The 61,673-nt window shown below is 43.5% G+C and overlaps 1 protein-coding gene, 1 long non-coding RNA gene and 1 other non-coding gene across 24 annotated transcripts; all 3 read right to left on the bottom strand.

Annotated features, from left to right (window-relative positions):
• Positions 1–6,764: 6,764 nt before the first annotated feature.
• GIT2 (GIT ArfGAP 2) lies at positions 6,765–58,982 on the bottom strand. 22 transcript variants are annotated; one of them, XM_040443577.1, is made up of 21 exons: positions 58,794–58,982; positions 54,496–54,629; positions 52,867–52,979; positions 51,895–52,000; positions 49,813–49,899; positions 49,569–49,699; positions 47,311–47,405; positions 39,188–39,233; positions 39,044–39,049; positions 38,015–38,066; positions 34,633–34,705; positions 34,283–34,380; positions 33,135–33,246; positions 28,428–28,570; positions 26,200–26,349; positions 22,270–22,518; positions 20,586–20,675; positions 16,295–16,377; positions 15,521–15,709; positions 10,840–10,903; positions 6,765–10,124 (listed from the first exon to the last, which is right to left on the bottom strand). In XM_040443577.1, the coding sequence occupies exons 1-21, from the start codon at positions 58,843–58,845 to the stop codon at positions 9,912–9,914; spliced, it is 2,286 nt and encodes a 761-aa protein (XP_040299511.1). In that variant the 5' UTR covers positions 58,846–58,982; the 3' UTR covers positions 6,765–9,911. The 22 variants fall into 22 exon arrangements, with proteins under 22 accessions (XP_040299511.1, XP_040299515.1, XP_040299512.1 ...); XM_040443581.1 differs by having other exon boundaries at positions 26,245–26,349; XM_040443578.1 differs by having other exon boundaries at positions 38,015–38,063.
• LOC121010499 (U7 small nuclear RNA) lies at positions 32,851–32,912 on the bottom strand. Its single transcript, XR_005781208.1, has one exon. It is a non-coding gene; the product is annotated as a U7 small nuclear RNA (small nuclear RNA).
• LOC121010174 (uncharacterized) lies at positions 36,793–38,006 on the bottom strand. Its single transcript, XR_005781031.1, has 2 exons — positions 37,620–38,006; positions 36,793–37,075 (listed from the first exon to the last, which is right to left on the bottom strand). It is a non-coding gene; the product is annotated as an uncharacterized LOC121010174 (long non-coding RNA).
• Positions 58,983–61,673: the final 2,691 nt, after the last annotated feature.

The following is a 61,673-nucleotide window of genomic DNA, read 5'->3' as shown; positions in this document are numbered from 1 at the left end:
AAAAGGAGTGATGAGAGGGGACATCTTTGCCTTGTATCTGACCTTAGTGGGAAAGCTTTGAGTTTCTTACCATTGATATGATATTAGCTGTAGGTTTTTGTAGTTTTGTTTTGTTTTATTTTGTTTTTGTCAAGTAGAAGTTCCCCCAGGGGCACCTAGGTGTTTCAGTCAGTTAAGCATCTGACTTCGGCTCAGGTCATGATCTTGCGGTTCACGGGTTCAAGCCCCGTGTCAGGCTCTGTGCTGACAGCTCGGAGCCTGGAGCCTACTTCATGGATTCCGTGTGTGTCTCTCTCTGCCCCTCTCGCGCTCATACTTTCAAAAATAAATAAAACATTTTTAAAAAGTTCCTCTCTATTCCTATTTGCTAAGAGTTTTTATTATGAATGGGTGTTGAATTTTTTCAAATGTTGTTTCTGCATCTATTGATATGATGTGATTTTTCTTTTTTAGATTAGTGATGTGATGGATTACATTAATTGAATTTTGAATGTTGAACCAGCCTTTACACCTGGGACAAATCCCACTTGGTTTTGGCATATAATTCTTTTTATGCACTGTTGGATTCGATTTGCTAATATTTTGTTGAGGATTTTTGCATCTGTGTTCATGAGGTACTGATCTGTAGTTTTCTTCTCTTGTAATGTCCTTGCCTATGTTTGGCATTAGGATAATACTGGCCTCACAGAATGGGTTGGGAAGTATTCTTTCTGCATCTATCTTCTAAAAAAGATTATGGGGAATTGGTATACTTTGTTCCTTAAATGTTTGGTAGAACTCACCAGTGAATCCATCTGGGCCAGCCTGGTGCTTTATGTTTTGGAAGGTTATTATTGATTGAATTTCTTAAGTAGAGATAGGCCTGTGTAGATTGTTTCTTCTTAATGTGAATTTTGACATCATGTCTTCCAAGGAATTGGTCCATTTCATCTGGGTTATCAATTTGTGGGCATAGAATTGATATAGTAGTCCTTTATTGTTTTGATTTTTATATCCATGGGAACTGTAGTGATGTCCCCTCTTCATTTCTGATACTAGTAATTTGTATCCTCTTTTTGTCTTAGCCTGGCTAGAGGCTTCTTGATTTTATTGATCTTTCTAAGGGACCATTTTTTTGGTTTTGTTGATTTTTGTCTTTTGATTTTCTGTTTTCTAATTCTGTTGTAGTTAACATACAGATTTGTTGCTCCATCTGGGTTGACAATACAAATGGGGTTCTTTGGGCACTTATGCAAAGTCACCCTGGCCTTTGCCAGTTGTAACCCGTGGAGTGCCAGCCTTTAGTTCCAGGCCTCTCTTCACCACACAGGCCCTTCCTACGTGATATGAGCCAGGCTTCTGGACTCCAGCGCCATCTCCACATTAGTATTCCCTGGATCTGTATCTCTAATCCATACTTCTATATCCACCACCACTTTTACATCCCTACTTTGATATGCATCTCAAAGGTGCCTCAAACTCAGCACAACAAGACTATCAAATGACCTTTCCTACTAAACTCCTATCATTAAGTAAAGCAACAGCAACAACCATCTGGCTCTTCTCCAGTGTTCTCAGATAAGTCAATGGCACCACCATCCATCCTGCCAGCTGCAGGAGCCATAAGCCTAGGGGCAGTGAGTCCTGTTACTCTGACCTCCTGCAGCTTCCATCTACTTTGCTCCCTCTGCCCCTACCACTGACTTCTGTCTGAAGTCACCCCTTCACCTCACTTTCTTCTCTAGAATGTATGTGCCATGCTACCTCCTGGCCCAGGAAATATACATAACAATCAGATTGGTACAAAGGTTTTCCTCACAGCATTAGTTACAATAGCAAACACGGATAACCTGGATGTCCAACACTGGGAGGCTGTTTGAGTTTTGGTTATTATGCGATACATTAAAATGAAATGGAATGCTTAAATTATTTTTTTTTTTTAAGTTCTGCAGAAATGTTCATGCTGTGTTAAAATGTCCAAAAGTGGGCTGCCTAGCTGGCTCAGTCAGTAGAGCACGCAACTCTTGGTCTTGGGTCATGAGTTCAAACCCCACATTGGGTATAGAGGTTAGTTTTAAAAAGAACTAAAAAGCCCAAAGGCAATATTTACATAATTCAAGGGCCCTTTTAAGGAAACAAAACACTCTGTGGGTATTTCTAGAAGTTGGGATAATGGCTATTTTTCATTTTGGGTGCTTTTCTATATTTTACACAGAGAACATAATCTTTGAAATAAGGGGAAACTTTTTTAAAAAATGAAAAAGGCAGGGGTGCCTGCGTGGCTCAGTTGGTTGAGCGTCTGACTCTTGATTTTGGCTCGAGGTCATGATTCCAGGGTGGTGGGATTGAGCCCCACGTTGGGCTCTGTGCTGACAGAGGGGGAGCCTCCTTGGGATTCTCTCTCTCTGACCCTCCCCTGCCTATGCTTGCTCTCTCTCAAAATAAGTAAATAAACTTAAAAAGAGAAGGAAAATTCCTATGAATAATAATAAAAACAATAAATAGAATCTAATGGAAAAATGGGTAAACACTCAAATAGGCACTGCACAAAAGAGGAAATCTAAATGGCAAATAACACGGAAAAGCACACAACCATATTATAATCACAGAAATGCACATTGAAACCAGGAGATACTACCACAAACCCACTGAATTGATAAAAAACATTTTAAGATTTTATTTTTTAGTAATCTCTACCCACAACGTGGGGCTTGAATTTACAACACTGAGATCAAGAGTCACACACTCCACCGACTGAGCCAGCCGTGTGCCCCTGGATTGACAAAATTAGCAGAGCTTTTTATACCACTGCTCATGAAGATGCAGAACAATGGGGAATCTCATATTCTGCTGGTACAACACTTTGGGAAAAGGAATAAAAACAGCATTACTTTTGGAGATGCACATTCTCAATGACCCGGGAGGCTCCACACCCAGGCATATATGTATCCCCTAGAGAAGTAGAGTCCTATATGTACCAAAAGACATACCTTTCAAAGCATTTTCTTCATAAGAGCCAACAACTAAAAATAACTCAAATGTCTGTCAATAAAATAATAAATAAATCGTGTGTATACGTTCCACGAATGCTACACAGCATGGAAAATCTAAGCAGAGGCACGCACTTTGACCTAGTTAACTCACAATGTTGAGGGAAAGAAGAGAATACATCCGTAGGGTTCCATTCACACATTGAAAACAGGTGAAACAAAGCTCTTACTTAGGGCTGGGCACACACACGGCATGGAACCAAAAAACGAGGAAGCAGTGTGCACGAAAGTCTAGGGGAAGGAGGGGCCCACGGGGACTCCTAGGTGGTCACTTTATAATTTGATGCGGATGTGGCAGGCATATTTCTGTATTTAGATTCATATGGGGGTGGTGGCAAAGTGTATGGGTGAAGAGCAGAGAGCATGGCCCTGACTGGTCTGGGCTCTTGTCCTGACGGTCCACCACACAGAGGCCAGGCGACCCCTCTTTGGACCCAGTTCTTCATCTGCGAAATGTGGAGAACAGCAACGTGTGTGTGTGGTAAGAGAAACAATGCGCAAAGGACAAGTGGACCTGTTTTCCTGCCAAGCGGGTACCTCCCTGCCCCTAGGAAATAACCTGCCTATGGCGGAATCACCCTTGTCTCTGTCGTTGGACTTGGGCAGGATTTTCATCTTGTTTTAATTGGAAGAAGCAGGTCAGATTCAGGCTTCCACCCTCAATGGGGAGTTGTCCCCCTGTTCTAGGGCTGGGTGGACACCCCTCTACCCTGTGCCGCGCTGTGAATAGAGTCCTCCTGCTTCTAGCAGCAGGTACAGGGCTTCTCCTTCCAGAAGGGCTGACTTGGGGCAGTCAACATGCCATGTGGAATCTGTGAGGTCCCCCAATCACTGAAACTGGTGAAACGGGCAATGTCCTCCACTCACAGAGCAGTCTCACTTGAGCAGCGGTTCCCGAGTGTCTCAATTTGAAGCAGACCAAAACGATTGGAAATATTTGTGGCCAATAGTAAGGAATGGAAAGACTCAACACAAACGCGGCCACCCAGACTCCATTCCTCCAGGCCTGCCAGGCAGGCAGAGGACCACACAGAGACCAGCATCGGTCTTTCTGTTCTGACACTCCCAGGCAAGCGGAATGTTTGGAGATGGGGGCCACCGAGCCTGCTCCACGCCTCCTTCCCACCTTACCTCTGCCAAGGTCTAGGCTGGTCTTCACCTTCTTCTGCTTCCAGAGGCTCTGCCACCTGCCTGTTCCTCCAGCCGCCTTCCTCAGATGGTCCACTGCACCAGCAGAGCCCCGTAATTAAGAGCACAGGCCCCATGCTCTAACTTCCTGCACCGCCACCAACTGGGCTTTGAGGTCTGAGCCTCGGTTTCCTCATCTGCAAAATGGGGGTAGTTTCAGTTCCTACTTTACGAAATGGTACCCACAGTATGTGCTAGTATTCACTCAGCCCCTGTGTGCAGGAAGGGGGTAGGTGTTGGGGGGAAGTGTTGAAAGGGTCAGGGCCTGGGAAGGGGAGGGCTGGAAGAGGGAAGCAGATAACAAGTGTGGTGCAAGGGGAGGCCCAGGCCAATCTTAGATCTGAGGTCTGAAGGGGGTCCAAGTTAGACTTCAAAAGTTCCCTGTCCTTAAGGTGTTCCGGGCCCATGGGCCAGACAGGGCCTGCGGGACAGAGCAATGGGGAAAGGCCATGGCCAGGGAGGAGCTCTGAGAGGGATGGGTACAGAGCTGGCCAAGGGGAGGGCAGGACACGGATCCCTGCTATAAGAACGGGGGAGGGGTGCTGAGAGGGAAGAGAAGGGGAAGAGGAGTCCCTAGGGAGGGAAGGTGCTGGAAGGGGTGAGAAGAGGGATTTTGGAGGAGGAAAGGTGGGTCCTAGGAGAGAAGCTGCATTTGGGGGAAACGGGGCAGACGTTCTCAGTGTGTTGAGGCAGTTTTGGGGGCCTGGGAAGGGAGTACAGTCGGGAAGCTGTGCAGCAAGAGCCTGGGTGGGAGCGAAGATGGCAGGGCGGAGGGAAGCAGCAAGGTTCACACACACCTCTCCTTGTCCCCGGCAGCCCCTCCCCTGGGGACCTGCTCTGTGGTGGGCTGACCGAATCCCTATAAAGCAGTGAGGAGGGAGTCTGTCCCACCTCATGTGGCCCTGGCTTTTGGCGGGGTGGCTGGCTGGCAGAGGCATGGACCACAGTGTCCCCTGCCTGGCGTCTGTGGGCCACGGGGCCCGGCTCCCAGACATTCCTGCACACCAGTGTGTTGGGCAGCGGGTCACCGTCGGGTGGTTGCCGAGTTGTCCCTGTGGTGAGGCTGCCACCGTGCAGCCGCACAGGTGAGAAAACGCTGCTCACAGTACTTGGGAGCCAGTGGACAGTCTTCATGGGTCATCTGGCAAACGCCGGAGGGGTCCCACCTTAGGGGTCACAAGCCGACTGTGCCCCACTTGTCCACAATCTCACGTCACGCACCGGTCCCCCTCTGATCTCCGATCTTGATCCTGGGGGAATAGGGCCACCCCCTGGCTTCTCCACATTTTCTGAGACTGCGGTAATGGGCCAGGGTCAGGAAAACCCAACTGGGCCGATTAAGAGGAAGAGCAACCGGACTAAGGATAAGTCACACGCTCCCCAATGTGGGGGCTTCAACTCCCCAGGGGGTGATCTTCCCCACCGCACAATGGAACAGCTCCTGCTGCATGGGGTGCAGGGGGATTAAATGTGTGAACACGTGGGAAGACCCCAGCACAGCGCCTCGCAGGGCCAACAGCTGATACAAGCTAGCGGTCATTAGAATTCTTATGAAGACATGTCTGATATCAGAAGGTGAGGAGGTGCGTGGTGGGGGGCTGTAGACGGTCTACAGCAGTGCTTCTCTAGTGTGGGTCCAGACCGGCGGGCGCAGCACCTCCTGGGAACCTGTCAGAAATGCCAACTCCCCAGCTATGGTCCGAGTTGGAGGCTGTGTTCCAGCAAGCCCTCCCGGGGGCCATGACGCTGGTGCCTGTGAGAGCCTCCCAGGTGTGAGCTGCTGGGTCTGGGGCCTCAAACCAGCTCACAGAGAGAGAATGCTCCATTTTCCCCAGCCTTGTTGCTTGGAAAGGCACTGTGATGGCCAGCCCCCGCCCCTTCTTCTGTTTGAGAGGAGACCCGAGTCACCTCCCCAGAGGACAACTGTTGGGGACTAAGGGTGGCCCTGATTGAACCCAGGTACATCCCATCGTCCCTGTGGGAACCTGCCTTAAGAGACCGAAATAACCCCACAACTCCTTCACCTGGTAAAGGAGGTGAGGGCTACTGTGCCCGGCTGGCTTTTGCTGAATTTGAAAAATTAAACTTTAGGAGTGAACACATCATGGTAAGATCAATGGAGCAGATAATCCTGATGCACAATTTCTTTTAAGAAAGCTACCTGCTAAGGGGCGCCTGAGTGGCTCGGTCGGTTGAGCGTCCAACTTCAGCTCAGGTCATGATCTCACGGTTCGTGAGTTCCAGCCTCGCGTTGGGCTCCGGGCTGACAGCTCAGAGCCTGAAGCCCGCTTCAGATTCTGTGTCTCCCTCTGTGTGCCCCTCCGTTGCTTGCACTCTGTGTCTCGCATTGTCTCAAAAATAAATAAACGTTAAAAAAAAAAAAATTAAAAAAAAAAAAGCTACCTGCTAAGCACAAGGAGGAAAAAGGTTGTAATTCCTGTAAACTCACAAGAGTCCCCTGGGCAGAAAAATATTCACTACTGTCTCATTAAGGATTAGGTTATGGGAGAACTTTCTGTAAACATCACCTCATTGACGTGAACAGAATTACCACAAAGACACTATAGAGCCTGTTTATTGCATAACTAGCAGGCACAAATTCCAAAACGATTTTACAACGCTTACAGGGTTGTACAATAATTACAGGAATAGAATGTACAATAAACACAAAAAGTACAGAATAACGAGTGACATGGATAAAACACATCTGAACAAAAGGCATTTCGTTTTTCCTATGCAGCATTTTCTTTTTTTAAAAAAAAAAAAAAAAAAAGGGTGCCTTTCACCGGGACAAGGAAAGAAGGAACATTCTATGATTGGGGAGCTCACAGCCGCTGTGGACAGACACATGCTAGCCTCACTCTTGGTTCCGCAGCATCAATCCCTGGAGGCATGGGGTAACAGCTCCTGAGGTGCGCGTCTACACTTCCAATTTTATGAAATGCCGCATTTGATCTTTGGGCCCGATTCCCTGTTCTTTGGCAAATAAGAACTATTTGCGTTCTGAGGCAGAGGAGGGCTTCAGCTAAAGGAGCTTCGGGGCAGAGCGGTCTCCTCTTCAGCAAGCGCCAGTTTCATAAAGTGCACCTCCGTCCTCTCGGTTTGGGCGGGAGGAAGATTTGAGAACTAAGAGTGACGAGTGACCTTAGAGAACGCAGACGTTAGTGCAAGGCTACGGGACACACGTGCAAAAGATGGTGAACAGCCGTTCAGGCAACAGAACTGGGTCTCAGAAGAGGTGAGGAAGTGTTCAGGGCACCGAAGGGAGGCTGGCAGCCCCTGTCATGCACGTCACTCCACCTAGAACTTCCTTCGGGGCGTTGGCACTGTGGGTTGACAGAGCAAACGTCTGTGCCGCTCTTACAATCGGAGATGCTCTCTGGGTCCCACACTCTTGGACTTTGTCTAGGGGCACAGAGACAAGGTCCTCCGTCACCAGTCCTTGAGTGTTCCAGTGAAGACGCCACCGCACCCACCGCAGACAACTCATTATTTAGAAGCCCGCCCTCCCTGGGAGGCCGAGGCACCAGCCCAGGACTGCCACTGGGCTTCCCCGAGGCCCCTGCATGGGCCCAACATGAGGGCAGGTGTGTGCAAGAAAGAGAAGGGACAGCTAAGTATGTGCAGCATGCAGCAAAGGTTATCAGATGGGGCTCGAACTTAATTTAAGGTAGAAGGCATCCCCTCAGCATCCAACAGGAACATGGCACTTAGGATTGTGCAGAAAAGTGGATGAGTCTTTTGGAGATGTGGACCCTTTCCCCGCGCTACTCAGTGTAGCAAAATCTGGCAAAAGCATCCACACGCTGGGCCTTAGTAAACCAAACACCATCACGGTGCTTCCTTCATGACAGCATACGGTCAAGCTATAAAGATGTTTGTGAATCAAACAGTTCTGTGAAAACACAGGCTTATTTAGCACGTATTTAGGCAACTGTGATTACTTTGACTTCTTCACGTGTATGAGCACTACGGGACAGAATACATGGGTAAGATGAGGACTCAAAGCAACTTAACACAGGGTAGGGGTGGCCAGGTTACAGGTAAGGCTCGGAGGTAAACCAGGTGCGACCTCATACTGCAGCTGACAGGACCCCTGGGCAGAGGCTGTGAGCTGGCAGCCCAGAGGTCACAGTTCCCCCGCACATGTGCTCTGAGAAAGTTTAGTCACCAACATTTATAAACAGAGGAATGGCACAAATAATATCCATGTTTTTGGAGTCTCTTAAAAAATCAAAGCTCCGGCCAGCTCGGGCCCACTTTTCCACAAGGCAGCCTGGGTGAGGCCGGGGAGCTGCTGTCCCCATCAGGTACACCGTTGCTCCCTGACTGTCCTCCGCCCCTGCTCTACACCTGGCTCACTTCATTCATCTCCATCAATGCTGCCTGGCCCCTCTGGTCTAGGTCAGGGTCTGAGCCACACCCACACAACTCCTGCAATAAGCGGGGGCAGGAACATGCTTTAGCATTCAGAACAAGAAAGGTCTTTTCTTCAGTAGCTTAAAAACCAACGTCAGTATGTTCCAGAACTTAAACCTGTGCTTTTGTAGCTTTGGGATAGCCGGTGGTCAGCTAGAGCACACTCTCTAAGGAATTCATGAAAGAGGATGTCTCATTTTTAAGTACCAGCGAGACAATGGAGGAGAAACAAACTCAGATGACCGCAGACACCTTACCTTACGAGAAGTCCTTAAAGGTGATGAGATTTACCAAACAGGCCATGTGACAAAGCTTTCGTGGTTAAAGGAGTAATCGAGTTCTGGGGAAGAGATATGTTACCACGTCGGGGAGCAGGTAATTTCTCTTCCCATGGTTTATGGCAGTGGTATCTGAATGGGGTGGCACAGAGTAAGTTATGGCTTGTGGGACGTGGCTCCTCCTTGCCGCACGTCTGGAATGACACGTCTGGTTTCCTGTGAGAAGGCAGAGCCCTGAACCACGCGTGATGATGTGGCAGCACTCCCACCTGGACAGGGCCACAGGACACGTGACGTGGGGGATGAGTACTTATCTGGCACCACGGAGACTTCAGGATGATAGCAAAATAGAGACAGAAGATCAAGACAGAAACATCAAATAAAAGAACATCTACCAAGACAGAACAGGTAAAACAAATGGAGCAGTCCATTGTTTCCAAGTGAGACTGTCACGCTACTTTTAGAGAGTGGCAAAGTCCTTTCTCTACATCCATGTTTGGAAACACCCTAAACTTAAAGATTCCTGCACTAGGGTGGAAAAACTCGCTTATTGCACAATGCTTCGTAGGGAACAGATGAGGTGGAATTTTTTTTTTTTTTTAACCCAATTCTCTCCAGAAAATGTTTCACTAAAAATCTCACTTATAGTTTTAACCCTAGACGGGCAGTTTTAAAGGGATGGAAAAGTTCTAACAAACTTGAAACAATGAAGCTATGCTTTTGAATGACTATGACCATCAACTCAACAACAGTCACGGACAGCACAACGGAACACCGGAGAGGAAACTGGCAGACAGGCACAAAATAAGGCAAGTGGGTTAAATTAATAGTCAAAACTTTTGTTAGAAAACATGCAAAAATAATACTGAGTTTCTTAAAAACAGTTTTAAACTTTCACTGAATGTCTGTTTCTGTAAAAACTGCCAGAGTTCCGCGTCTGCATTTGAAACTGGACTTTTAAAAAGCCTGGAAAATAGGAGGGCTGGCGCCGAGCTGCTCAGTTGTTGTTCTCTTTGGTGGTGATGGTGACCAGCTGCTTGGCGGCCTTGGCAATGTCGTACGCGCACTGGATGACCTGCTGTGTGACCAGCTGGATGTCCGTGGGCGGGCCGGCGTCCCCCGGGAGGGTCTTCTTGCACTCTGACTGAAGTCGGTAGGCGCTGGACGTCAGCAAGCGCAGCGAAGTCCTCACCGTGTCAGACTTGGGTTTCTAAACGGAAGAACACAGTCATCTGCCGTGAACTGCAGGCTGGACGCCCAAGAGCGGGGACGAGCCTTCTTGCGAAGACAGCTCAAGCTGTTCCACAGCAAACGGCGGTTCTGTCACGCCCTTCCCCAGAGGCAGCGCACGGGACACGGCAAGCTGCCCGGCCCACAGCGTGCGAGATGCCCACGTGCTTGCACTCAAAGGTCAAAGTGCATGCAGTGTCAATTTAGTAGGATATCCTATTCGGAGGTGGTTTTTGACAATGTTAATCCACTTGGATGAAATATTCCAGACACCATTTTAACCTATTAGTGCTTTGCCTTTAGCACGGTGCTCACACATTCTTATTAAAACCAAGATCCGTGTAGGACAAAATTATTCCCATGTTTGCATATTTAAAACATATACTACAAAGAGGTTAATATAAAAGGTCCTGAGAAAATTTCTTTCAGTTCATTGAAGAGGGTCTGAACCGACTGGGGTGCCTGGGTGGTTCAGTCGGTTAAGCATCCAGCTCTTGATTTCGGTTCGGTTCATGATCTCGTGGTTCAGGAGATTGAGCCTCACGTCAGGCTCCGCAATGACAGTGCAGAGCCTGCCTGGGATTCTCTCTCTCCCTCTCTCTGTCCCTCCCCTGCTCGCCCACTCTCTCTCTCTCTCTCAAAATAAATAAACATGAAAAGAAAAAGGGATCTGAACCAAGTAGGAAGTGACTTACTTTGGGGAACAATGCTGCCATTTCAGTAACAGCTACGTGTATCCTCTCTGAGCAGGGAATATAACTGCAAGAATATTGAAGAGGTTATTCAAAGACAGCAGAAATAACGCAGAGACAGAGAGTACCAGGGGGCTAGAATGGGTTCCATTTATATGTCCCCCACGAAGGGGCTGAGGCCGCAGACAGCCCACTGTGGATGTCACCCCAAAAGAAGCAGGGTCCACACCCTTTCTCCAAAGTTCATTCATTCTGATAAAAAGTCTCCACACATAGGACGTAGGTGACATACACGACTAGTTAGGGGAAGCCACAGAACAGTCTATAAAGATATTCACACTTCCTCCAGTAGGTCATTTGTTTTTCAGGTGCTTCATCTCCCTAATTTCTTGAAAGACAAACAAGGATTCCCATGCACAGGCCACAGAACTTAAAAATAAAGGACTGGAAAACATTTCTTAAAATTACAACTGGAGCTTGGGGCACCTGGATGGCTCAATTGGTGTCCAACTTCGGCTCAGGTCATGATCTCACAGTTTATGGGTTCGAGCCCTGTGTTGGGCTCTGTGCTGACAGCTGGGAGCCTGGAGCCTGCTTCGGATTCTGTGTCTCCCTCTCTCTCTGCTCCTCCCCCACACATGCTCTGTCTCTCTCTGCCTCTCAAAAATAAAGAGAACTAATTTTAAAAAAAATTTTTTTTTTAAATTACAGCCAGAGCCTATACCTCAACACCCACATGTTGGTTAAAACTGAAGGACACTTCTAAATTCCTTCTATTCAAATGCATCTCAACCATTAGGGAATTGAAAGCTTTACTTTGGGTAAAGAGAAAACACTGAGTCAGCTCTTATACTGGATCAGACACATACCTACTTTCTCATGAAGCTGCCATGACTGTTTGTAACAGGCAGCCATGAACACAGCCGGCACTCTCTCTGCTCGCTTCACGAGCTCTAAGAAGACAAAGCTCATTGGCTCTGCCTGTCCTCATCCTTTCCACCAGGCCGCCTGGCCTCCTAGGGACCCCCTAGATGACAGTCTGAGAGCTGAGGCTTCAGGAACACTGATGGAGTGCCAACTCTGTTCTCAGCACTTCGTGGAGACTCATGTGCTCCTCCCAATGGCCCTATGAGGCTGGTATTAACACACCCATTTTTCAAATGAGCAAACTGAGGCCTGGAGAAGGAGAGAACTTGCCCAAGGTCCCACCACTGGTGAGAGAGAGCTGAGCTCAAACCCAGCTGTCCAGCACCTGGGCCTGGGCCTCTCACTGACACATCACAGTCCTCTCTTGGGATCAGAGACACAACAGATTTACGTCTTTCTTTATAGCAAGCCTCTTTCCACTCGTGACTAGTGATTCTGACTTCTCAGGTGATGGGAACTGGAAGAATGGAGACTTCGGTTTCATTCAGGATTCTTATTCTTGATATTGTAATATGCAACATATGAGGCTAGTTTCCTGCGCCTTAAAAACGTTAGGCTTCTGCCCTGAGTAGTATGTTTTACAAACTACTACTGCAGAGAAAAGACAGACTGAAGATGAGACTGAGCAACAGTTCTGAGACAGCACACTGCCACCCAGGCTTGGGTTTTGTTTCTGGGAGAGCTGACCCACAGAGCCCAAAAGGGAAATGCGATATGGGAAAAGCTCTTTGGTAGCCTGTTGATGGCATGTTAGGAAATACAGTGCAAATATTCAGGTTTGGCCTTCCACAAGCACCCATGTGGCTGTTTAAAAATTTCCCTTCCAAGATGGAACCAAATCCTGTTAAAGACTGTCATAAGCACCTCTGTACTTCATCTTTGTAAGAAATCTAGTCTCAAAACTATTTTAATTAAGACTGGGGCATCTGGGTGGCTCAGTCGGTTGAGAATCCAACTTCGGCTCAGGTCATGATCTCGAGGTCAGTTGAGTTTGAGCCCCGTGTCAGGCTCTGTGCTGACAGCTCGGAGCCTGGAGCCTGCTATGGATTCTGTCTCCCTCTTTCTCTGCCCCTCCCCAGCTCACACTCTGTTCTCTCTGTCTCTCAAAAACAAATAAACGTTTAAAAAAAATTGAAAAAAATAAACTGTTTTAACTAAGACTGGCTATGTTTTAGTTAAATCATTACATTTCCAGAAAGTGGTTTATATTATCCCAAAATACTTTCAAATGGGAAATCCTGACTTTTACCTTTGCAAGCAATTAGAACCACACACCACATAGTAACAAAATGGCCCACACAGAAGGGGTTTTTTCACTTGTAAATATGAAGGGGCAACGACCCATCTGGTCACACAAATGCTCAGAAAAAGACCCTCTGAAAGCAGCCACTGATTCAGGCCTAAATGTTACTTAAACCAACATGCCCATTACATTAACACTGGTTAACATCTTCATTTTGACTCCAAAATAGAATTCAACCTTCCCCTTGCTGCACAGAAGCAGGGACGCCTTGCTTTTCCTAAGGATACCTCCCCAAAACTCACTCAGTATGAAATACTTTAGGATGTCCTCAATGAACCACAAAAGCAAGCACGCACAGAGTAAGGAGAAAGTTCATGTTCACAACTTCCAGCTCTTATCTTTCCTCAAAGAAGGCTTGTGTGCATACTGTGAGGTCTAATAGTGTGTGCATGTGTGTGTATGCGAAAGAGACAGAGACGGACCAGGAGTGGGGCTGTAAGCTCAGGGTGGACACCAGACTCAGAGAAAGCTGTGGGCAGCTTGCTAGGCTCAAGGGACAGGGGCAAAGCCTGAGTGTGCCCGCATGGGCTGCTGGTCTACCCAGAGTGAGCACAGGTGACAGATAAACAAGAGGAGAAAATAGGAGGAAAAGGCGTGGGTTTAATCAGTACAACTCAGAGTTATAAGTGAAAGTGTCTTGCACATGTTAAGTAACCACAGACTTCAGTAAAGCAGTGGGCAATTCGTAAAACATAAATTCTCTAGGTCAATTCTGATTTAAACTAAAAAGAGTTTAAACTCTGCATCATCCTCTCAGGGTCTTAAAAAAATCAGATCTTCATGTTTTTGCATGATTTGTATGTCTTAAAAAAAAAAAGGTGTGGGGGGTGGAACTTCCCCAATTGTGCCAAGCACCGTATTTCTTTCGGTTAAGGACAGAAATGGCCTCCAGGCAGATGTTTCTATTTTTGACAATGCAATGTAAACATATTTTTTTGTTTGTCTGAAATACAAGCATGGTACTTGTGAACTAAAGTAAATCTGTTGTCAACTGGTAAGCACCGGCAGCTTGTGGAGTGTGGGGGATGGGGAGGAGCAGTGTGTGATAAAGAGGCTGCCTGGGAAGGAGGGAGATAAACAGCCGCCTAATTCCCATGGACCTCTGAGGACCCTCCAGCAGTCCATCCAGGAGGACAAACGCTCATCCTTCACTGAACACAGACTGCTCCTTTCTCACCAAGTAGGAAACAGTGACATTAGGGAAAGTCAGAACTGCAGAGAAAAAAGGGAAAGGGGAGAGCAGGGCAGTCTAGCCTGGCGACACCGGGAACACAGAGAAGGCAAAAGATTCTGGCCCATCTTTATGTGGAAGGAGAGAACAGAGAGGACCAAGGAGGAGCAGTACCCGTGTCCCCCGAACAACTTCTGTTACTGCACTGCACGCAAAGGAGCTCTTCACCCGAGCACTAAACTTTACTGACCTACGGAAAACAGTGAGATCGTTCTGGGGTTTCGACGGACCGCTGCTGCTTTCTTAAACCCAATGGGAGGATGTTAAATGCTTCATGAGTGTGTCCAGATGCGGCTGGCCATGTGAAACTAGGACACTGCTCAGGACAGTTAACGACCCACCACTAGTTCTCAGAGAACCCGTGCTCAGGGAATAAAAAGATGAGCTGGAACAAGAGCCAGTCCCTTCTCCACCGAAAGAAATAACTTTGCAGGATATGGTTCTGCTCAGAGTAAGATGAATCTCATTTCAGGAGCACAGGTGACGATTAGGTCAATTGTTATTTGTAAACCACTTGTTTCTTAGATGTTTATGCACGCGTACACGCATGAACACACATACATGCACACGAGGGAGGCCTAAGAAATCAAGTTCATGCCAAGATACCTTTTATGCCAGGGACGCCTGGGTGGCTCAGTCGGTTAAGTGTCTGGCTTCGGCTTAGGTCACGATCTCACAGTTTGTGAGTTCAAGCCCCACGTCGGGCTCTGTGCTGGCAGCTCAGAGCCTGGAACCTGCTTCAGCTTCTGTGTCTCCCTCTCTCTCTGCCCCTCCCCCACTCATGCTCTTTCTCTCTCTCAAAAATAAACACTAAGAAAAAAAAAAAAAAGATACCTTTTATGCCAGCCAACTCAACTCTAGCAAGGGCACACACAGGGAGCACAGTGGCTGGAAGAATCAACTGCAAGCCCTAAGGAGCAGCTTCTTGCCCCTCACCATCCAGCACCAGCAATATCACTACCCCAACCATGCTGCAATTTTACTTCTAGAGGCATCTGCTTCCAGAGCCCTTCGTAAGAATGCAGAAAATTGAAAACATCATGTTAAAAAAAACTCACCATCCAAATCTACAAATCTGTTCTTAAGCCTGTTGTGTAAACCTGAATTTTCAAAAAATCTTAAAAAAAAAAAAAAAAAAAAAAAAAAAATCCCTGTTCCTAATGGAGCAGCCTCTCTTGCAGAGCATGTCCATTTTTCCAGGCAGGATTTTCAAACCTCCTTACCTGTCGTGTTTATTTTCTTGAGCCGCTCGTAGAAGCTCCTGTATGTTTTTGGTGATCTGTTCAGTTTTCCGGATGACGTCTTCCGTGCTGGGCAGGATAGGGCTTGGGGCTGCGTGGGGTTCTGCCGTATCTGGTACTGAGCCATCGCCTTGCCACACCACACTCCTCTGCCTTCCTTTTCTGCCTGACCTGCCAACATTAAAGAAGTGGCCTGCTGTGACAGGTGCTCATGAGCTGCTGCTCTGCTTCTAGGAGCCACTGCATGTGCATCTGCTGCTGCATGAGCTGGCTGCTCTTGTGTCTTGTGGTTTCCTTTATCCTGTCTTGCAGGGGACTCACGGTGAGGCTGTGTCAACAACAGGCAGCCACAGCTCACGGGGAGGCTGTTTCATTCTACCACGGGGCTGGAAATTATGACTCCTGGAGAAAGGGTAAAGATGGCAGCAGGGAGGAGGTGTTGTCATTAAGCCATCCCTAATCCAGCTCATCCCTTGGGGTATAAGCATAGAATGCGACCTGATGTTGACTTAAGATACCGATTTTAAGCACACTATAGACACTCAGAGACGGTCTGTAACCGGCCGGTAAAAGAACAGGCCCCTGGGGTAATATGGGATAAGAGGTTGGACTATGAACTTATGCGTCCATATTTCATGACCTTATGGGTCTGAACATAGAGTGGAGACACGTGGGGGATGAATCGCATCCCCTAAGCATGGCCACTAGGTCTCAGGTTTGAGAGCCCGCCCCAGGGCAGTCCTCCCACAGCTGTACCCTGTGTCGTCCGGGTCTGTGTCATTGGGGGTGTTGTCATAGTCACTTTCAGGCGTGCTGTTCTGCTTCTCCAGCCTGGATGCCTGAGAGAGAAAAAGGCAACACCCGTTAGTTTTGAGCACAAGACATCTGGGAGCCTTGCCTAGGAATCATTACCTGTTAGGCCATGGGGCCTTTGTGGCCCAGATCTCACTTGGGCCAGGAGCCAACCCTTTATTGAAAATTTAGTAAAAGATGAATAGTAGACCCAGAAATGGTTTCTCTTTTTCTTGGCACCATTTTCTTCTTAGCTCAGTGGCAACTCCATAAACAGATCCTTGGTATAAACTAACACAGACATGCAAGGCAACACCCGTGTTTGGTTCTCTAAGGAATATGGAGTTTAACTATAATATAATGCACAGGCCAGCGCTTACGTATCCAGAGACCGCCAGCACTGGAAGCCAGCTGTAGATTATCTACTCTAATACCAGATGAGAAATGAAGGGCCAAAGAGCTGGGGGACAAAGCTAGTGCCACAGAGTCAGCAGAAACCCAGCAGCGAGAACCTAGGTCCTGTCTCCTACCACCTCCACTATTCCATGCCTTGCGCCCTGACGACTGTCACCATTCCAAACATTTAGGGCTCTCTAAGAACTGCCCTCAGAGACAGTTTATACGAGCCACACAAGAAAACCAGCACTATTAACTTACTGCTGCATGTCGTTTGTGAACCAAAATGGGTTAACCCGGCACAACACTTGGTCTCCAACCACTTTTATGTTTCCCAAAAAAATCTATCTCTTAGAATATAAATATCTGATGCAACTGTGGAGATCAAAAAAATGGTGCACAGATTCAAAAGAGGGATCCTAAAAATGTTTTGGGCAAATGGCAGCATGGCAAAGTACAGGGCCTTCCAGGGTGACAGAATTTGAAGGGGAACACATTTCTCTGAAGGAGACTATGTTAGTTCTGGAGTGTTTAATAAACAGAATTTCCCCTCAGTATTTATTTTATCCATAGTGCTTGAGAATTTCTTCATCTAGAACAGGTGTCAGTGGAAGCTGATTCAAAACCTAACCTGATTACCTTGCAAAATACAAATATGAGCGATTTCCACCTTTATACCTGAATTTAATCCAAGTTAATCATGTGACTATGGAATTTTATCAATGATGCAATAAAATGTGGCTAAAGATACAGCTGTAAACTAAGACCCTTGTTTAAACCTATGGAGACCTTGTAGCTTCATCCAAAAAAAATGGCTACCACAGAATTGGCCAGTTTTAAGAGTCTATATAAGGTCCAATTATTTGCTCCTTGCTGGTAATGCTGCTTGGCCCTCTGAAGGCCGGATGCAGACAGGCAAGACCGTCAGCCCCAGAGTGGAGAAAGACTCCTTATTCACACCACATTTTGCTTTACTCTCCCCATAGTCTCTCTTCCTCCTCCCAGGGCAAGGGCTCCCTTCTTCTGTGGGCTGAGGTTTTCCCACTTTTCTGAGGGCTCTATTTGGTCCTAGCCACTCTAAGATAAGATACTTGCTAGGCTCCTAAAATTCAACGTGAACTCATACTTCTCCCACTCAAACGCATCTGGCAAATGATTTAAAATACTGGCTTGGTGCCATAGGAGAGTCTGTAAAGCTGAGTTCTATAAAATCTACAACCTTCCAGATTCCTGTGTTTACTACCAGTAAGCAGTTCTACTTCAACCACTGCCTTATTCTGACCTGGCCTTATGAATCTATCAGTGAGTTACTGACCACTACAAGTGTAGCTGGAAGACCAAAGCTAGGCACTGTACCTAGTGCAGGGAATGGGGACAGCTGGCTCTTCCAGAGGTGATCTAAAAAAAGCTCCCCCAAAACAAGCAAACAAAAATACCCCATCTTACCTTTCACAGGGAATGCTTAATCTTTAAATTTCTTTTCCTTTAGTTTTTATATATGCACATACAAGGATGAGTGTATGTGTGTGCGTGAGTGTGTCCGTACACACACACATGCACACACATACATAAATGAAATGTAAAAAACTTGCACTTAAATAATTATTCTAGAAAATTCATCCAGAGCTGCTCCAGTGGAAATATCTAGAAAACAGAATTAAACCCAGAGAATCTCACATTTTTATAATCAATCTTTTTGCTTTCCTTGAGGTAAATGTGATAATTACAAATCAAATGCATTACCCCACAATTAACAAAAGCACCAGGTCTCATTTAAACATTTTAGAAGAGTAACAACTCATGTATCTAATAAAACTACTCAGGAAACGTTCCTCAAGCACAGAAAACAACATATGGCAGTAACCATCCAGGAAATCAGTTACTTACGGATTCAGTCTTTCATCGTTGTCAAACAAAAGCACAGGACAGGATTTCAAATTAGCCAGCATTTAATTTTATGAAAATTACTGTACACATGCAGAGCTAAGATCAAGACCTATTAGTTCAAAGTGCTGCTCTCTCAAAGCTGTTAGTAGAAAAGTTACCTTCTAGCTGGTGCTGGTTCAGTTTACTGAACAGATGTGCAGCTGTCTCTGAATACAGACATGCCATAAATACCTAAACTCATAAAGAAGCAGTCAGGAATAATCAAGATTATCAGTTTCAATGATGTAACTGTTAATCTTGTATAAAACACTGTCTCAGCAAGCAGTCCTTGCAAGGATTCTCAAAACTACCAAAGACGACAGACTTTTTAAAAGACAAATCTCCCAGTGGGCAAAAGAGGTCTACTTGACTCTTATTAACAAAATTTCAAAGGAGAGGTTTCATTTCTATTTAACTGTCCCTTAGTTTAACCGAAAAAAACCATAATAGAAACATCGCAGTTCAGAACTGCCAAGACTCAGTATTGTACATCAAGAATGCTTTTCAACAGACTACCTCCAAGTGTGGAAGAGAGCCCCAAAGGGCCCCGATGAGCCATATGGCACCTGCAGTGGGAAAGAACCACTCTGTCATTCCTACTGATGTGGAGGGAATGGAAAAAGGCCCAGTGCAAACCCCACCCTATCTGTGAGGGTAGCTCCTCACGCACAGCCACCTTCCCTCCTCTAGGATTGGTTATACTATCCTTCTATTAAAGAAAGAGTGAGCCATGACCTGAACTCAGGCCATCAAAGCATATGCTCTCTCCACCACGATCCCAGCTTACCATCATGCACTCTGGGCAGGAAAGGGATTTTTTTTTAAGTTTTTTTTTTTTTTTTCTTTTAAATTTAAGTAGTCTCTACACCCAACGTGGGGCTCAAATTCAGAACTCTTGAGATCAAGAGTCCCATGCTTTTCCAACTGAGCCAGTCAGGTGGCCCAGGAAAGGATTTTTTAAACTGATGGTGCCTTTGGGAGCAGGGAGTCCCCAGGACCCTTTGACTTACCAAGAGGCTGGGTGTGGAGGAGGTGCTTAATAGACACTGCCGTCTGCCTACTCTAAAAGCAGCTTACCTGAATCATGTGTGGTTACTGAGAATGTAAATTACACATCAGCAAGCTGGCCTTGACCAACTCATCAAGTGAACAGCTTCATACTAACAGCTGCCTACACCTCCCATGCTGCCACATGTTGCAATCCTGATGTAGGACACAGGGACTGCAACACCTGGGTACCTCAGGAATGGCATTCACATAAAAAATGCAACAGGTTGGGGCGCCTAGGTGGCTCAGTCGGTTAAGCGTCTGACTTCAGCTCAGGTCACGATCTCACAGTCTGTGAGTTCGAGCCCCGCGTCGGGCTCTGGGCTGATGGCTCAGAGCCTGGAGCCTGCTTCCGATTCTGTGTCTCCCTCTCTCTCTGCCCCTCCCCCGTTCATGCTCTGTCTCTCTCTGTCTCAAAAATAAATAAACGTTAAAAAAAAAATTAAAAAAAAAATGCAACAGGTTAAAAAATAAAAAAAGCATGATGATGTCTTAGTGTTTCAGTTGGTCCAAATATCTGATAACTGTTGCTCTGGACAAATTTGACATGTTTGCCTTGCTACAATATTTAACCAGCAGCCAGCTAATTTTCCGAAGGCTTAAAAAGACCATATGTTTCAAATAAATGTTATAGGGTGAACTGCAAACACTGTTAAATATTAAGGGAAACTGGGCAACGTTGGGTTAGACCAAAGGGAGACCGCTTCGGACAGACATGCGCGTGTGCGTGTGCCCGCGCGCCACTGTGCTGAGACACCGGGGTGAGCACTGCCTCATGCAGGACAGAAGGGCAGTTAGTGGAGGGACAGGAGGGCCAGGGGAAGCACAAAGCGCCCAGGAGCACTGCCCCTCCTCCAGAGAGCAGACAGGTCAGAGTGTACTTAACCCTTCGGGCGCTTTCATCCCTCGACCAGGAAAGTGTGGAGGGGAAGGAAGGCAGAGACGAAGAGGAGGTCACAAGCGCACTCCTCCCGATCTGGAAGGGGAAAAAGAAACACGCTCGGGGAAAATACAAAACAAACAAAAACCCTACCACCTACCCTGGCTTCAGCCTGGGGTTTCCTGGTCAAAGAATCCTAAACAGCAACTCACTACGTGAGATCAGTGCTGAAATTTCTGTGACAGGCAGGCTGACTGCCATGTTAGCTGATGACAGGTCCCCAGAAATGTTTACTCCTTTAGTGAGATACCTCCCAGAAATTACTCAGAATTTATAAAGCTACTTTTCTATAAGAGAAAAGAGAACACCTAGCATAATTTATGAATTTTGTCAATAGTTTTTTTTAATGGATAGCCTAAACAAGTATTTGGTTTTTAATCAGGACATACAGGAAATGAGAAACTATATAAACGGTTAAGTTGGTTTATGTTATAAATCTACCCTTCAATACAGATACAGAACTTTTGCAATAAAGTGACATCACATTCTAAGTGTTTCTAAAGTAAAAAAGTATACTATGAAAACTGACAAAGTGGTTTTTCCTAACTTTTGTTTTTAGCTAAACAAATATAAGATTCTTCCGTTAGTTCAATGGCATTTCCATGACACCAAATGTATCAAATCAATTGCCTTAGAATGTTTTGGTCTAAACAACTTAAAAACTTGAAATAAAGGAGTCCTAATTACAATATAACATCATTGAAATTTTACCACACTAAAGCTTGACAAAATTAAACTAGGGTTTAATTTACTAGACCATATCCTTTACTCTGCATTTACTCTGAGAATTTTTTGAAAACTCCTATAAAATTTGAAGAAATAGTAACTTTCACATTCGAAACGATAAAGACTACTCTCTGAAAAAACAGAAGTTCCCAATGTCTATAGCGTCCTGTCAAAACACGGGTTTTTAAAAAATAATCCAAGACACATGTAATATTTGAAAACCTCACAACACAATACTCATCCCACTGTAAAATAAGATTGTTAGCAGCCTGTTACGGAACACAATCTTTGGAATACAATCCTTGTAAAACCAGTGTAGAGTTTTTACATTTCATTTGTGTGAAACGACAAAGCCACATTTTCTCCACCAAGGGGACAAGGGGGTGCAGAAGTTAAGCAGGCAGGCTGACCACACGCGGAGAGGCTGCGGAGGCTCGGAGGCTTCCAGACCTGCCCACCGGGAGGAGCAGAGAAGCACCTTGAATTCTAAGGGCTCCATTTCATAAAGGGGCAAGTGCCTGTCTACCTCAAAGAAGACAGCACTTTTGCTGGTGACCTTCATAATTTGTTTTTGTTTTTAGAAGTGGGGAAGGAAGCTTGTTACAAAGAACGTTCCAGTACTGGCTGGCTGGGAAAGATATTATGGATATGAGGGAGAGCAGAGGGAGAGGAGCTGAACAAGAGCCAGAGTCCCAAACTTTGTTGGGAAACTTTCAGCCAACGGCCCTATCTGCTTGTGGGAATACAAGCATCTGTTGACATGTTAATACAGCAAACACAAGGATAACTCTCTTAGCCTAGTTTGGCAAAGCAGAGACACGGGGATGTGCTGGTTCAGAAGAGAGAAAGCAACGGTCAGGATGGACAGAGAGTGAACAGCAGAAGCGCCAGTGGTGTTACTTACGTGCGCGGGGAAAGGCTGGAGTCTCGTCCTGCTCTCTTCGGGGTGGTTCACTTCTCCCATTGGGAGATATGGTTTCTGACCTGATCCCGTCTCGTACATGGACATGGGCCTACTGCCCCGGGCAGACAGACGTCGCTTTAAGGAAGAGTGGTTGGAAGTGTCTGTGTACTCAGAACCAGTTTGCACCTGATATATATTGGTTGTGGCCTGTTTCCTGAGGTTCGAATTTTCACTCTGGAGTGTTTGAAGCTGAAAGAAATGTTTGGCAGTGGGACGGTGTTTTTCTACAGCAAGCAGAAAAAGCAAACACCAAGTAAACGCATACAACTACCAGCTTTAAACAGTAAGAACAGTAACGGCTAGCTGGGTCGAAAGTTACAGCAACTACAAACGAGAACTCTTTCTCCTAGAATGAGCGACACACAATCAACTCACTTCATCACTTCAGCAAATTAAACAGCTTAGTTTCTCATTGTGGCAAAGTTGCAGTTTGGACTTGTTAAAAACGAAACGTCTAACTACTTAAAAACTGGTCATGGTGGGCCTGGGGAATGTTTGTGGGCAAGCTGTATTCTGGAGCGTTCTTAGGCTGTTTCAAGCAAGAGGTTGAGATCATTAAGACGTCACTTAGGTAACTCGCTTTTCAAATGATTCCTGAGCGATTTGCAAATGCCAAAAATGCCAGCAGACACCATGGAAGCAGCACAGAGATAACCAGGGTTGCTTTGCAAAGCAAGAAAGACAGTGAAGTTCAGCTTATGAAAAATCAGATGAGCTACTGCTTCCCAAAAAGCCAACAAGGAAAATTAGGATCAATAAATTTTTATTGCAGAATACTCTTGATATTCCAAACAATTTAGCACTTTTAAAAAAGAGAGGGAACTGAATCACGGTACGTTTGCTATATTAACATATCACGAAGAAAACTGGAGGCCTATCGAACTACGTTAACATCTTCGTCTGAATGCTCCACGTAGCACGCATGCTTCCCTCTGGTGATCGGTCATCTTTCCGCCAGGGCCGGGATACCTGGCCTCGCTCTCCTTTGGCTTTTGTCACTCAAAAACGCGACCATGGCAGTGTCAGCTTTAAACACTCTAATGTGCCTGGCACCACCCTACTTTAGTTAGAGGCTGTCACTTGGAGACCCTGATTGATCTTTCCATTCCTCACATGCAGGCTGCTTCATGGTGTTTGATGAATTAGAGTTAGGGGGTCAGCAAGGAATCGTGTCACTCCTTAGCGTCTGGCATTTCAAACACAATTAACTGAGTCCAGTCCTGCACAGTGTCCTTCCTCTCTGGTGCTCCTTCATCTTCCATGACAATTTATAAGCTGGGGGTGGTGTAAGTTCAGCTGTCTACTCTTTGACAGAGACTGTAAACTCTGACCAAATTCCCCACCAGGGCCAAGGCTTAAGTCCGCAAGCAAATGTATTTGAACCAGAAGATCATTACTTTCTCAATAGCAAACCCATTCAGGGTTAGGAGTTACTTTCAATTTTTATTTAGAAAGCACCGATCTGTGAAAAATACACCAATAGTGGCTGCTCCTCTTCATTAATTAGCATCTTTTCCAAGCAACTGTTAAATATGAAAGATCAGATACAAATCATGCTACTTTGTCAACTATAAATATACAAGAACGTTTACCTAACTTTGAAACAAAACCAACACATCTTTGCAAAATAAGCAAATTCTACATACTTTATAGTCATAGTGCCAAATTTTTGTGACAGTCTGACTTACTGCTTCTGCCACAGAAATCCCCTCATTTCTTGTTTTTTTCTATATGTGATCCACTAAAGAATGGCAGACAGATTGCTTCTATACCACAAAGGCTTTCAGGGTATAACTTCTAACTGCGACTTGTTTTCCAAAGAAAGAACAGCTGCAAAGTGATAAGCAGCCACCGAAAATTCCTACATTCCAGGACAGAGGCAGGCATCAGGTGCCTGTCAAACTATTTATTAGAGAGCCCCTATCCTAAAGTGAAATGGACGCAGTGCAGGGAGTGAGGAGAACAGACACATGCCTCTGGATGAGCAACTGGGGTGTCTGGTCATGTGTCTGTAAAAACCTTCCCTTAGGGTTTTTTAGACAAGGTCTTGAAACGTGAAACTTCATCTTAACGCTTTTCATGCCTCTAAAACATCCAGCGTGGATTTTACTTGAATGTGTTTTGATGAGCACAAGTTCCTTGTCTTGATTTCAAAAAATTTTAGTCCTCTGTATTTAGAGAGATGTTCTAGAATAAATTTGATTGATGCCAATCTTAATAAGAATCAGATCATACTTTTTGTTTGGAAGGAGTGTAACAGGTAATGAAAACTTACAGATAATTCAATAGTTCCAGAAATCAAGAGCATTTCTAAGAATTGAGGAGATAATCCATGAGCAATGGCAAATAATTTCACTCTGCATTTCTCAAGGTTCAAGACATTTGTTTTCAAAGATACGAGGTTATCTCTGGTGACTTCTATAAATACTAAAAGAGCATTTTAGAAAAAAAAGTGAAAATGAAAAAAAGGTGATGCTTAGCAGACTGATTTATACTGGCAAAGTCGGCATGTTTCAGAAAGAGTCACCTCAACAAATTTATTAGTTCAGTTAATGGGACAAACTATAATTCATTAAATAGAAGATAATTCAGAAAAGACAGAGGAAGTGCAAGCCCTCTATGATTGCACAGCAAAAGGGCTCTTGGTCTGCCTTGTTCATGGCTGCACACCAGCCCTAGACAGCGCCAGGCTGGCACAGAACAGGTGTTGGATAGAAATCTGGTTGATCTTGAGGCAGTATTGTAGGTTTGGAGCATTTTTCTAAAAAAAAAAAAGGTCTAGATCTCAACATAAAAAGAATTCTAGACCAAGCCCCAGGTGAGAGTGCACTGCGGTGCCTGTCCTTGACAGGCAGAGGGGACAGACTTTTTAGTTCTTTGGCCTTCCTTTAGGGAGCGTCACTGGAAAGGGCCCAGTCACAAAGGGAGCGAACCTTGTCCTCTGTTCTTGATAATGATTCTGAAACACTACTCTTCAAATGACAGAATTAAGGCACAGACACATACTTTGTTTTGTTTCTGCTTAAGGGAAGCGTACAAAATCTCATCTTGTAGAGAACTGAATGATGGTAATAGCACCCACAAAGTCTTGGACAGAATTGAGAATTTTTAAAACTTCCTTTTCTTAGCCTTCTCGTAAAGAGTTATGTCCATAACCCCCCTCTTAAGCATATTCCTTGCTACTATTAGCCACACTCCTTTTAGAGATTAATATGTTCACATATTTCTCACTCTCCCAAAAAGGAGTGAATGAGAAAATGCCAAATGGGATTTGTACAGCTCTCACTCATGCACATGAAAAATGTTTTCTTGTATTTACTGAGCGCTTACTCTGTGGCAGGCCCTGCTGTAGGCTCTGAGGATATCATAAATTAGAAGTACCGGTGGAAAACAGAGCGGGGGTGTGGGATGGGGCTGCTGGAGCTGGTGGGTAACAACTGAGACTAAGAGTGAGCAGGGATGACAGCCCCTGCATGGAGTGCTGGTCAGCACAGACACCTGTCCAGGCCTTTTGTCCGCTCTGTCTTCACGGTGTGATTAGTCTTTAGAAGGAGCAATAAACAGCAAGGACTGCATCCCTGGAGAGGCATGCAGATTCCCAGGGAGCACGGAGTAGTGCAAAGGTGGCCGCAACTAGGTTATTACATGTCAACTACTTGGGAAATTCACTCTGGATTTATTTCCCATCAAAACCACTTCGTCTGAACTCCAAATACACACTGCTTCCAAAAAGACAGCTTGGCCAAAGGTTCTTAGGTCTGTTACAATAACTGCTTTTCTCCCCCTCTGCCCACAAGCATCGTGCCTGGGATTCTTCCTTATGCTACAGGGTTAAAGAGTCAATCATCCTGGCATTTATTGACATGTTACCTTTTTCTGCATAATTCTCAGCTCGTCACTCAAGTTGTTATTCACCTTCATTAGCTGTTGTATCTTGGCCTCAGAAGCCACTAGAGCGTTTTTGACCTCCATAAATTCCTGCACAGTGACTGGTCCATCTGATAAATCTGAATCTAGGCTCTAAAAATAAATTGGGGAAAATGTTCACAATCGGAGATGATGATAACATTCAAGACTCACAGCTAAAGAATTTCTAAAGTCTGACCATGCCAGCTGGACTGCCAAGTTAATCAAACCAAATCAAGCCTTCAGGGAGTAATGCAAAAATAAAACATAAAGGTAGAATTACTGTAATACTTGAAAAATACTAGAGTCGATATTTTCTAACAGAACAGGAGGTGCAGCCCTAAATCTAGTCTGACGATGACTCTCTCAGTGCATTTTTCTGGTATTGCCTGACTTTCTCTTGCCCATTCCTTTTTCTTTAAAGGTTTTAAGTAATCTCTGCACCCTATGTGGGGCTCGAACTCACAACCCCAAGATCAAGAGTCACATGCAACTGAACCAGCCAGGTATCCTCCTTTTCTTTTTAAAAATTCGTTCTTTCAGTAATTCATTCATTCCAAACTGTATTGAGCATCAGGCAGTGTTCTAGGGACTTGGGATATGTAAAAAGGGAAAACAAAGATCCCTGCTTCCACAGTGTTTGCACCCCAGCAGAGTGGGAGAGAGACAGAAGATGACAAGTGCTGTGGAAAAGAGAATATGGAGCAGGGTAAGGGGCCGGGGAGAGAAGTAGGGGTGAAGTGGGTGCGTTTTAATAAGGCAGGTGAGATAAGCCTTTGGGTAGGTGAGACATGAGTAACAGCCAGAAGGACATTAGTCAAGTGGAAGGACAGTAGTTGAGTGACTGTCCGGAGGAGGAACGTTCGAGCCAGCAGCAGAGCTCAGCTAGAGGGCGTGGGTGTGCAAGGCAGAGAGGAAGAAGCCAGTTGGTAGGATCTGGTCATGACTTTGGCTTTTGCTCTGACTGAATCTGGTGCTTCAGGGACACTGGACAGAGGCGGATAAGATGGGGCAAGTGACCTCTGCTGTCCCCTCCGCATCCCCTGCATCTGCCAGGGGCTCCACCCTTCTTACAGTCGTGTGAGCTGGACAGCTCTGGACACATCCTTTTTAAGTCCATACCCCCACTGCACACATCCAACTTATCACTGTTTATTTGTCTTCCTGTCCACCTGTTCTCAAACGTTTGTTGAGCCCCTCTGTGGGCCAGATCTGGGGCAAGGTCCTGGTGACTCAGCAGTGGGTGAACTGGCCAGGCCTCTACTGCTTCTCCCTGGGCCCACGTTTACTCTGCTACCAAGACTTCCCTTCCACCTAGACTCTCTCAGCACGGGGCCCGTGGTGGCCCGCGTCAGCTCTTGTCTGGACCTCCAGCACTACCCCACCTGGGTTTCTTATCTTCCTCCACTCTCTGACCCGCCGAGAACAGTACTCCCAAAAGAGAGGAACCCAAACTGCTGACCTTAGCTCTCCTCACCTGCCTAAGAGCTTCTCGGGCTCTGTGCTGTCCGCCAAGGTATGGACTCTTCAGCCTGGTGTCACATTCCTCTGTGGTATGAGCCCTGCCCTCTGTTGCAGCTCTGAGTTCCACTCGTTTTTGGCTGTCTCTACACATGAGTGGGTTCCTCCAGATGCCCTCTTTCACCTTCCCTCTGCCTAGACCACCCTTCTCTGCCTCTCCACATGCCTAACCCTGTGCATCCTTTGAGGCATATATTAACTGCCACCCCACTTACACAGCATCCCCTGACACCTGTCCTCAGCAACAAGCTGCATCTCCTCACACACCCCTACCCCCCAGCTTCCGTTTGTGCTTCTTATGACACTTTGAACCATCGAGAGCAGTTCTCTCTCCTACTAGGCAACTAGGCAGAGAGAGCCTCACAGGAAAGGGACCAGGCCTCATTCGGGAGAGTATTATCCAGAGAAGTCACTCAGTAAACATTTGTCGGAAGAATAAAATGCACTGGTCCCTGCTCACAAGTTTTATAAAGTCACAACTAAAGCTGTGATTTGGCAACGGACTTAGAGACACGGACCCCCTGTTGACCTCACTGGTCTAAGCTGGTAGTAAGCCGAACAGTACCTCCAGAGCACTTTTCACAGTGGTTGATAAATAAGGCGATTTTGCAGGAGGAAAGATTTCAGAGAGAAACATGTTCTTCCTTTCTGTGTGCAACATGTCACCTCACCTTCTGCCTATTTGCCTTGCTTGCAGTAGGTTCCAGATCCGTGTCTTCATCTGAGGCCACACTGTCATAGTCCGGCTGGTCATTGTCTTGACTCTCGACACTGTGCTGGTTACTGATTGTTTTCAGTATGAGCTCCACGTTGTCTATCAACAGAAACAAACAACTTTTCTTCAGGCCTAAAAAAAAACTTTTATCCCCAAAATCCACTGGGAAGATTTTTGGGTTTAGCCGTTTAAAGACTAAAAGAGGGGCGCCTGGGTGGCGCAGTCGGTTAAGCGTCCGACTTCAGCCAGGTCACGATCTCGCGGTCTGTGAGTTCGAGCCCCACGTCAGGCTCTGGGCTGATGGCTCAGAGCCTGGAGCCTGTTTCTGATTCTGTGTCTCCCTCTCTCTCTGCCCCTCCCCCGTTCATGCTCTGTCTCTCTCTGTCCCAAAAATAAATAAACGTTGAAAAAAAAAATTTTTTAAAGACTAAAAGAAAATGACAGAAATAGCAATGTTATATTCACACCAAAACAGGAATCACAGAGGTTATCAACCAGAAAGGGCCTTACTATCAACTGCATGGAGGTATTTAAGCATCCCTGCAGGCCACTTAGCAAATGTGGGCAAATTAATTAGGTGGTTTGGGAAAGTGCTGCTCAGATTGAGAAGGCAGGCTCCCAAGTTTCTCATTATTCCAGGAGACAGAGCACAGAGCTTAGTTCCAACTCATGGAAATAACACTGTAACTACTATAAGATTAACTGGGATTCTATTTTAATTGTAACTTGTTTACAAGGTAATGACATGGAAAAGAAACTGTTAAAATGGAGCCTAGTGAACTTGGTGCTCAAAGAACAGGCTCCTGGCATTTAGTTAGCTGACTGCCAGAGAGGAAAAAACAACTCAGTGGACACACATACCCATGCCAGGAAGGTATGGCCTACAGGGGAGCAGGGATGATTCCACAGGCTCTAACACGCTTTGAATAAAACGTTTCACAAATTATCCAAGCCTCTCCAACTTCTCTCAGTCAACTCAAGCTGACCTCTGATTTCCAGTGTTATTTCTGGTTTGTATCTGGGTGACAAATTATGGTTACTCAAAAGGAATTTTAAGTTTTCAAATTAATATTTAAAATATATGTATCATCTGACTACAGAAATAATACTCAATGCTGGGGTGCCTGGGTCGCTCAGTCAGTTGAGCGTCTGACTCCTAATTTCAGCTCAGGTCATGATCCCATGGTCCTGTGTTGGGCTCTGTGCTGAGTGTGGAGCCTGCTTAGGATTCTCTCTCTCTGTCTCTCTCTTTCTCTCTCTCCCCACCCCCTTACCCCTCTACCCCACTCACTCTAGCTAAAAATATATATAATAATAATAATAATAATAATAATAGAAAAGAGGCAATACTCCATATAGAATAATGGTAATCACTCCTAGCTATTGATCTATGTTGGTCTATACCCTTCCAGAGTTTTCCCTAAACATATACATATAAAGAGCCAATTTCATCAACAGCAGTTGGTATGGTATAGAAAGTTGCTGTGAGGGGCGCCTGGGTGGCGCAGTCGGTTGGGCGTCCGACTTCAGCCAGGTCACGATCTCGCGGTCCATGAATTCGAGCCCCACGTCAGGCTCTGGGCTGATGGCTCAGAGCCTGGAGCCTGTTTCTGATTCTGTGTCTCCCTCTCTCTCTGCCCCTCCCCCGTTCATGCTCTGTCTCTCTCTGTCCCAAAAATAAATAAACGATAAAAAAAAAAATAAAAAAAAAAAAAAAAGAAAGTTGCTGTGAAGACTAAATTAGCAAGTCCTGAACCAGTGACCATCGTTTCTGTGGAAACACAGGGTTGGGTTCCTGCCAGCCTCTGGTCACATCATTTCTGTCAACCAATCGATATAGAACCTTACTTTATGTGTGTTTCTGTTTAAAGGCACCTTTAGAATATATATCTATATATTTTTACGAGCGCCTTGGTGGCTCAGTGAGTTAACCAACTGACTTTGGCTCAGGTTATGATCTCACAGTTTGTGAGTTTGAGCACCACATTGGCTCTGCGGTCAGCGTAAAGCCCGCTTCAGCTCCTCTGCCCTCATCCCTCCCCCACCTCACTTACGCTCTTTCTCTCTCTCTCCCTAAAATAAATAAACATTGAATATATACATGTGTTTATTTATATTTATGTTTAATATAATATATATTTATATTTAATGTTTATTTATTTATTTTGAGAGAGAGAGAGAGCACGCACATGCAGAGGGGCAGAGAGAGGGAGACTGACAGAATCCCAAGCAGGCTCTGTGCTGTCAGCGAAAAGCCCAATGTGGGGCTCAAACTCATGAACCATGAGATCATGACCTGAGCCAAAATCAAGAGTCAGACACTTAAACTGAGACTGAGCTACTGAGGTGCCCCTAAAAACACCTTAAAAATTTTTTTTGTTTTTAATGTTTATTTTCGAGAGAGAGAGGGCGAGGGAGGAACAGAGAGAGACACACAGAATCCAAAGCAGGCTCCAGGCTCTGAGCTGTCAGCACAGAGCCTGACGTGGGGCTTGAACTCATGAACCGTGAGATGATGACCTGCAGAGCCAAAATCGGACACTTAAATCAACTGAGCCACCCAGGCGCCCCATAAAAACACCTTTAATATACATTGTCGATTCATTAACATTGAACTGACAGCGAACAGCACTATCCAATTCATGTACGAACGAACCTTATCTCACACAGGTATTTTCTCCATAAGGCACATCACAGCCTCCTTGTGCTTAGGAGCCCCAGAGAGCACTTGAGTACAATGCCGCGGGCCCATTTTAAGCAGCAAAATCATCAACAAAAGGCACAAAAATGTAAAAATGTGGTACTAAGTAGACCTAAAAAGGACACTTATTAACAATATGAGAATTGAGACAAAAAGGCAGAGCATGGCCTAGTTCAGTTTCAGCTGGGAATGTGTGTTTTGGGTGACTCAAATATTTTGCCACTCTGCACATGTCCACGAGTTTCCATGGGGAGTACTGATGTTGAGGTTACAGATAAATTTCAGTTAACAGATGAATTTGCAAATATGGGATCTGCAAATAACGACGGCTGATTATGTATTTACACAGTACTTCCATGTGATATATTCACTTGCACATATGTATGTGTATAAATGGTCTCCTTACAAAACTGCGATTACACTAAACCTTTTTTAGAAAAACTGATTTATTACTTTATATCACTCTATATTCTTTGGGAAAAAAAAGGTTGCACTACTCAAATATATTCAAATTCTCACTGCTTACCTGTTGCAAACTGTTACCTGTTTCTAATGTTTTCAGTGTTACATATATGTGTAACATCTTTGATTGTTTACCCTCAAGTTAGCTAGAAATGGAACCACCAAATCAAAGAGTATGTACATTTTGACATTTCAAATTTACATAAGGACCTTTACCACTATACCTTTGCCAAAATTTAGTAAATTTCCTTAGAATCTGCTTATTCCTGTTGAACTAGTAAAATCAAAAACTGATGTCAGTTGATGATTACTGTCTTTGGGGAATACGATGCTAACTGAAAACTTAATTTTTATAGTCTGTACTTCTTCCATTTAAATGCTTTAATAATAGGGGCACCTGGGTGGCTGAGTCAGTTAAAGCATCTGACTTTGGCTCAGGTCATGATCTCCCGGTTCGTGGGCTTGAGCCCTGTGTCAGGTTCTGTGCTGACAGCTCAGAGCCTAGAGCCTGCTTCGGATTCTATGTTTCCCTCTCTCTCTGCCCCTCCCCCACTCAAGCTCTGTCTCTCTTTCTCTCTCTCTCTCTCAAATATAAACATTAAAAAAATTTAAATGCTTTATAATAAAAAACATATTCTACGGGCACCTTGGGGGCTCAGTCAGTTGAGTCTACTCTTGATCTCGGCTCAGGTCATGATCTCACAGTTCGTGGGATTGAGCCGCACATCAGGCAGGCTCTGTACTGACAGCATTGAACGTGCTTGGGATTCTCTCTCCCCTTCTCTCTCTGCCCCCACCCCCCCACTTGTGTGCACACACCTTCTCTCTCTCTCAAAGTAAGTAAACTTAGGAAAAAATGTATTATATATAATTAGAAAAAAACCAGTAAGTATAGAGTAACGGGAGATGGGGAAAAGTGTGTTCCTAAGCACAGACTCAGGACGCTGAGCTACTGAACTAGATGCAACGGGGCACCTTGGAAATGGGGCTTGGTGCTCTCTACAATTTTAAACCACAACAATTCTTACTGAAGACATCTAAAGTTTACAGTAACAAGTTTTAATTATTTAGAACTCAGTTTTGTATGTAAGCAACAGCAGGTAAGCTGTAATATCAATTAAGAGGGTTGATTTTCTTATGCCCTTTAATAAGATCTAAGTCAGACTTTTGGGTTAATTTCAGGATGCATTTTTTGTTTTTTTAACTGGGAGGAGTTGGGGGGTTTCCAGTAAGGACTGGAAAACCTGACAGACAAATTCTAAAAGAGCTGTAACACTCCGAATGCAATTCTATAGGAAGATAGATGATCTAAGAGGAAGAAACATATAAGGTAAATTTGAATAGCAGTTAGTAACACTGAAATATTTATCATTCATCAGGGCTCAAAAAAGGTAAACTTTTCATTATGACTGCTTTAATTAGTTTGTCATTTTAAACTTAACACGTGTGTCAAGTTTAGAAGACCAAAGAAGCAAACATTTAGTGGTTTGAAACAGTTACCTTTTGAACCAGAAAGAGGACTGCCTTGCTGTCTCCTCTTGGCATCACTGAGAATGTCGATGACCAGTGTGGCAAACTCATGGGCGTTAAACCGAGCTAGTTTCTGTCTGCCCTGAGTGAGAATAATTGGAAATATTTCCACATGTGAAAACATATGCGTCAATATTCACATAAAACCAGTTACACTATCGTCAGATTTCAGCAGACTTCCAAACAGGATCAAAGTACCACCGCAGGTTAATGGAGTCACACATCAATGTTTTCCTTGCAAATAGTCTAGAACCATCTACATAAGAGAACTAGATACCATTTAAATTCTCACAGTGCACATTTCTGAAAAAAAAAAAAAAAACAAAAAACAAAATGTTTCTACCTGATGCTTTTTTCCATTACAATTCAATTTTAGAGTAGACCCAATAATGAAAAATTTGGAAGAAAACTGTAAAACTTCAAGGTAAAGTTAAAAATGCTGGGAACTGCCATTGCCATTAATCAATAAACATTAAAAACCCTTCCCAATTTACTCAACTTTTCTCCTCATTATGGGTGCTTAGGCTGTTTTGAATGTTCTATTATTTTATACAGTGCTTTGAAGAAAATCACTGTGCATAATTCTTTGTATTTTTATTTTACTAGCATATATTCCCAACTAAAGATTTCTGGTGTGAAAGGATGGACTTAATTTTGAGGCTTTTAAAATCAGTTAACAAACTGACTTTCTGAAGTCTACAGCAACAGAAACTCTTACCTGCAGCATCAGAAAGCTCATTTCACCATACCCCTACCAGCTTCAAGTATCCTTTATTACATTCTTTATTAATTGGGTTGATGAAATTTTCATTAATGCCTTTTCATTAATGCTTTCTTGGATCACTAATAAGGTTAAACATTACTTCACATTTGTAAGCCATTTATATTTCCTCCGTGAATTGTTTCATATTCTTTGACAGGCTTCTGTTTACATTTTTTGCTTTTCTTACCAATTTCTTGAGTTTTTTGTGCGCGCGTGTGTGTGTATATACATAAAGGACAATTAACATTTTAATCAAACAAAAGTGTAAAATACCTGTCCTGGGAAAATGAAATACCATATTATCAGCCATTCTCCAAATAACACTACCAGTTCCTTCTCAGATTCGGCCACTTGCCTGATTCCGTGTTGAAGAGTACTCAGGATTGACCGGAAGGAAGGGGACGACAGTTGTCTCGGTTACCAGGGTGCTGTGGTTTTGCGTGGCAAGCCAGACTAGCCAGAGGAAAGAGCCAGAGATAGAATCTTATCACCATGGGTGCGCTACCGCCCCTCTGACAGCCGCGGCTCCCGTGTCATGAGGGAGACTCGGGGAAGCACACTCCGAAACCAACATACACAAAAGTAAATGTCGACACACGCATCATCAGGACAGGAGAAATCAGGCAAGTAAAACACTGAGGTGGGCAGCTTGTCACTGCCCACTGACAAGAGAAGCTTATTAGAAAAAGCCACGTGTTCAGTCACCTGCATCAGTCTCTCGCCTGTCAACTTCATCGTACACATCCATGGCAAGTTCTTCAAACAAATGATTACTTAGCTGCAAGTAAAAAAATATCAGGAACACAAGGGACAAGGATTAACACTAGCAGAATGAGTGGGCATTGTGACTTAATTCACCCTTTGATCTCCAATGTCTTATCCAAAGCCAGTGCTTAGTAAAATACCGACTGTTAAACAGACAATAACATTTCCAGAACAGTACAGCTCCTCTAGAAATTTCTGCCTCCCACAGCAGCCTCACTCCTTTGTAATACGTAGACAGGGGTGTGCTATGAAGGAGTAAGAGGCATCTGAAGTGCACAATCTCAAAAGTAGGGTCCAGTTCTCCACTCTTCGCGTGACATCACCCTTTAAAGTCCCCCTCTTCTGCTCGTGAGCAACTGCCAGTGCCTCTGAATATAAAGAATCCTAAACCCTTGATGGGTAGAGACGCCAAAACATGCCATTCTGAAAAGATAAAACATGCCACCACCGCACAAGCTACCACCCAGACTTCGGCAAGTCTGCTGTATTCTTCAGTAAGCAGGCTTCCAATCCCCCAAACCAAGTGTCCCCAGCAAAAAACACCTGTCTATACTCAGTACATTGTGCAGTGTTGGCCAACAAAACAATCTCCACACTGCCTGGAACGCCTGCCTGGCGGCCACTGGGATAAGCAAAACACTCAGGGTCTTCCTCAAGCCACCTGAGGCTAAGCGTCCACCAGGTGGCTCTACTTCTCTGCACTTTTCCCCTCATAAAAAACACCCAGATGTTTGGTAGCAGTCACTTTTTAGTTGACACTGAATGTCTTTTATTCCTGACCGTATTCCTTACGTCCACCCACAGTACCTGGCACAGAGATGGGGCCCAGGAAATATCCAGCACACGCTGACCAGAAGGTATTTTATGTGGCAATTTAAAATGCTGGCTACACAGACCTTGTGAGAGCTTGCTAAAATGAATACAATTGCTGGATGAAAGAAGCAGGATATAAAATCCTATAATTATGATTGAGCTTCCATTAAAAAAAAATGATAGGCATATGAAACGAGAATTAGAAGAAACATATCAAAATACTGTGCCTGAATCCATTAAGAATACAGTGAATGAAAAGGATTCCCCTTGTCCATTTTCCAAATTTTCTCTAGTGTGGTTAACTTATATTTGTAATTGAAAATAAGCTCTGATAGCTTTTGCTGGATAAGATGACGAGCGACCGGAGACCTAAACTTGCATCACAAATATCGGTCTCTTTCCAATAAGGGGCTACAAGCTAAGATTATTATTACTGACAGTAACTACAACAGCAATACTGAGGGCTCACACCTCAGGTACTGTGCTACTGTCATCATATTAATACTCATGACACTTCTGTGCAGATAGAAACTATGATCATCCCACCCTACAGACAAGGAAATTGAGGCCCAGAAATTAGCAGCTTGCCTAAAGCCACAAAGCCAGCAAGTAATGGACCTGAGATCCAAGTTTAAGTCTCTCCAAATGTTAACGCTTAACTAATTCAAGAAACACATTAGTCTAATTATATTTTTCTCAGTTTCTTATCAGGGAGGGAGATACTGTAGGACAACCACTGAAGTGGCACTGATCAAGCTGTCCCTTGTGAGGAGACCACTGGGTGGGGTCAATAGGTATTGACAGCAGCCTGTCTCACTGAGCAGTTCAGATCTGCAGCCACTGATGGATCGTAAGTCCTGTTCCAGGAGAGGACACCACAGAGCACAAAGGCTAAGGAGCTTGTCAGAGATGAGCTCTCTAACTGACCAGTCTGACCACAGCCCAGGTTCTTGGGATCTGTACTCAACTTTGTTCCACATATTTGTCTAGTGCCTGCCACATGCTAGAGATGTTACAGACATAACCCCACCTTTATGCGGTTTTCAGTCTAGCAAATGTAGGTTAGTTAAGGGAGCCTGAGTATTATCTATAACGTCTGAATTATTTAAAATAAAAATTGGCTTATATACTCTTAAGTAATTAAAATGAAATCACAGACTATTTGGTGCTATCTGATTCCAAAGGTTATCATCTTAATCATGCTACCATATGACCGCCTTAATTTAAGAAAGGTGATAAAACACACAGACACACAAAACCACAGATACAGAACACAGAGACACCAGATTGCATAAAATACATTTATTTCATATCACAAATACTAGTAACGATAGACTCACTTGTATGTCATATTCAGTACTTAGTATTATTTGGAGCGCTAGTGAAGAGGAACGAGGAGAAAGTCCTACATTAGGGGAGAGGTGCAGCTTCAGAGTCAGGCTTGGGGAAACTTCCACCTATACTGTCAAGGTGGTCAGATTTCAGTTACTTGAAAGACAAAAGGGCTGGAAGCTGGGGAAGGAGAAGACTGCAGAAAGACAGGATTCCCGAGAGAGGACCTGAAGGTGGCCTTAGAGAGTGTAAACCCAAAAAGAAACAAACACTTGCGCTTGCACACATGTGTGCATGCACACACACGCACAAACACACACATGCATGTGCGCAGGTACGCAGCGGGAATCAGATGGAAAGCAGGGCAAAAACTGAATGGTGAGAACTGGATGACACTCTTTGAGGTGAAGAAAAGAAGTTAGGAATCTTGTTTCAGATCCAGAGGGCTGTGAGGACAGCCAGAGGCGGGAAATCTGGTGGTTACAGTGGTTGGGGAAGCACCCTGGTGAGGCTCCAACTGGGGGGGGGGGGGCGCCAACAAAGGGAAAGCGCTCCCAGAGAAGCTGGCTGGTCAGGGTCCTGACTAGGGCTGAGGTGGGCAGGCTGGAAAGAAGTATGCAGACCGAAGGGAGCTGGGTGAGCTCTGAGTGCACACCTGGGGCAGGACCACCAGCCCTCGACAGCATGCACTTACAAAGCTCTGATGAATGAAGCGGGCTAAGCAAGACCATGATACTGGCGGCTGGACCCCAGATGGCAGCAGGTGGAGCTGCGGTACTCACCATTCCAGTACCAAATTGTGCCATTCCCTACTGTGCTATAAGGCTACCGGAAGGAATCCTACGAAGTGTGTCCCGCTTACTGTTTTACAGGGAGAGAAACTAAGGAACTCTTATGAAAAGAAACAGCTTCCTAATGTCAAAGGCACAGTCTTCACTTTGAAAACGACAGAGAAAAAACACCATTACTTGAAGCAGAGCCAATAAATTGGATCTACTAAACTTAATAGTACTTCCCATCTTCCTCTCTACATACTCAGTGCTCTGCTTCTGATTTAACAACATCTGAGAGTATGAAAAGTCATCTGATGTAACAGGTAACAGGCTAAGGATAGGAATTAGCAGGATGCATGAACTGAACTCCACACTGAACTTCACTAGGAAACAGAGATACTCACAGATTGAAGCTTCTTCTTAGCAGCTTTTGCCAATTCAGACAAATCCAGGCTGCTAAGAAAATGTACAAAACTAATAAGCACATAAATAAAAACCATTTTTGTGAGCTTGGCAGAAGATTAAGATAGTCAAAGCATCAAGACATTAATTACAGTTCATGGACATGGTCAGAAACAAAAATTCTACAGCCCATTAGAGTTAGTGAGAAAACTCTGAACACAAAAACTTGTAACTCCTTTTAGAAATATCATGCTCAGGTAACATAGTAAAGGGAAAAATAATCACCGGATAACTAAAAGACAAAAACTACTGCCAGGCTAGTCGCCAACCCCTTTATGTGAGAAGTCACAATTCTTAAAGTATTAAAAAAAAAAGCACGACAGAAGGAAATACGAAAAGGGCAGAATGAGAAAAACCAGAAGGGCAAGATTACATCTAGAACAGCAGCTAATCATTTCATAAACTCTTGACAGTATTTGTGCAAAGGTAATTGGTTAAATAAGAATTTCAAGTTCATTCCTGCAGCTGTGAACTCATCTAACCTCACAGACCAGGGGTAGGCAGATTATAGCCCATTTTTTTGTTCGGTTCCTGAGCTAAATGTTTTTACATTCTTACATGGTTTGGGAAAAAAAATCCCAAAACAAAAGAAAAATATTTCATAATGTGAAGAATTCTATGAAATCCACATTTCAGTGTCCAGAAATAAAATCTTCTTGCAACTGATATGCCCTTCATTTACATAACATTCACGGATGCGTGCATCTACAATTGGCAGAATAGTTGTGACAGAGGCTGTGTGGCCCACAAAGCCTAAAATATTTATTATTCAGCCCTTAAAAATTTTGTCAGTCATGGTTATAGACAAAGAATATCTTCTATTACAATACAGAAATATTCTGAGATATCTATAGACACAATACACTGTCCCAACTGGCTAAAATTGGGACATCCCTAACTCCAATTTTCTTACTAGTAAATTTGGTACGTGTACTCTTTCAAGTTTAAGTTTTACATGGTGGTTTACTTACAGCCGTCTTATTTCCAAATTGTATAGCCATAAAAGAGAAAAATGTATGGGCTTTGTTAAATACAAAATATAATACACTTAAACACTATACAACCAAGGAAATAACAGTGACAGATAAAATCGATTGGTATTTCAACAGCCTTACCTGTCTGCCATTTGAGGTATTATAAAGTGCTGTCCATTTTTGTGATCTGAAAGAGAAATCAAGCCAAAGTTTTGGTCATACAAACACTGATAGGATATATAAAGGAACACCATAATTATTTTTTCAATTTACATTTTGCAATTAGCATTTTCTCATAATTAGGAATTATGTGGGAGGGGCAGAGGTTGCCAGTTTGGCTACAAACTCCCTAAGGCCTGGCCAGTAGCAAGAATCACAGTCCCATTTTCAACTGATACAAAGGTCCAGACACCATTAGGCAGAAAGGTTATGTTCACGTTAATCCTACACTTCATCCATCCCCAGTATAACTGATGACCTTTAGTTATGGACAGAACTTGTGGGGAGCTGAATTAGCTCAGAGCAAGCTTCCATCAGCTCTCCATGTGGGATGGGGGAGCACCCTTGGGGTCTTGTGGCTCACCTTCAAATTAATCAATTAGCATAAAACCCTCAGGGCTGAGGGAGGCGGTCGTGGCAGATCCAGGCAGGGTTTAATGACCTAGTCCTCACCTAGGTTTTGGAGGGCACTGATCACATGCCAATGAATAAAAAGCCATTCTATGCATTCACATATAGGTTTTTGTGTAACTATCAGTCTTTATTTCTCTTGGATAAATAGCTAGCAGTGGGACTGCTAGGTTGTGGAGGTATTAGGTCAATGTGTGCACAACTTGGTAAGAAACTGCTAGACTTTTTGACAGAGTAGCTCTATCATTTTGTTTTCCAACCAGCAGTGTATGAGAGTTACAGTTGCTTCATATCTTCCCATTCAGATTGTCAGTTTCTTAGGTGTTTTTAAATTTCAGTCATTCTAAAAGGCGTGTAGCGGTACCTCACTGTGCTTTTAATTTGCATCTCCCTAATGGCTGATGATGCTGAGCGCCTCACTTCATGTGCTCATTTGTCATCTGGATATGGTCTTTGCCCGGTTTTTATCGGGCTGTTTGTTTTCTTACATTTGAATTTTATATATTTAGGTATAAATACTCTGGATCCAAGTTCTTTGTTGGACATGTGATTTCCTAGTATTTTCTCCCAGGCTGTGGCTTGTTTTTCACTCTCTTAATTACAGTTTTTGCAGAGCAAAAGCTTTCAATTTTGACAAAGTCCAATTCATCAGTATTTTCTTTTATGGATTGTGCTTTTATGTTACATCTAAACACTTCACCTAATGCAAGATCACACATTTTCTTCTAGACATTTTATAGTTTTACATTTAGATCTATGATCTATTTTTAGTTTTTACGCCAGTGTGGGAGGTACTGAAGTTTCTACTTCTGCACGTGGATGTCCAGTTCCTCCAACACTGAAAAGACTATCTTCCTCCACTGAATTGCCTTTGCAACTATCCAAAATCAACTGAACATATTTGTATGTCTACTCCTGGATGCTGTCTACTGTTTCAAAGACTTGTATGTCTGTCTCTTCACCATCTGAGTACAGCAAAACTTGACAGCAAGAGTTAAAATTGGATGGTGTGATTCTGCCCACATTCTCCTTCTTTTGCAAAATGGTCTCTTGGCTATTCTAGTTCCTCTGCCTTTCCATGTAAATTTTAGAATCAGTACATCCAAGTATGCAAGAAAATCCTTGAATTACACTAACTTTACAAATTAATTTGTAGAGAAACGACGTTAACTCTATTGAGTGTTCCAACCCATGAACAGTTCTCTTTCCACTTATTCAGGTCTTCCTGGATTGCTTTCAGCATTTGGTAGTTTTCAGCATGCAGATCCCACAAATATTTTGCCAGATTTCTACCTAAGCTTCCAATGTGGAGCTATTATAAATGTTACTGTTTTTCTAGGTTCAGTCTCCAATTATCCAATGCTAATCTACAGAAGTATGATTGATTTTTGATTGCTTCCCTTGTATTCATTCTGCAACCTTGCTAAACTCACTTATTTGTTCTAAGAACTGTAGATTCCTTGGGATTTTCAACATAGAAACCATTCATTTATGATGAATTGTATCTGTTTCATTCCAATCTATATGCCTTTTGTTCTTCTTGCCTTATGGCACTGGTTAGGATTTCCAGTCCAATGTTGAATAAGAGTGGTAAGAGTAGACATCTTGGCCTTGTTTCTGATAGTCAAGCAAAAACATTCAATCTTTCGTCATTAAGGAAGATGTTAGCTGTGGGTCTCTACAGATACTCTTTATCAGGTTAAGGAAGTCCTTTCTATTCTAAGTTTGCTCTTTTCTTATCATGAAAGAATGTTGAATTCTGTTACATATTTTTCTGTATCAACTGATAAGATTGATGACTTTTTTTCAGTCTGTTAATGTGATAAATCACATTAAATGATTTTCAAATATTTAATCAGTTTTGGCATTTAGAAACCTTACTTGGTTATGATACATATATATATATATATATATATTGATCTGCTAACACTTTGTTGAGGATTTTGGTGTCCATGTTCACGAGGGCTATTTTTTTGTGCTGTTTTTGCTGGGTTTGGTACCAGGGTAACGGTGGCTTCACAAAATGACTTCAGAGGTGTTTCCCACCTTTTATTTTCTAAATATCATGCAGAATTAATGTTATTTCTTCTTCAAATACTTGGTAGAATAGTTTCATTTAATGTGCAAAACCTGAAAAGTGAATTCCTAACACTTAAAAATACCCATTAAGTATCATAATTGCAAAGCTAGCAAATCACATGAGTCATCAAGCATATCTGTTGTATAGTTATATGGCAACACCACTTCAGCTAGTTCACAGTACTTAACAGTGAAATCATCTGGGTTGGGGTTTTCTTAAATGGAAGATTTTAAAGTACAAATTCAAATTCTTTAAAATGTAAGATTATGGATTTACATGATCTCTTTCTTATTGGGTGGTGGTTGGTAGTTTGTGGTTTTCAAGGAATGGTTACTTTTTTTTTAAGTTTATTTATTTTGAGAGTGGGAGGAAGGGAGAGAGAGAGACAGTGAGTTCACATGCATGAGCGAGCAGGGAAGGGGCAGAGAAAGACACCGCGTTGTCAGTGCAGAGCCTGACACAGGGCTTGAGCTCACGAACCGTGAGATCATGACTTAGGCCAAAATCAAGAGTCTGACACTTAATCGACCGAGCCACCCAGGTGCCCCAGGAATTGGTTAATTTTATCTAAGTTGTCCAATTTGTGTGCATAGAATTATTTATAATATGGGTAGACCTTTATCAATTTCATTGAAATTTTCAAAGAATCAGCTTCTGGTTTCATTAATTTCTCTCTACTGCTTTCCTTTTTCAATTTCATTGATTTCCACTCTTATCTATTATTTCCCACCTCCTACTTGCTTAGAGTTTATTTTACTCATCTTTTCAGATGAGTAAGCAGTAAGAAACTCATAGTTTCTTAAGGGGAAAGCTTAGGTTGAGGACCTTTCTTGTGTTCTAATATAAGAATTTAATACCATAAAATTTCCTCTAAGCATTGCGTTAGCAGCATCCCTTAAATTTCGGCATGTTGTACTTTCATTCATCTGAAAGTATTTTCTAATTTCCCTTAAGAGTTCCTCTTAGACTTATATTTAGAACTGTGTTGTTGGGCACCTGGATCGCTCAGTTGGTTGAGCATCTCACTCTTGATTTTGGCTCAGGTCATGATCCAAGGTGGTGGAATCGAGCCCAGCATTGGGCTCTGCACTCTGTGTGGAGGCTGCTTGGGAATTCTCTCTCCCCCTGCCCTTCTCTAACTTGTGCTTTCCCTCTCTCTAAAAATAAAAAATAATAATAATAAAAAAGAAGAACTGTGTTGTTCATTTCTAAGCATCTGGTTATTTCCAAGTTATATTTTTATTATTTATTACTAGCTTAATTCCATTATGGTCAGAGAATATACTCTGTAGAATTTTAATTCTTTTATTTATTTTTAAGTTTATTTTGAGAGTACTCACGTGAGCACGAGAATTCATTTTATTCTGAAAATGTTAGGCAGAGCATGCTATAAATGTCAACTAGATGCAGTTGGTTGACGGGTTTCAGCTTGCTATCTCTGCTGATTTTAATTAAATTAATTTATTTATTTTAAATAGGCTCCATGCCCAACATGGGACTTGAACTCATGATCCCAAGTTCAAAAGTTGCATGCTCTACCGAATAAGCCTGCCAGGTGCCCCGTATCTTTGCTGATTTTCTATCCACCAGTTCTGTTACTAAATGAAGACTGCTGAATGAATATCCAAGAATTGTGGATTTCTCCCTTCAGTTCTATCAAAATTTGCTTCATGGATTTTGAAACTCTGTTGCTGGGTGTATACACATTCAGAACTGTTATATCTTCTTGGTGAATTGACTGCATCACCAAGTTATGTCCCTCTCTATCCCTGCTAATTTTCCTTGCTCTCAAAGTCTACTTTGATGTTAACACAACCCCTCTAGATTTCTTTCACTTAGTGTTTGCATGGTGTATCTTTTTATACCTTTCTGCTTTTAAATTACCTCTATCATTATATTTAAAGTGGGTTTCTTGTAGATAGCACATAGTTAGAGCTTACTGTCTTAAATCCATTCTGACAATCTTATTAGCTTTTTAGTTGGTACATTTAGATCATTAACATTTAATGTAATTATTCATATGTTTGGGTTTAAGTCTATGATTTTATTATTTAGTTTCTGTTTGGGCCTCAGTTTTTTGTGCCTATCTCTCCCCTTTTCTCTCTTTTCTGGATTGTTTTGAATTAAAGTATCTTTTGATAATATTTGAGTAATTTTTAACATTCAATTTTATCTCTAGATGTTTTGACTACCTATCACTGTATAGTCCAATTTTAGTGATTGTGCTAGGCATTACAGTACACATAACCTTTTAGTCTACTTAGAAATAATATTTTGCCATTTTAAGATGAATGCAGAAACCTTATCTCTGTATTTCTTTTACCTGCTCCCTTTTTATGTCGTAGCTATCAAATGTATCCCAGTGACATAGGCTGAAAATCCCACTAGACAATACTGTAACTTCTGCATTAAACTCACTCATATCTCGGGGCGCCTGGGTGGCTCAGTCGGTTAAGCGTCCGAATTCAGCTCAGGTCATGATCTCATGGTCCATGAGTTCAAGCCCCGCGTCGGGCTCTGTGCTGACAGCTCAGAGCCTGGAGCCTGTTTCAGATTCTGTGTCTCCCTCTCTCTCTGCCCCTCCCCTGCTCACGCTCTGTCTCTCTCTGTCTCAAAAATAAATAAACATTAAAAAAAAAAAAAAAAGAAAAAGAAAAAAAGAAACATTATAAAAAAAAAAATAAACTCACTCATATCTCAAAGAACTTAAGAGGAAAATATAATCTCTTATATTTATCCAGATATTTATCACTTCAGTTGTTCTTGTTTACTCCTGAAATTCCAGATTCCCTCTGGTATCATTTCCCTTCTACCCAAAAGACTTTCTTTAGCATATCTGTTGGAGCAACTAGTTCTCTTACCTTCATCTTAAAATATATTTTGCCTTCGTTCTTGAAGGTTCTTTTCACTGGAAATGGAATTCTGAGCTGACAGTTCTTTTTTTCAGTACTTGTCTCCATGGTTTCCAATTAAAATCCATAGTCATTCAAATAACTGTCCTTTTATATGTTATATGTCAGTTTTTTTCCTTGGCTGCTTTCAAATGTTTTGTCTTTAGTTTTCAGCAGTTTGATTTTGATGTGTCTGAATGAGGATTTCATTGAGTTTATCCTGTTTGGGATTCTCTGAGCTTTCTTGAATCTGCAAGTCTGTCTTTTGCCAAATTTAGAGTTGTTGTGAACCCATGTTTCTTCAATATTTTTTCTGCACCATGCTTTCTGATCTCTTTCTGGGAGTCTGAAGATAAAAACATAACTTTCTGATATTGTCCCCTACATCCCTGGGACTCTGTGTTCAGTTTCTTTTTCCTCCCACTTTTTTATTCTCTCTGTTGCTCAAACTGGGTAATTTCTAGTGATGTATTTCAATTCATTGAGTTTTTTCTCTGCCATCTCCAATCTATTAAGCCCATCCATGAGTTTTAAATTTTTAGTTACTGTATTTTTCAGTTCAACATTTTTTTTTTAATGTTTATTTTTTAGAGAGAGAGAGATTGAGAGATGGTATGGGCAGGGGTAGGGATTGGGGCGGAGACAGGAGAATCCCAAACAGGCTCTCCACCGCCAGAGCAGAGCCCAATGTGGGGCTCAATCTCACGACAGCGAAATCATGCTGAGCCAAACTCCAGGGGGGGATACTCAACTGACTGAGCCACCCAGGTGTCCCACAGTTCAACGTTTCTATCTGGTTCACTTCTATATCTTCTGTTTTTCTATTAAGACCTTCTATATTTCTATGTGATTCAAGAACATTCACACTTACTTCTTTAACCATGATGTTCCTATTGCTTTAGACTGTGTTAATTCCAACATCTGTGTCATCTGGGGATGGCCTTTGTTGACTACATTTTCCCCTGCAAGTCTTTTGGGATTTTCCTGGTTCTTTATATGTCAAGTAATTACGGTTGATATCCTGAACGTTTTGAATATTATATTGTGAGACTCTGAGTCTTCTTTAAATTCTATGGAGAATGTTAACATTTTTGTTTTAGCAGACAACAGACCAGGTTAGGCTCTGCCTCCTGGGCCAAGTGGCGAGAGAACAGAGAGAAAAATAAAAGCAATCAGAATTCCTCTCACGCTCTTGGTCAGAGACTCAGGCAGCTGTGCTGCCATTGCTGCAGCCACAGGAGAGCCTAGGGTCTAGGGTGGGAGGAAAAGGAGGAGGAGAAAAAAAAAACCCAGGGGAATCCCCCACCTCTCTGTCCTGTAGGAATCTCATTTACTGCTCCTTAGACCAGAGAGAGAAGGCTTCTTGCACCTGCTCCGCACTTCCAGGTTTCAGGCCATCTCCAAGGCCATCTCAGAAGTAAAATAGACAGGACACTCACCACTAGCTCCATGGTACTTTGAGTTCCTAAACCACCAGCCAGAGTCCTCAGATAGCTAGTCCACGCATTTGGTCCAGGGTTTTTATCGTATTAGCAGGAAAGAAACGGTGGGGTATGCTCACCCCATCTCACTGGGAAGTAGAACACACCAGGGGCTCTTAACTCTGTAATACAGCCAGGTTAGGGAACTGCTATATATGTGCACGAAGATATCCTAATCAGGAACTGGCAAACTTTCTGTAAGGGACCAGACAGTAATATTTTTGGCTTTGCAGCCATATGATCTCTCTTGCAAATACTCAACCTATTCCTTTCTTTCCTTCTTTAATTACGTAATCTCTGCACTCAATGGGGAGCTGAAACTCGTGACCCCAAGATCAAGAGTCACATGCTGTGCCAACTGAGCCAGCCAGGCTCCCCTCAACCTACTCAGTTCTGCTGTAGTAGTGTGAAAGCAGCCGCAGACAATATGTAAATGAATAGGCAGGGCTATCTTACAACAAAACTTTATTTAAACAAACAGGTGACAGGCTAGATTTGGCCCATAGACCATGGTTTGCTGACCCTAGTTCTACTTCATAAATAAAGTTGGCTAATGGCAAAGTTTACTTTTGACCTCTTTTCCATTCCTTTTTTTTTAAGTTTATTCATTTTTTAGAGAGAGAGAGAGCGACAGAGAGAAAGAGAGTTAGCGGGGGAGGGGCAGAGAGAGAGGGAGGCACAGAATCTGAAGCAGGCTCCAGGCTCTGAGCTGTCAGCACAGAGCCTGACGCGGGGCTCAAACTCATGAACCGTGAGATCACGACCTGAGTCATAGTCAGACACCCAACCGAGCCATCCAGGCACCCCTTTTCCATTCCTTTTATAGCAGAATTCTTCAAATAACTACACAAGTTACTGCTCTGCTCTTCCGATCCCAGTTCCATTGTGTGCAAGAACTATGGCGTACATTCAATTTTGGTTCAATTGTGCTGATTCTTGAAACAGTCACTCCTCTGGAGCTAAAATAAAGTCTTAGAGACTAAAATTCAAGGAGATTTGACTACCCTTATATCCTTTGCATGGAACTGAAAATGCTATAGTTATTTCAAGTAAAAATCCTTATTTATTTGTACTTTTCTTGAGGATATGTTAAAGCAGTGGTCTTGGGTAACAGCGTCCCAACTTGTTTTTCCAGAGGCTGACTGACTGAAGGTGTGGAGAGGTCACTAGCCTTTCACTCACCTGGTTTCCTGCCGCAGAGATAGAAGGCTAGTCTGTCAGTCAGCTCATACTGTATTTCTACAAGACGCTCTGCCAGCTCATGGTGCCCTCCTTGCCTATCAAGAGAAAACAAAGTACCAGTTATATTCCTCACCAGCCACTGGCTCTAGAATAAAAAAGGACAGAGATGTCTTCCAAGACACCTGAGCAATTTACCAAATGCAACTTCTCAGAATAATCAACCTTTTGTGTGAGGTAAACTTCCAAGGTCTACTCTTATTCCCACCTCTACAAACTTTTTGTAATCTGAACTACTCCCTTTCCTTTAATTTACAAAACAGAATACTTAATAAGGAAATCATGGACTTCTGGAGGGATGAAGAATAACTTCACCTAAGGAGGTACAACATAAAACTAATAAATGGTCTAGAGTACAGGTTCTAAAACTGAATTAGAATGCTTTAGAAAACATACAGATATCCAGGCCCCAACATCGGAAATTATGAATTAGTCAGGATGGGATGAGTGTGAACATCAGTATTATGAAGAAGGTCCTTCCCCTAGAGGCTCTTGCAGCCAGTCTGACTCTGGATGAGTTCAGTAACCACTTCAAGGTCTTTAATTCAGGGAGAGACCAAAAAGAACACACAGCTCACACCTGTAACTATTTTACATCCTTAACTTCAATTTCCATAACAGAAAACATTAGGTTTGCCTTTAGTGTCTTATGAAATAAGTATTTAAACTGTTTGAAATCCTTCTGGTAACACGGCACATAAATAAGTTATTACATTGAGAGACTATTATATATGCAAGGTACACATGAAGAAATTCCAATGTAAGTGATAGTACCATGTACCTAGGGCTCACTTCCTCTTAAAAGATAAAGCCTAGTTTCTGTCAGTTTCTCTTCCCACCATTCAAGACACTACAGAATATTCCTCCAACATACTACACGTTTGATTTCTGAGATACGCATCTTTTTTTCCTCATTTTTTTAAACAGCTGTGAAATCAGGAAGTATGTGACAATTGATGGCACATCCATCACTATTTTTTTTTAAGTTTATTTATTTATTTTAAGAGAAAGAGCAGGGGAGGAGCAGAGAGAGAATCCCAAGCAGGCTCCACGCTATCAGCACAGAGCCCAATGCAGGACTCTAACCCACAAACTGCAAGACTGTGACCTGAGCCAAACTCAAGAGTCAGATGTTTACCAACTGAGCGACTCAGGTGCCCCCATCCATCATTAAATTGTCCGAGTTTTTTCTCATTTTTTAGTGGTATATGAGATAATTATGACCCGTACAATCGGTGGAGTCTCAGATCTGATGAAATACTATATTCCTCAGTATCTCAGCTCACCCTGCTCTATCCAGTGAAGCACTCTGCTGTGCTGAACATGCCCTATCCATCCCTCCCTCCTGAACTTGACTCAGGCCTTTCTTTTTCACCTGGAATGTCTTACTTAGCTTCTCTTTCACACCCCCAAATCCAACCCATTTTTCAAAGTCCAACTAAAGAAATTTCTTAATGATTTAGGCCACAATGAAAAAACCCTATATATGCCTTTTAAGATGAGTTGTCCATTGTGGCAATGAATTCCATGTTATCTTGCTTCATTTAACTCTTTCATGCATTTTTGAATCATCTCCTCTATGAGATAATAAATTCTGGGAAGGCACAGTTTTGTCATCTCACCCATTTTATCCTCTGCAGAAAAGAGTACAGTGCCTTGCAGTTAATAAAGTTAATTTGCAAGAAGAAGAAAGATAAGCCACCTTCTATCATTTAAAGGATATTCAAGACTAATTTATGGATTTGTTTATTCTTCCAGCATTTCACAGTCAAAGTTTTTAAACCAAGAAGAATTTTATAGCAAGCACTCATATGTCGGCCACCTAAAACCTACAATTAACATTTTACCCTGTACTTGTTTAATCATAGATCTATCCATACAGATCTGTTCTTAAGTTCAAGCAATGACTAAACATGTTAAAAAACTGAGGGGTGGGGTCTGCAATTCTTGATACTTGATTTGGCTCAAATACCATTGCATTTTAAGTCACGTGAAAGACTGAAAGCTAATTGGTTAATGATTCTACCCTCTGTGACTTTGCCAGCCTCTGCGCTCATTTGTATCTGCAAAATAATAGGACGCAAATCCTTAACTTCAAGGGGTTAAATGTTAACCATATGCAATTTAGCCACCTAACAATGAATCATACCCAATATAAACAATCCCTAACCAAGGGAGCGACCAGAATCTAGGTCTCTTACCTTGCATAATCAACAGGAGTTTTTCCACTAGAATCCTGTGTGCCCGGGTCTGCTCCATATACTGCCAATAATTCCGCCTGTAAAATCTGTCCTGCTTTGGAGGCAACATGGAGTGGGGTGTTTCCTTTTTCCTGAGTATTAATAAAAAGGAGGCAAACAAGCAAATTAAATAAAACTAAAGGCTACACAAACACAACCCACTTAGTTTCAATTTAATATCTGAATCAATTCATGCTTTTCTCACAGGGTGAAAGAAGTTGGCTTGTGCTCCTAAAGATAACAGCCTCAAACAGGTTTCGAGATTCCCTGTTCTCACGCTTGAATGGAGTTGCTGAAAAACACAAACCAAAAAAATGTTTACTAAAAGCGTAAAGAACGGTGTACTAGAGCAACTGGCAGATCATTTTAACATAAATTACGTGAGTAACAATCTTCATTTAGCTCAGTAAGATGGATGAAGCAGTCTCCCCCTTGCTGGTCACAGCCACCTCTGGGCTCTCAGGTGGGGCCAGGTGCACTTTACTGAGAAGGAAACAAGGGCTGGGAAAGCCGACAGGCCCAGATACATGATCTGTCTAGGGGGCACAGCCAGACCTGGAGTGACAGGCAGTATGAGAAGGGGGTTGAACATGGTTCTGAAGTCTCAAAGACCAAAATTTCAAACCATACACCCTTCAAGTTGTGTGACCTTGCGGAAGTTCTTTAAGCAATCTGAGCCTTCGTTTTCTCATCTCTAAAATGGTGATAACGATGCCACCTATTATTCACAGGGTTACTGTAAGGAGTCAATGATATAACAAAGTGCTTTGCATGGAGCCTGGTACACAGGAAATGCTCAAAGAATACAGCTGCTGCTGTTTTTATAACCGTTGTTATCATCCGCTGTTGTTATTGGCCCGCTCCATATACTGCATATCCCACACCGCATAAACTACAGGATTCTGCCTTATAGCACACCCCCTCCACAACACCACTATTGGCGCTGTATACAATACTTTAACCAAGTCTTTCAGGGTCTACTGAAATAGGCCTGTGTATACCAAATTCTGTACCACTGCAGAAAAGCTTTTACACATGCAGAAGATGAGCTGCTTTCCTTCAAGTCCAACCTAGAATTGTCCAAAATGCCCTATCTCTTAATCTAAGAATGCAGAAACCTACTGCAGCAACTATATCCATGCCTTATTTTTAAAATTAACTTATTTAATAATTTTCAATTGGTAAAAAAAACCCATGCCAAGCCTTATTAATTAACAGAAACAATTACATGTACTTCTTTTTTTTGGAATGTTTATTTATTTTTGAGAGAGAGGGACAGAGCACGAGCCAGGGAGGGGCAGAGAGAGAGGGAGACACAGAATCTGAGGCAGGCTCCAGGCTCTGAGCTGTCAGCACAGAGCCCAACACGGGGCTCGAACTCACAAGCCGCAAGATCATGACCTGAGACGAAGTCAGACGCTCAACCGACTGAGCCACACAGGCGCCCCCCAATTACATGTACTTCTATGCAAACTTTAAAAAATCTGACTTGTGAGTGCCCATGCTCTGCGTGAACATTTCCTAAAGGCAATGCTTTGAAAATAAAGATACGTATTTCTCAGGGCATCTCTCAAAAACATGCAAAGGCCCACATAAAGAAAGCCGTCTACTCATTTTGCAAGTATAATAAAGAATCCTGAGCACTACAGCTTTGAGTCATCCTGCTTCCTGAAGACCCTACTCAGTATACAACCCGGATGCCTAAAGAAGTCCCTCAAGCTTTCTAGTCCCTTCTAGAAACAACTCAAGGATGGTTCCTATTTCAAAGTTAATCAAAAAACTTATAGAAATATAATTGTATTGTTTTATTAAAAAATATTTTTTTAAGTTTTATTTATTTATTTTGAGAAAGAGAGAGTATGAGCAGGGGAGGGACAGAGAGAGAAAATCCAAGCAGGCTCCACACCGACAGCGTGGGGCTCAAACCAATGAACCATGAAATGCATGGCCTGAGCCAAAGTCAAGAGTCCCAGATGCTTGACCAACTGAGCCACCCAGGCGCTCCTAGAAATACAACTATAAAACTGTATCTGAAAAACACAAATTGTTTTCTAGATACATACTTATTTTTTCTCTTTGCCCTTGTACCTCCACTAAGATGAATGGCTGCCATTTCAATTAAGATTAAAGATGAAACCAATTCCAAAAAAGGCTGTTATTAATTATTTAGAATACAGAAAGGAGTTTTTGTGTTGTTTTTCCCTTCTTCCTCTTCAAGTTTTTTTTCAAGCAAAACAATACACTGTTTCATCCAGCAACAGTAGGGATTTTAAAAGGTGCGGCCCACCTTGCTAAGGTCTTTGGCAGTCACACTGTCGTCATCCCGGCAAGGCAAGCGATGCACAAACGCCAACATCTGATACTTGGCTCTGATGAATTCTGCTTTATTAGGACTGTTCGAAAACAAAAAGGAAAACAGCTCACTTGCAATGCAGATGCAACATTCCCCATTCTTCAGGTTGTAAAAAGAAGAGGAAGTGACCCGTATCTCCCACTCGAGAAGAAAATGAACAATAGAGAAATAAATTCCAGCAGGAGTTTAAGACGTGCAGTCTCAAAACATCGATTAGTCATTCTCATGGCCAGGACTGCAGAGGACTTGGCTTTTTATAGCACCTCTCCTCTCTTTGTAATTCTCTTTTTTAAAACTTTTTTTAAGTTTATTTATGTATTCTGAGAGAATGAGAGAGAGTGCACAAGAGGGGGAGGGGCAGAGACAGGGAGAGAAAGAATCCTAAGCAGTCTCCGTCTGCACTGACAGTGCGCAGAGCCCAATGTGGGGCTCAAACTCATGAATCGTGAGATCGTGACCTAAGCCAAGATCAAGAGTGGGACATTTCACTGACTGAGCCACCCAGGGGCCCCTCTTTATAATTTTAGTAATTGACCTAGTGGCCTTGCAAGGAAGGGGCGTTTCATCCCATCCTTTAGGTGAACCATCAGGCAGACTGGAGCCCAGAACCGAGATTTCTGGTCTGACTGCCTCTTGTTTGAGCACCTAAGCTTAAATCTGATTACATGAACAGCCTCTGAGCCTTTGTCTCGAACTGGAGAAGCCACTGACTTGTGCTATGCAACCACGCAGAAGAGATGGTCCTGTGCCCGGTCTTCTGCATTTCTAAAAGCGAAAGGCTCAATGCACAACTGAGGTGTACCCACCTCCTGTGCTGCCCTGTGAAAGCTGATCAAAAGTAGCTGTGCACCTTTAAGAGGGCCCCATGTGTCACAAAGAAATAAAAGTATTAAACATTCCACTCACTGTACTTTATCCTGTGGATTAGCTTTACGTCTTCCGCTCATAACAGAGGCAGGGTCCAGCAATGAATGCTCCCATATAGAATTAGCACCATTATTGTACAAGGTTTCAACCATCTAAAACCAAGCAGTGTAAAATCATATTTTAATTTCTTTCCACAAATATTCCCTGGGAATTGTAGTAACTGAACTGGGAAAACCAAGCCCCATTACAAATACTAGCATGATGGGGATATCCCACAAATCACTGCTTTCTGATTCTAGAATGAGAACAATGAACCTGCATGCAGGATTCAGGTTTGACCAGGAGGACAGCTAAAGACCTAAGAGGGTTTGATTAAATTGTTTTTATAGATTATGGAGGAAGAGTACTTTGGCATTTTAGTGCAGTATTTCCCAAGCCTGATCATCCAAATACTATTTTCAAGATTCCTAACAACCCACATACTGTCTAGACTATCCACCTAATATTTTTCTTTAAATCCACCCATTTTTTAAAACTTGTACTAGCAATTGTGGCTTGATGTGCTAGTTAAAGTTCTCTTATACACATTAAAATAATGCAACCATTAAAATAAATACTCGAGTATTACCTACATCTGTCTTGAGTACCACTGGTGGTTCATGTGCCATACTTTCAGAATTGATCTTTTAGGGTCAAGCCTGGCATTTTAAACTACTCATCTCTGGACTTTCTTCAGGCCCTATAATGAAATCTGTAAACAAAGACCTGAGAGCAGTAAACACCTACTTTCACATGAGATGGAGCTGTTAGAAACTTCTCAGCGTAAGTTATTAATAAACCATACTTCCAATTTCATTTCAAAGCACGCTCCTGACACAGCCCATCTGTGCTTTGTATTGGTGCAGACACCATCACATCAGAGACCCAAACCCACTTGTTTTGGCTCCTTGGTTTATATGGGTAAGTTTAAGGGACACGTTGTACAGCTGCCACAGATCTAGTAAAATATGTACTCAAGACAAATGAAGGCAAAACACATGCTTAATTCTGAGTTCCAATGGAACTTGAAGAATGTGTACCCCAAAATAGAAGTACAGGTGACATGACATTCAACCCCAAGTAAAACAAATAGCTCACTTAACACTTAGCAGGGTGTTGGGCATTCAACTGACACATGTTAACTTAATTTGGTCTCTAACTGGTTAAGAAAAACTTCAAGAAAGCTTAAATCACATGTTTCGGAAATTTCTGAGGAATCTCAGTCCATGCTTCCAACAAAGCAGGAAACGTAATAAAAAGTTTCTGAGACTGCAGCCTTCAGAAACATTTATCATGGCATAGGGAAAGGATGGGCCATTTAACAACAATTTCTGGTGACAGTCTAGAAAGTCAGCAGTGAAACATTACCAAAAAAACTTTAACAATTATTTATCTATCTATAATTGAGCTTTTGGGGCCAGATTTATTTGTTAGGAGAGGGGGAAAAAAACAATCGTAAACAACGAATTCAGTTCTCACACACAGCACTGATAGGCACGGCACCTCTATTCAGTTATGATTCAAACACTGCTGTTAAGATTTAAGAAGCACAGTGGAAGAAATGTTAGTTGCTAAAAGCAAGAGCCCCGAAAGCTCCAATTACATGCTGGGTGAGTCCTTACTCTTTACCTGCAGCAGCGTGGGAGGCCACGGCGCGTGCTTCAGGTGCCTTACTTGGGAGACGTGGCGCCCCAGGCTCCGGTGGACGCTGCAGCACTCGTCACAGATAAAAGTCCCCCGGTTTACTGATGCCCAGGAAGGGTCTGGAAGGAAGAATGACATCTCAGTGGCGGGGACACCGGGGGCTGCTATGCTGCCAGACGGGCCCAGGTGACCGAGGTTTGGTTTTTCAGAAAAACTAGACCTTTCTGCTGCTCTAGAATGCTAGTGGACATACCAAGCTGGTGAGCCTGTCTGATGGTGCCACCTATGTTGGCTTGACTCGGCACAACGTGAAATGAGACTAAACACGAGTTGAAGCCCTAAATAAGCAGCTGTCCCCTTTCCGGTCCAGGGCCACAGTCTGTAGCCCTGATGGGATCTACCATCTCAGATGCTCGCTCCTTCATTCCACATAAGACAAGCAAACTGAGAGGGTACGCATGAATCATCTCAAACCCATCTGCACAAAGGGCAAGAGAACATAATCATGTCAGTGAACAATCCACATTATCTGAAGCATTATCTGAAGCAAATCTACTAATCTACTGCCATACCTCCACATGGCTCCATGCTTAGCAGAAAGCTGCAAGAAACATGACAACAGACCTGCTTGGCTATGTGGTTCAAAGGACAGACTGAGGAACCTGGCCTTTGTTAGGAAATGTTCTATGACATCCATTACTCATTTCAAATAAACGGCCGAGTCCCCCCCTTCCCCTCCCCACCTTACAACTGATCTGAAGGAACAGAAGCTGTAATGGCAGCAGCTTCACAGAGGCAAAGATGTAAAATAAAAACGAGTAATATTTTTGGTGCGGGTACAATACTTTTTTCCCACGAAATCCCACGGAACTTCAGCAGACATCCTCTGAGAAAGGAATAATTCACACTTGGTAGGCAGTAAGAATAATCCACACCGGGCAAGTAAACTGAACACATACTTAGAAACCCCAGATAAAAACAGACTTTCTCCATGTCGTCAGACTCACAATGGGCTGACAATAGGTGCCACTCAAGCTGCCTGATCTAAGAATTATATTTAAGAATTCCTCAATGTCCACAAAAATCTCTGAAATGCATGTACACCATCTTTACCATGTTTAACAGTTTATTCAAACCCTTTCCGACCGTACAGTGAAAAGTTATGACTTTAATCAGAGACAAATCCTGGGAGTCAGAGGGTGTGGTGGTTGAGACGGTGGTTCTGCAGACAAGCAGTCCGGGTTGGAACCCCAACTCTGCCACTTCCTGCACAATGATCTCAGGCAAGTAATTTCTTTGAGCATCCTCATCATGGATCAAATGGAAATAATAGGGGGCGCCTGGGTGGCGCAGTCGGTTAAGCGTCCGACTTCAGCCAGGTCATGATCTCGTGGTCCGTGAGTTCAAGCCCCACATCAGGCTCTGGGCTGATGGCTCAGACCTGGAGCCTGTTTCCGATTCTGTGTCTCCCTCTCTCTCTGCTCCTCCCCCGTTCATGCTCTGTCTCTCTCTGTCCCAAAAATAAATAAACGTTGAAACCTATGAGGGGTTGTAATGGATGTAACAATCATAAAAAAAAAACTTAAAAAAAAAAAAAAATGGGAATAATAGCATACCTCAGGCGAGGGTGGCCAGAAAGGGTAAAGTGCCTTGTATATAGTAAGTACTTAGTAATATCAACAGTTCTAACTTTTCTAAATTATTTTCTAAGTAGAGTTCAGATATTTTCAAGAGGCCACTGAAATTCATGACAACTGGAAAAAGGTTTTGTCAATACTTAAAACATCAAATGTGTCAGACGAACACAACTATAGCAAAAAGACTCAAGTGGGGTTTCTGGGTAGGTGGGTGCAGAGGAGGAGCTATTTAAAATGAACTAGATTCACTAAAAAAAAAAAAAAAAAAGAGTAAAATATTTGCTAAGATGTGATCATGGTCAAGTGTTTGCCATGAAATAAAACAGAAACAAAATCATTCAATGAAGTAGAACTCTGTCAGTACGACTACAGAATCCTGAAAAACAAAAATTGAAAATATCAAAGTGAAAGATACCTACAAAGATACATAAGAACCCTTCTTTTTGTAGTACAGTACTCATGCTACTACTATGGTGGGGGGAGACTAGTTTGAAACCTAGCTTTGGTTTTCAAACATCATTCAGAGGATTCACAGTGTTCTTGGAGAAAACTAAACAGGAACAAGACAACAAGGATTTAACACACAGTAAGCAAGGTTCTCCATCACTTTAACATCATGGATCAGAATCCCATGGAAAAAAATGTTAGAATGTTCACAATAGAGTAAAATCAAAATCGAGTTATGACGTTGGGTAGAACCTTCCCAGTTTACCTAAATGTTCTGTGCTGGGGCTTCCTGACCAGGACTCCAAGAACAACACAAATGAGCTTCAGAAATGTCTGGGACCCCATGAAGGAATTATAACATGAATCCCGTGTGAAAGAGTGACTAAATGTGCATTTTCCAGAGAGAAGGGCTTCGCAGTCATCAGAATTTTTAAAGGGACCCCTAAGAGAAAGAGGTGACTCTTTGACTAGGGCTCTGTAGAAAAGGCAGTGCAAATTCCTAGCTGCTCAAGTTCACACAACATTTCAAGGTAGCCTAATTATATTCAAAACAGGAAGGAAATGACTCAAGTCTCTGTAGATTAGGCATTTGAGACAACTAAAACGATACAATGGAAGAGAAAATGTTCTGAAATATGCACAAAATGCTGCACAAGGGCAAGATAGTCATAAGCATGGCAATGGAGAACTCAGCTTTCCTTTGTCCCCTACCATCTAGTGGGGAGTCAAGAACACACGTTCCAAGAGGAAGTCTGAATCTAGACTTATGTGAATCAAACACATCACAGAAAGTTCAACTGCAAACAAGAAAATAAGGAAGTGGAACAAATAACTTTTTTAGAGAATACGATGGAGTCTGTATAACCCACACTAACTTGAGGTCCTCTTTTTCAGCTCTCCACCCTCCTCCCCATCTTCAAAGGAAACTGGTAACCCCACTTGCACTGCACAGGCCATGAAATAACCACATAAGGTTTGAGTTATCACAGTACTATTTAAAATCAGTCTCCACTTCCATATGACAAGATGAAGTTCAGAGCAGTTGCAAAAACACTGCTGTGCAATGATTACGTTATGGTTGTTAATTGGACACTAACATACCAAAGAAAGCCATCTTACCTTTGAATGACTTCAAATTTCAAAGCACTCAAAATCCAAGCACAGAAAATAGCATAGAGACCTGTCAATTCAGTTCCAATTGCTAAGAGGGATCTGAACTCTAAATCTGAAAATTACACAGGGAAGAATGGTTTTGGCCTTTCAACGCACCCATATGCCTATCCTGCCCAAATGCCCCCAAGTGTGTCTATTTGCCAGTGATTTTGTTTGTTTTGTAGGTTGTAATTAATGTAAGATTTAGAAACTCAACTCTAGCTTTAAGAGACTGCAAAGGTTCTGTACCAAACACCACAATACAAAAAAGAAACAAACTTTGATGAGATAATCCTAAGAATATTCATTGACTCTTACCACTGAATGTGGTTCTCCCAATTATCTCCATCGGAAAAATAAGGAAATTAAGGCCGGGCCAAATGAAATCACCAGCCCAAGGTCACCCACAGGCAAACCTAGTTTGAACCCAGGCCGTCCAGATCCCAAAACTCAAGACACGCACTGCCTCCCAAGTGCTGGATGTGTTTCCAAGACCCCGAAGTCCTGGAGATTCTCCCCGGTGGAGGTGGAGTGGGAACCGGGATGTTAGGAGCTCGGAAATCATCTACGGGAGTCCCCTGGAGAGTATCGGTGGACGGAAGCGACGAGTGCGCCCACCCTGGGCAGGGCCCCCTCGCAGGGCGGGGGTCCGGGGGGGACTGTGAGGGGAGGGAGGGAACACCTGCAGCCTCTGGGGGCCGCAGCCGGGAGAACGCTCGCATTTTACTTCTGTAATTGGCCTTCCTGTGGATTGCCCAAGCCCCTTCCTGTTGGGGAAGCGGCCCCGACCCCGCAGCCTCCCCGCCCGGCCTGGGACAGAGGAGACGAGAGGGGATGAGTGGGGATGAGAGGGCGGCGGCCCCCTTTCCCGCCCGGCTCTGACAGGCCCAGGACGGGTCCCGTTCCGAGGCCTCCCCGCCTCTTCCTCCCCGCGACCCCAAGTGTGGGGTTCGGCCGCCGGGACCCGCCCGACCCGAGGGGGCGGCCCCGGGGCAGGGGTCCCTCTGAGTAGAGCTGAGCAGAGCGGGCCTGGCTGGTGCGACTCACCCGGCCCGCTACAGTCCGCGCACACCTCGCTGCTCCGAAGCCGCTTCGACATGGCTCCCGCCTCCCACCTGCCGGGAATCAGGGTCCCGGGGACAGCGAAGGCGGCGGCGGCAGCGCTTCCGCTCTAACGGGTCCCCGCGGCGGCGGCGGCGCTGGCGGCGGCGCCTCTCCCCTCAGCGCCTCGCAGCCGCGGCGCAGCACGCACGCGCGGGGAGGTGCCCTTCGTTGACGGGCAGATCACGTGACAGGAAGGGGCACGCTGCCTTGTCGCCATCTTGAGTGAGGGCAGCATCTTCTGCCCTGCTTACAAGTTTTCTTCAATTTGGATTTCCCTTTCTGGAGGAGATTCTTTGTCCCCGCACTGATTAATACCAAGGGAAACATCAAAATCTAGTGGCCAGAGCTCTGCAGCCACAGCCTTCCTGAGGCAATCAATAGTTAAGTCACTTAATAGAACTGGTCAAGTTCACTCACTTATTCATTCTTTTGGTCAATAAATACTTATGGAGCATCTATGTTCCACACACTGTTCCCAGCGCTGGAGAAAAAATTGAGCAAAGAAGACAAAATTTCCTGTCTTTATGGAGTTTATATTATGTTGTGGTAGATCTACAATAAAATATGTAAAATAAGGAACGTTAGATGTTTCTTTGAATGCAATTTTAGTCTCATCTGCAAAATGGAGCTGATGGGACCGGTTGTTTTGTTTTGTTTTGTTTTTTTGCATGTTATGCCACATAAGAATATTCTTACATTTTTAAAGCATTGTAAAGAAAAAAAAGGAGAAGATGAAGTGGATGAAGAATATTCCATGAAACTCATATATGGCCTGCAGAGCTAAATATTTATTGTGCGACTAAAGACAAATGGAATCACTTAACAGAAAAATGTGGTGTGCCTGCCTCATAGTAAACACTCAATAATAGTAGCTCCCACAATTATTGATATTTGGTATTACTATTCTTTTCTAATCTCAATTTTTTTGTTTTTGAGAAGAATAATAACCTACAATGATTTATGGGATGGTGTGAAATGAACACAGTGAGGGGAGATTAATCGGCATGAGAGAAGAGATGTGACCCTATGCTAATGAATATTTATTGTATGTCTTGTATGTAAATGCAACCGTGATCTCCATTCCGCGAATCCTGGATGCCTTTTAAGGGCCAGGCACTGTTTTGACTTTAGATATTCTGTGGAGTTTCAACTTATGAATAGGAGAGATGTTTAATAAACATGGAACGATGAACAGAAAGATTAAAGATTAAATTGCACAAAGCATCTGAAAAGATAGGAAGTCTTGGAAGAGATCAAAGAAGCCCTGGTTTTGGTCCATGTCTCCGTTTTTGTTTTTGTTTTTGTTTTCAATGTTTATTTATTTATTTTGAGAGAAAGAGAGTGTGAGGAAGAGGGAAGAGAGAGAATCCCGAGCAGCCTGTTGGTGGGGCTTGATCTCATGACTGTGACATCACGACTTGAGCCTACATCGAGTCAAACCCTTAACCAACTGAGCCACACTGGCGCCCCCAGCCACCTCTCTATTTTGATAAATGTGTGGTGTAGGAATAGCTGCATAATTCCCACACATTCCAGAGTGAGAGCCTCTGGGTGCCATCCTGATGCTCCTGCATCCTGTTTTGGTTCACAGACTCACAAATCTTCTGGACTCAACACGTGTGGACAATGGATTAGGCCAGGCTTCTTGAACAGCTGCTGTTGCAGGCATCTGAAAAGCTGGATGTGCACAAGCAGGGGAGGTGGAGGGTATGCTTTCAGGATGCATTAAATAACTTTGCCCAGCTGTGTGGTCTCGTGGTAGACAACTGTGCAAATAGCTTACGCTGGTGAGTAGCTGTCAAGTTGACTTGGCTCTTCATTGAATCAAAGAGCTGTAGTGCCTTAGGTTGAAATCCAAAGAATGAACTTAATATTTGCAAGCTGTGGTCACGTTTGGGTAGTATCTACCCAAGTATGGCCTTTTCTGCCATAATCCAAAATTCAACTGGCTAGCTTCAAAAATAGATGAGCCTCATATGTGGGATAAACCACTGCCATAGGTAACTTTGAATCTTAACCCAGTTCGGAGTTCAGAAGGGAACAGTGGTTCTCAACTGGGAATGATGGTTCTCTTCCAGGGGTCATTTGGCAGTGTCTGGAGACATTTGGGGCCGGGAGTGCTAGTCGCATCTCGTGGATAGAAAGTCATCCTACAAAGCACGGGACAACCCCCACAGAAAGAAAATTGCTCACTTTAAAACGTGCAGATGTTGAGGGGCGCCTGGGTGGCGCAGTCGGTTAAGCGTCCGACTTCAGCCAGGTCACGATCTCGCGGTCCGGGAGTTCGAGCCCCGCGTCAGGCTCTGGGCTGATGGCTCAGAGCCTGGAACCTGTTTCTGATTCTGTGTCTCCCTCTCTCTCTGCCCCTCCCCTGTTCGTGCTCTGTCTCTCTCTGTCCCAAAAATAAATAAACGTTGAAAAAAAAAAAAAACGTGCAGATGTTGAGAAACCCTGAGAAAGAACTGTCTCCTTGTTATGCAAATCTTTAACGCCACTTCTCCAGAGTTTAGAATTCTTCCTTTAAATTTGGTGTTGCCCACTTCCAAAATGGCTTCTGGCCAATCATGCATGCACTGCCCAGTTCCAAAAAGGCTGCAAGGGAGTCAGTTACTGGAATGGTTTGGTCCAGGCCTCCGCTGTCACCCCCTGAATTCAGAGCCGATGGAAGAGGCCCAGTTGTGGGCCGAACCATGTGAGCTTGCTGGAGCAGGGGGAAAGGGGCTGGTGACAGGTAGGCCGAGTTTTCCACGTCGAGATCATGGGCTAAGGAAGAGAGATTCCTCTCTGTTTTGGGATTGCACTGTGTTTCCCGGTGCGCAGCTG

Source organism: Herpailurus yagouaroundi, unplaced genomic scaffold (genome assembly GCF_014898765.1).
Source record: "Herpailurus yagouaroundi ecotype Mexico unplaced genomic scaffold, PumYag 191, whole genome shotgun sequence".
NCBI lineage: Eukaryota > Metazoa > Chordata > Mammalia > Carnivora > Felidae > Herpailurus > Herpailurus yagouaroundi.
Note: the sequence above shows the minus strand (reverse complement) of the source record. Positions and strands in the feature narration are given on the sequence as shown.

Bases quoted from the DNA above. Each gene is read 5' to 3' on its own strand.
- GIT2 (XM_040443577.1), bottom strand. From the start codon at position 58,845: ATGTCGAAGCGGCTTCGGAGCAGCGAGGTGTGCGCGGACTGTAGCGGG. The intron at 39,234-47,310 runs GTGAGTGAAAGG...TTTCTCTTTCAG, and splicing joins TCTCTGCGGCAGGAAACCAG to ATCACAAAAATGGACAGCAC. The intron at 26,350-28,427 runs GTGAGGTGACAT...ATTTATTTTTAG, and splicing joins GCAAGGCAAATAGGCAGAAG to AGCCTAGATTCAGATTTATC.